Consider the following 68,065-nt stretch of genomic DNA (forward strand, 5'->3'; position numbering starts at 1 on the left):
CAGAAGCAGGTCTCCAGCCCGGGGAGGGGACGCGAGGACAAGCCGATCCTGACCCCACCAAGGCCACACGCTGGACAGGAGCTTGGGGACCCGCACGGGGACCAGGCTCGGGCTCCGGGCGGGCTCCCAGGCCACCCTAAGGGGCACTGAGTCGAGGTCCTTTCAGAGGACGGGGCGCCCTGGCCCCCTGCCCTGCTGTGGCCCGTCCCCACCTGTCAGCCAGCGGGCGCCTCCCCCCAGCGTCTCCCCCAGGTCCTCGCCCCTACGATGCCCTGCGCTGAGCCCCCGACTCCCCCCAACCCTGCTTCTTCTCTTCACTGGAAGCCGGTGCCCACCCAGAGAGAGCCACGCACCAAGGCTCCTAGACCGCCCCTGGTCCCCCGCGCCCACCCCTGGCCATCAGCACGTCCTGTCCCCAGCTCTTTCTCAGGACAAAGCGCCCTCGGCTCCCGCGGCCGAGTCCAGACACGCTGTCTCTCACGGGCCCTGTCAGCAGCCCAGCCGGCAGCCGCTGGGGGTCCTGCTCCGACCCCTCACTCCCTTCCCCACAGAGACCCGAGCTCCCCCAGCGCACCTCACGCCCTGTCGGCCCTCCAACCCTGCTGGCTTTCCCAAGACAAGATTAAAGGCCTTCCGAGGCGGCAAGGCCCCCGGGCCCTGGCCCCCACCGTCGGCCCTCCGCTCCCCAGCCCTCTGCCGGAGCCCGCCACCCTGCGCCGCCCCCCCGCCCCCGCGCGGGCCCCCCCGCCCCCTCCCCGACCAGGCCTCGTGGGCGCTGTCCGAGGGCCTCGGGTCCCAGCATCCGATTCAGGTCTCTCCGCGCTCCCCGCAATCAGTATTTGCCTAGTTCTCTCACTTGTTTGCTTTATTTCCGTACCTGCCTCAGGCTGCAACGGCAGCCCTCCCTCCCCATGCTGCCCACGTCTGAACCCCGGCCCACGGACGTCACCTTCTACGGAAAGGGGGTCTTCGTGAATGCGACCGAGTTCAGGGTCTGGACGTCGGAAGACCATCCTGGGCAGCCGGAGGCCCTCGATGCCATTCGACCCACAGACGGGGCGGCATGAGCCTGGGGCGGGGTCTGAGGAGCGAGCCTGAAGGCCGGGGGGAAGCGGGCGCAGGCCCAGGGACCCCGGCAGTCCCTGGAGGCCGAGGCAGGCAGGCAGCCCATGCCGGGAGCCTCGGGGGGGGGGGGCCCGCCTCTGGCCCCCAGAATGGGGGGGCCCCTGTCTGTGGCAGTGAGCCCCGCGCTGGTCTGTGGCCCTTTGCTGCGGCAGCCACGGGACACACCAAATTCAGCCCCTTTGGGTGGGGGGGCGTTGTTTGCTTTGCCTTCAGGGGCTTTGAAAAGTGAGAGAGAAAAACTAAAGCCATGCACGCCTGTTCCACCCGTTGGTAATAAAGAGGGAGGAAGAAAAGACAGCAGTGGGCTCCAGAGAGGGGGCCTGGGGTCCCCGGTTGGCGGCGGAGGGGAGGCTGCCGCCGACGACAGTGGGGGGGTCTCAGAGCCGCCGGCTTCTGGAAGGACGCCTGCAGGGGAAGCCCGGGAGGCCTGAGCGTCGTGTGCGGGGCGCAGGAGCCCCTGGCCCAAGCTGGCACAGGCAGGGCTGGGCGTGGTCTTGCCAGCGGGCACCCAGCTGTCCCCGCCGCAGTGACCGCCCCGAGCCCGGGAGCAAAGCGGGAGGCTGTGCGGGAAGGGCCGTCCCCTCTGGCCCCAAGGACCTCCGAGGGTTAGACGCCGACCCACGAGCCCACGGGCCCCGGTCGCGCAGGAAGGCAGCCTTGCGTCCGGGGGCCAGCCCATCCCCATCGCCCGGAGGCTGCCCGCAGCCACGAGGGGTAGGCTCTCTGTCTGGTCCGCTTGGCACACAGCAAGTTCTCAGCTCGCGAGCCCCAGTTTCACACAGACCATGGGGCCAAGGGGAGGCTGAGGGCGGGCAGGCCCGCGGGGACTCCGTGGGGCGCCCGGCTCAGCGCCGAAGGTGGGAGGGGCGAGGCTGGCAGCCGGCCGCCCGCAGCACAGGCCGGACCCCTCTCCAGGTTCGGCCCAGTTGGCTAGGAAATTTGCAGAGAGGAGAGAGGAGAGTTGGTGCCGTTGCCTTGGCAACCGCTCTGTCACAGTGTAACGAGGCCTGCGGGGAAGGAGGCTTGTCTTAAAGGAGCACGAAGCCTACCGAAGCCTATCGACCGCCCGCTCCCTGAGTCGCAGCAGGAAGTGGGCTCTTTCCGGGGCTCTGGCCCGAGTTCCGCCTGGGGGACAGCAAGAGGGGGCCCAGGGGGACCTGCTGTGGGGCCGGGGAGCACCGCGCCGTCCGTGGCTCTACACCCACCGGGCCACCTCGTAGCACCAGGCAGCGGCCGGGCCGGGGCTGGCACGAAGGGGCGGAGCTGCTGCAACCCCAGCAGGGGCCCTGCCCTGAGACGCTCCACGGCTCCCCCGCCAGGAGAGCCGGCCGCTGAGAAGGACGACGAGAGCCCACCCTGGTCCGCAGAAGCGGTGGCAGTGCCTGGGGCTGGGGCCACCTTGTACCTGGGCTTCAGATGACCGAAGGGGTGAACGGAAGCAAAGACCCCGGGCCAACTAGGGCCAATGACCAAGGAACGGTGGTCGCAGGAGCAAATACGAGCGCGCCCACCACCGAGGAGAAAGCGGCTCTGCGTGAGCCCCGCCCCCGCGCAGGGCTCTCCCCCCCCCCCCCCCCCCCGCCCCGTGCCGTCAGTCGGAGGCGGGGCCAGGGTTCCTCTCCTTCGCCAAAGATGGCGACACTGGGGCAGATAAAACTGGGGGGCAGAGAGGAGAGGAACCCCATAGCCCGTCTTTCACTTGTCCCAACTCTGTCCCACCTCAGCATCTCGGGGCCCACCCGCCTGAGGGCACCCTGCTAAGGACATTCCGGTCTCTTGGGGGGCGGTGCTGGCCCCTGGAGGTCCCAGTGGCAGCAGCCTGGTTGGAGCCGTGGCCTCGGGGCTCAGAGAACAGAGTCCCCAGGGCGGAGCCCTCGGGGAGGGGAGCGAGGCGGCCCCGCCCACCCCCTGCCTCCCCAAGGCACTGCGCTCAGCTCCTCCGCCCAGTGCCCACGGGGCCCCCTCCCGGGTGTGGCAGCGCGGTGACAGGGCAGGGCAGGGCCTCCTGTGCTCACTGGGCCTCCCCGGGTGGCCCCGTGCGGGTCCCCTCCCCACCCACGGCTCCCTCCCCGCCCTGTGACGGAAGACAGATGGACGCATCGCCCCCCGGCCTTGCCTCCACGGCTCTTGGGGCTGAGGCCTCCGGCCACCAGCTATTTTCTTTATCAGGTTTATTGTCCAAAGACTAAACACTAAGCAGAGATAAAAGAGATGTGTCTAACACCTCTCGCCGCCTTATCGTCTCAGAAAATAAACAGGTGCACGTCTCCCTCACGATGAAGAATTTCAACGGAAACGTGGTCCCCAGGAGCGGCTCCTGTGGCCCACGACGTGGACCTTCTGGCCGGCTGGGAGTACCTTGGAAAGGACGCATAGGGAGCCTGAGAGGGAGGGAGCTGGGGGCGACCGACCGCCAGGCCTGGGGCTGAGAGGCGGCCCGGCTCAGGGGATCTGGGAGCCCACGACCAGCTGGCACCCTCCTGCCCGAGGTCCCCACGGCAGGCGAGGCCGGCCCGGGAGGCGCCGCCCCGTCCTCTGCTTCATTCAGAGGCACGGGCGCGCCACCCAAAGCAGACCCACGGGGACCCTTCTGCGCCAGTGCATCCCCACCCCCACACAAACCAGAGCCCAGGACAGACCCCCGCCCACCCACGCACTCCCTGAGTGGACAGAAGTCCCCCGTCCCCCCGCCGGTTCACAAGGCTGGTCTCCAGCCCGGGGGCAGCAGATAGGCCGTCTGGGCTCGCAGCTCTGCGCCCGTGCAGCGGGCACCCCAGTCCCAGCGCATCCTCTGTGGCCAGAGGCTCGGTTCCCCCAGTGAAGGGTGACCTCTGGCAGCCCCATCGGCCTCTCTATCCCCACCTCCTGGAGATACCACCCCTTCACCCTGGGCCAGCACCCCGGTGGCCCCTCCACCCCCCACCCCGGCACCCCACCGTCTGCTCCCTGCCTCTGACAGCCGACCCGGCGCTGGCTGCCCTCCCCTCCTGACCCCAAATTCCAGGGCACGGAGCCTCGCCCCCCCCCCCCCCCTCCCCGGCCCCGCAGCGGAGGCCCATCAGGATGGACTTTCTTTCCGCGTTAAATTCCCCCGCCTTTTTGATGTCACATCCTGTCCCAGCCTGCCTCCCCGCGGCGGCCACCGCCCTCCCCGCTCCCGCGCGCGAGCGAGGCGCGCGGGCCCCTCTGCGCCACCCGCCCCCGCCCCTACCCAGCAAACTTTTGGCACCGCCGCTGGGCCGCGCCTCCGAGCCGGGCGCCAGGAGCAGCTGGAGGAGGGGCCGGAGCCGCCACTGCCCCGCCCGCCGGCCCGCCCCGCCCGGGACCGTGGAGCGGGGACCGATCAATATGCAGAGCGGACGCTCCGCGCAGCAGAACCCGCGCGCCGCCGGCTCCGGGTGCTGAGGGCGCGGGGACAAGGCCAGGCGCCGCCGCGGAGCCAGCCGAGCCGGGAGCGCGTCCGCGTCCACGCAGCCGCCGCCGGCGAGCACCAGCCTCCTGCATGCCAGGACGTTGGAGGTGGCAGCGAGACATGCAACCAGCCCGGAAGCTCCTGAGCCTCCTCTTCCTCATCCTGATGGGCACCGAACTCACTCAAGTACGTGCATCCAACGCCATTTTCCTCCCTGCGCGCGCGCAGCGCCTGCCCGGCCCCCGGGGAACCCGGCAAAGTCGGGGAGCAGCTCCGCGCCGCGGGCACCCCTTTCCCCGGAGGCCGAGCCCGGCAGGTGGGGAGGACGCCCAAGTGCCGGCCGCACTCGGGGTGGAGGGAGGGGTGCAGAGTGGCCGAGATGGGTGCCGCGAGCCTCCCAGGGCCCCCATGCCGGCCCAGCCAGGCTGCACAGTGGGGGCCCCCACTCCCGCTGAGAAGTTCGAAGGGCAGCGCGAGGGGGTCATTTGGCTGCTGCTGTTTCTGGGGGGAGGCAGGGCAGGCTGTCCAAGCCCCTGACATTTTCAGAGGAGGCTCCGACCTAACTGCTGCCCCGCGCCCCGCACCCCACTCCTCTGGAGTATCCCCGCCTCTCATTGTAAGGCCACCCTTGGGGCTGCTGAGCTGAGGCACGTTGGTGCTGGTCCCTCCAAGACCAGACCCGGGAAGGGCAGGCGGGACGCCGGGCCGGGGTGCCTGGCGGGCTCTGCTCGGACAGCTGGGGGGTTGCGGCCACATGTTCGGGCGACGTGTGAGTGGCGAGCCGCCGTGAGCGCGTGTGTGGCCGCTGGGCATTTCGTGTGGGCTTGCCACCCCCCGGACACTGTACCGTCAGAGAGCCTGTATCTGGCTGGTGTCTCCATTTTAAAAATGCATCTCGGGGCTGGCAGGTCTCGGCTGTCTGGAGCGCCAGCCGACGACGGTGCTGCTCTGGCACCAGGGCGCTGGGAAGAGCCTGCTAGCTTCGGGCACCAGGCTGCTCGCCGGTGACATTAAAATGCCCTTTGGATGGTGCCACTGTGCCACGCTCTGAGCCGTGACGCCGGCCCTTTGGAGCGGGAGGTGGCGGGTAGCTGGCCCCTTCGCCCCCAGCCTCATCCGCCTCCTCCCTCCCTCCCCCTCTGCCTCCCTTCCTCTCCGAACAAAAGAGGAAACAAAGGAGAGAGGAGCAGGTTAGAGGTGGATCCCAGGAGAAGGCTCTGGAAGGAGCTCCCCTGGTTTTCCTGAAGCCTTTACCTGCTGCCTGGCTCTGCCCAGGAGGTGCGACCTCAGCCCCAGCCCCGGACGGCTGAGTGGCTGCCCTGCTTCCCCTCAGAGGCCCTGGGCAACCGGCCGGACCCCCAGAGACGTTCAGCCTGCTGTTGGGGACAAGCCTCCTGGTGGCAGGGAGGCCTGGCCATGGGGCGGGCTGTGCACTGTGGACGGACAGGCGCACGTGCATCCAGACCCACGGACAGGGGCACACCCGGGCAGGCGCCTTATTTAGACACCTCGGGGACCAGAGGGCTGGCTCTGATGGCCCTGAGGATGCTCCAAGCCATCGCGGCCTCATGACTTCCAGGCACCCTAAGCCTTCACCCCCAAACCCCGGAGCGTTTTCCTCTGTAAGGCCCCCTCCTTGCGTCTTTTCAAAGATCCCCCGTTCTTGGGGAAAACTTTTTGTTCAACTTCAGTGGGAAGCTTTGTCTCAGTGGCGAGAGTGTTTGCCTGTCCACACAAAGGGTGAAGGGTGCCAGCCAGCCGACCGAATCGGGGCCAACACTCCCCTAACCCACGCGCCCGCCTGCACCCTCGCGCTGCCTCCCTAGCGTTTCAGGACCCTGGGCAGCTCCCAGGGCCGGGAAGGGAAACACTGTTTTCTTCTCAGAGGTTCCTCTTGCTGAAGCTGAGCCCTGGGGCCTCTCCGGGGACCGTGTCCCTCCGCGCAGCCAGCCAGGAGGCACCTCCCACCCGCCCGCGAGGATGGCTCCAGCTCCCTGGGCCACCTCTGAGGTTCTGCTTTGGGGGGGAATCTCCACGAGAGGCCCGTTATCCCTGACTGGGGTGCGATGTTGGAGCAAAGGCTCAACTGCCCGAAATCGCTGCAGGCTTTTCAAGTCCAAGAAGGGGGTCCGGGGGCAGCTGCCTCGGCCACCAGCCCCAGACAGCCCGCCTGGGGAGGCCGAGCTGGGGCTGGGCCAAGCTCCTGTCACCTTTAGCAGCGACCTGCAGGGCCCGGCAGCGAGTTCGGGCGCAGGGCTGGCGTGCTGTGAATCGGAGAGCTGTGTGGGGACACGCACGCCCAGGGATCTTGCTTTCTGGGTCCCGATGTGGCGCGGCCCTATGACGCCGGGGGCAGGGCGTCTCCAGCCAGGCTTGCTACCCCTGTACAAGGACACGGGGCCCCAGGGGTCGGGACGGGGAGGCCAGGGCACCGGGGACGGCGGCTGAGCGGCGTGCTGTCTCCCGCCCACCCTTCCCCGTCCTCGCTTTAGGGGAACAGCTCCCACAGCCGCACCGCTTTCAGGGCCCCTCCCAGGGACACACGGTCCCAGGGCCGCTCTGACCGCCGATTAGCCCGCGTCGAAGCGGGAGCAGGGCCGAAACGTGTGGCTTTTACCTGCACGGCAGAAACGCCGCTGGAAGGATTCGGGCAGACGGGCGGGGGGAGCGGAGCACATGGCCGGCCATCTGTTCTCCCAACAGCGCGCTGACAACGAGCCGCTCCGTCAGATGCCAGCGATTGATCGATGGCCTACTACGCGCCAGGCTTGTGGGCCCAGGTGAACTTTGACTTCAGGCACAAAGAGGGTCCACGTGGTCTTAGTCTGTGATTTTCAATAACAGGGCTGGCGTTTCCTGTTCCTGGAGAAGTGCCGTGCAGAGCTTCCTGGGCGGATGGGAGGGGTTGGTCTCTGTCCCAGCGGGGGGGGGGGGGGGGGGGGCGGGGGCGGCTGGGGCAGCACTGGGGCTCCCTGAGCTCCTGGCCCCTCAGCTCCTTTCAGACAGAAGCCGGTCCCCTCTAGCGATGGCCTCAAAGGGGTGGGAAACCCTGGAACAATGACCTTGAACCCAGCTGCCCTCGCTCTCCCCCCCAGGCCCTGTCCCGTGACCTTGAAAATGCTCTTGACCTGTCAGCCTGAACTTCCACCTTTGGAACAGGCTGGTGGCACTAGGTGATTCCAGGGGGAGCCCCCCTCCTGCAAACGCAGGCCCCCCATTCCTCCAGCTGCTACTGCGCCCCTCCTTCCAAGCACCGCTCTCCGGCGCCAGCTGGTCGGGTGTAACGCGGCCACACTGGGGCTCGCGGTGCTGCGGGAGCCGGAGCCCAGGGCGCCATCTGGCACCCGGGCCGACGCGCTCTGTGGGGAGACCCGAGGCCCTGCCAGGATTGTTTGTTTAAGAGGCTCGGGAGAGCCAGAACCGAGCGAGCGGGGCCTGGGAGGGGGGAGGGGAGGGAGCTCTCCTTCAGAGCTGGAGGAGGCCCAGGGGAGGCCACGTGGGCGCCAGCGTGAGCCAGGGCGGGGCGGCGGGGCGAGGGCAGGGGGTCGCGGGGGGCTGCTCATGGCACAGGGGCTTCGCTGAGGAAATCGATGCCAGAGGGAGGCGGGGCCCTTCTCAGGAGCAGGGTGACCCCAGCCGACCGCGCGCTCCCCTAACGACGGGAGACCCAGGGCCCCCCGTGGGGGGGCGGGATCCCAGCTGTGAATGAGCACAGAGCCTCCGTGAGCTCTCGCTGTGCTTGTCGCGTGACTTCAGGCTTTATGGGGTGACCGCTGTGTGCTCAGACCCGAGTGCGGTCCGCCGCGCCGGCCCAGGTGCCGGAATGCAGAGGTGACCGGCCGCCCACCTCCCCGCGGGGTGGACAGATGGGGCGGGGCCTGGAGGAGCGGCTGCGAATCCTGCCGCGCCGGACACCCTCGCACTCAGCTCCTTCCGCCGTGGAAGACCCCAGCCCACGCCCCTGGACAAACGGGACGAGAACAAAACACCCCATTCTGTCCCCTGCCGCAAGAGCCACCCAGATGAGGTGACTCCCCGCGCCCCTGCCCCCCGCTGCTGGGCCACCCCTGCCTTGGGCACGGGTGCTGGTGGGTGTGGGCGGCTGGGAAGCAGAGGGTCTTCTCCCGAACCAGTGAGTTCGGAGAGCGTGGAATTTATCCTGCGTCGGCCTTGCCGCGGGGGCTGGCCCCGGACGCGCGGCCGGGCCGCGGGAGCCAGGAGCCCTCAGCCCGGCAGCTGCCTGTCTCCACCAACGCTCCGTTCCTCGTTGCACGGACGTCAGCCTCGCCTAATAGAGAGAAAGGTGATTTTCTGCCTTGGGTAGTATTTATTACCAAAGTTATCGGGCCCTGTAATCAGTCTTAACAGCACCGTGTAAAGTAATACAAAACTAATTACCAGCTAAACTGGATTAGACACATGGCCGCCGCGAGCCGGGCTGACGGGAAGGAGCCAGCTGTGGGCTCTGAAAGATGCTCCGTGGATTCTGTTCACACTCTGAACCCGGCGGCGCCGCGGTCACCCGCGGGGGACCGGCCGGGGCAGGGGACGTAGGGAGGGAGAGACGCGCCGCTTCGTTTCAAACCATTACATGCACAGGACACCCGCCGAGGTACCAGCTTCGTGTCAAAATCCAGCCCGGAGCTCCATCGGGGTCAGGTCGTGACAGTCCCCACAACCCGGCGTCACTGTCCTCCCCGTAGAAATGAGGAAAGCGAGACTTGGGGCGGTCGAGCACCCTGGGTAGTGGCCTGGAAGCAGGCGACAGACAAGTTCAGTCCCAGCTCCGTCTGGCAGCCATGACACCAAGTTCATGTTCTTGTGAAGAGAGAGAGCGAGCTGAGGAAGAGAGAAAGCGGCTCGGCGTCACCGAGAACCAGGGAAAAGCAGGCGCCAGGCCCGCCGGCCCCGGCGCAGGTGCGCCAGGGGTGGGGGCCCTGTCGCCCTAGCCGGGCGGCCAAGCGCTCGTCCGCTGCCGACCTTGAAGCTTGGCTTTAGCAGGGGAACAGCCGGGTTTGGGGAGGAGGTCTCGGTGGGGCCCGAAGGTGGCAGGTCCTTCCCGCCACAGACAGGGGGTGACCTTGGATGAGTCCCTTCCCCACTGAGGGACCGAGAGCCGAGAAGACCGGGGCACAGTTGTGCTTGGCTCGTGGCCCCAAGTCCAGGGACAGTCCTCTCGTGAGCACCGTCTCCTCTTCCTCTGCACCCGGGCTCGGTCTCATGACAGCTGCCTCGGGGACAGAGGGGACAGCGGGGCCAGCGCCTTTGCTCTCCAGCAGCGTTGAATAGACACGGGCTCCGCGTGCTCTGATCCGAGTGCCAGGAACGTGGACCGCAGACGGCTGCGTACGGTTCAGTGACATCTCACCTGGCGGGGGGTCTCTAAGAGCGTGGGGTCCGGGCTGCAGGGTCCGGGCAAGAGGCCAGCCTCCGCCCGCCTCCCGCGGGGCAGGCGACAGCGTCACCTCAAACGCGCTCACCGCACACAGCCCCTTCCACCCGGCGGGTTTAAAGAATGCGCCAGGTCCCCCCGCCACCCCCCCAGCTCAAGCCTCACGCCGACATTCCTCTAGCCTGCGGGGGGGTCTCCCGAGGGGTTCTGGGAAGAAAATGACTCCCACTTGTTCCAGCGACGCGCTGGTGTCTGAGGGGGGAGGGGGAGCGACGGTGTATTTATGAACGTGATCAATAACTTGCTGAACTCCCCAGGGTGTGGGTTGTGCACCCGGCCTCGAAGACACAGAGGCGGCCAATTGTCAACAGCTGTGCGCTCGGACAGGCGAGCCCCTCGCCCCGGCCCCGCCAGCGCGCCCCCACGCTCCCACCCCCGGCGGCCGGCCCAAACCGTGTCTTGTTGACACAGTGGCAGCTGGGGTGAGGGCGTCTGTGAGTGTCATCGATTCAGTCACTCTGTGAGCAACTCCTGAGATTGCAAACCTAGGCGGTTTCCCCTGAGGCGGCAGCAGCCTTGGGCGGACCCTGCACCCCAGCTGGACCCCAGGGTTCCCCCCGAGACTCCTGCATGATGACGCCCCTTTGCAATCGGGTCAGGACCCGTGACTTGCTCGTGGAAAGCAGACTGCGTCTCCGGCCGTGGAGGCCAGCTCCCTAACCGGGAAGGTGGAAACCGCCATGGCGGTGGGTCCCCAGATCCAGGGGGCAGCCCCGGGGGCCACGTGCCTGCTGCGTTATCTTGCCCAAGCCGTTCCAAGTGCCTCCCAGAAGGGGACCCACTTCTTCCAGGAGACCAAGAGAACAGGGTCGTGTGCCCTCCCTGTCTGGCCGGGGGCCGGCCCGAGACAGCGGCCGTGAAAGCAGCGTGGAACTTTCCTGAGCAGCGGGAGAGGAAGGGAGGGCCCGCCCAGCCCTGGCCCGCGTGGCTGCGAGGCTTCCGCCCAGACGTGGCAGCGGTCCCCTCGGCTTCCCCTGGCCAAAATGTCAGGCTGCACAGCCAAGCCCAGCGTCGGTGGGGAGCCCCGGTGAGGCGCCGGGCCATCGGCCAGAAGGAGAATCCTCCTACAGGAAGGGCAAGGGGAGCAATCGGTCCTGCGCAGAGCCCGCCCCCTGCAGGCCTGTCGGCCACGGGGCGCGTGAAATAAAGGGCTTGTGGGATGGGACTGCCGATGGGAGTCCCCCGTGGCTGCTGGGAGAAGGGGCCCCCTCCCCCTGCTCCAGGAATGTCTTTCCCAGCACAGACAGGGCGCGCACGGGGCAGAAAGGCGCAGAGCGGCCGCACGTGCCCCTTCCTCTCTCTCTCCCTGCCACCCCGTTTTTTGCCCCCTCCACCCCTCCCCCTCCAGTCGCTCTCCTCCCTCCCTGTCGTCCTTCCTTCCTTCTCCCCTCGTCCCTCTCCCTGCCACCCCCACCGAGTGCATGGGGCCTGAGGAAAACATGCATATTTGTAAACAGCAAGAGAGCACCACACTTTGTCCTTTAGGGATGTCACTTTGCCAAGCAGCGGGGGGACTGGCGGGACCTGTTTCCTGTCTGTGGACTGGAGACACTCAGGAGTGTCACACAGCTGTCGAGGGGCGTCGGCCGCGCTCCGGTGGTCGGGCGCCTCCACCGATACGTAATGTCAGCGCCTGATTCGGGAACCGCGGAACTGGGGTGGCGAGGCTGGCGCTCTCGCTGGCGCGTGTGCTGGTGGACGTGTGCAGAGCCCACCGCGGCCGGGGCCGCAAGGGGCTGCCAGAGGGCGGAACCGGGCCAGTCCGGGGGGTCCCATCAGGGGGCCCGGCGCTGCAGCACGCCCGGCCTTCCCACGAGGGCCTAGGAATGTTCCGGCAGAAATGCGTCTGGTGGGCGTCATGTGCGCAGTCATGCGCGTGACGGGGCGTCCGCGGCCGGGCAGGTCACACTCCGCCCGCTGTTCCCGGTGGCCGTGTGCTGCGGTGTGAAGACTTGTGTGCCCCGCACATTCACGTGCCAAAACCCTAACCCCCAAAGGCGGTCGCATCAGAGGTGGGGCCTTGGGGAGCGTCTGCCCTCCTGAACGGGATCGGAGCCTCGTAACAGGGCTCCGGGAACCCCCGTCCCTTCCACCGAGTGAGGACGGTGAACCGGGGAGAGGCCTCCCACAACGTGCCCGTGCGGCCCCTTGATCTCGGCCCCTGAGCCTGCAGAACTGTAGCAATACATGTCTGTTGTTTCTAAGCCCCTCCCCCATGCCGGTGGCATTTTCTCATCGCGGCTGAGGGGACTGCGACACCGTGCGTCTGGGGGCAGCGGGATGCCGTGGGTGACAGCTCGGCCCGGGGAGTAGCTGGCTCACCCTGTGGCCTTGGACAGGTCCCCTCATCCTTCGGAGCCTCTGAGCAATGGCGCGGCCAGGGGCAGCTGTGAGGGTCCGGGGGCGCGCGCAGGTCCCCGAGGGCGTGTGGGCACGGCAGCCACCCGTCAAGGCGGCGGCAGCCACTCGCAGGCGCAGACAGGAGCCCTGGCTTCCAGGGAAGCCGTGGGCACATTGGGGTTTGAATTCCTCCCGGAGCCCGCGTGGTGCCGGCCTTGGCCTCAGCCCCTGTGGCCCCGAAACCTCCACTCCCCAGCCGTCCGCGGCGCGCGCTTGGAAATGGTGTGGAGCCTTCTAGATCCAATTAGACTCGCCCGAGGCTTCCCGGGGACCCTTTCCAGTGCATTAAAAGCGGCGTCTTGCCCACGGAATCACAGATTGCAGCCCCTGGAGAGGACTCCGCCGAGTGCTCGATGGGCGGGCAGCGCCTGCCCCGCCCCACCCCGCCCCCCAGCTGGCGAGAGCGCCCCTCGTGTGAGCGGCAGGGTGTGGCGGGCACAGCCCTGTCCTGCTCCCGGGCTCCGTCTGGGGTGGGGGAGGGAACCGTGTATCCGTTCAATTCCCTATGAACAGACACGAGTAGTGAAGAGAGAACACCAGGACATAAAGGCGTCAGGGCGGGTGGGGGTCGGCTCTGCCTCCCCTCATCACCCCCCAAGTCTCTGGTCTCCCCGGCAGCGTAGCCCCCAGGGCGGCGGGCGAGTCCCCAGGCTCAGGCTGCATCTGACAAGGCCAGGGGGTGCCCCACAGGCGGCTTCTCCGCCGGCCTCAGCGGGTGCCTGAGCCCCTCCTGGCCCCCCCGCCGTGGCTGCGCTCACTCAGGGGAGACAGGCTGAGGGGTCTCCGTCCTCCCGGCGGCTCCACCTGCCTGTCTCCTGACGGTGGGAGGAGTCTTGGGCGGGGGGACCGAGGGCAGCCTGCTGGCCCTCCTGCTCTCAGCTTCACGGCCGCCTCCCGCCCGGTGTCCTCGGCTGAGGAGGCGGAAGCCAGCCAAGGCGTGCTCCTCGCCCCCCGAGAGCCCACCGCCAAGTCCCCTCGGGGCGTGACTGGCGGCCATCATGCAGAAGCTCCTCAGGAGCGGGAGGCTGTTCCCTTTGTACCTGCCCATCAGAGGTGTCGCCTCCCCAGCGTGCGCCTGGTGGCATCTCCGCGTCCCACAGGAACCTGCCCCCCGCATATGCGCACGTGCGCATGCACACACACACAGACACACACACACAGACACACACACACACAGGGACATGTACATCCACACAACCTCCTGCCGGTGGTCATTGGCCACAAGCAGCTCTGCAGAGAGGCGGGGAGAATCCTGGGGGCATCAAATGCCCCCTCTGCCGCTCCCTTGAGCACCAGCCCCTTGACCGAAGGTCCTCCCTGGGCACGTTTGGCCTTGCGCCCAGTGGGGATGGCAAGGACTCGCCGGGTGCCACGCTGGCGCCTGCCCTAACACAGCCCTCACAGCACCTGGAGAGGGAGGTCACTGTTATTAGACCCGTATTAGATATGGGGAAACGGAGGCACAGGAGGGCTAATTTCCTAAGCCAGGGCCCCACAGCCGGTGAGGGGCTGAGGCAGGGCCCACCCCAGGCTGCCCGGAGCCGGCGCGCGGGCACCACAGAGCTGGCCTAAGATGACTCTCTCCCGCATGTCCTCGGGTGGTTGTGAGAAAGTGGCTGCTCACGCGCCGCGTCGGGCTGTGGAAGGCGCCGGAGCCTGCCGCTGTGGCGTGGGCTCCGCCTCTGCCCTGGGCGTGTGGCGCGCTGTGTCCCCCTCTTGGATCTGGTCTGGGGTCCATGCGCCCTGCGTCTTGCACTTAGTAGTAAATATCTGCAGCTTCTGAAGGGACGCCTGAGGGTTTTGTCAGTGGGACTGGGCTGGGTTGGATCCAGAAACTGCGTGGCCGCCGCCTCTTCTGCAGGGAGAGAAGTGTGAGCGGCCGGTGGCCCTGGCTGCGCCGGAAACGTTGCCGGAGGGCAGGCCAGGGGCCGCCTCCGTCCTCCTGACCCGCCGGCTCTCCCCGGGCTCGCAGTACCGGCTGGCGCTGGGAGATGGCGCCCTTCCCCAACAGTTTAATCCACGGCTCCCAGCCCAGAAGCTGCCACAGATGCTGGGTCAGAGTCAGGGAAACACCAGTCACAGAAACTCCTGCCGCTGGCGGGTCAACACCCAGCACTCAGGCTGGGCCATCCCCAGTAAAACTGAGTCCCCTCGGCAGGTAGGGGTGGAGCCGCAAGGGGGTGCCCCTGGCAGGGGGCATCGGGTGGGCCAGCTGCCCCTGCCCCCAACACCCGCCAAGGAAGAGAGGTGCACCTTCACTGATGGAAAGGTGTGGCGGGCGTGATGGGGATGCAGGGTGCAGGCCTTCCGGACAGCTGGCAGCGGGCCCGGGGGCCCCCAGGAGAAGCCTCTGGTCACCTTAGAAGAACTCAGCCCCCCGAAGGTGTTTGGCCCAGTCAGCTGAGCCCCCAAGAAGGGCTGGGGGCCGGTGTCGGCCCACCTTGCTCCCTGCCTGGGCACCTGGGCTGGCTCCATCCCCAGCCCCTAACCTCAGACCCAGGGCCCCCACACCACACTGCCCCTGGGCAGGGTCCCTTTAGCGTCCCTGCTGGGGTGCCTGAGCCCCAAACCCACACCCAACCCCTGCTCCGGGAGCACGCACATGCCCCTCCACCTGCACCCAGGAGCCCACCCTGGCGGACGTCCGCGCGGGCGGAAGACCCCGCGAAGGGCTGCTCTGGAGCCAGCTAAGGGCTCGCCTCCTGCGGCTGGGAGCCCGGGGCTCCCTGAGAACTAGGTCCCCAGCAGCGGGGGTGGAGCGGCCCCGGAGGGAGCGTGGCCTCTGAAAGACCCCGGCCCGCGGGCGGCGACGGGGCGGCGGCCTCGGCCCATCAGTGCCGCTAAGCCGCGGGAGGACCTTTATTATTCCGGGGGCCGTGGTCTGTCTTTTTGCCCCGGTCACCCCATCCCAACTCCTGGCGACCGACGTGTGCAGACCTCACAGCCAGCAGCCAGGGGGCGGCGGGGAGCCGGAGTCGGGAGGAAAAATCCACCCATTTCCTGGGCAGATTGCGTCGCCGGCCGTGTCCCCGCCTCCCGGCCCCGGCCCCCGCGCGCGGTGTGCCTGGCGCTCAGAGCCGAGCCGGCGGCCCTTCCCGGCGGAGGCAGAGCGCGGAGTGGCGCCGAGGGCGCGGCGGCACCGGCGCCCGGACCGCGGCGCGGCGCGCAGAGGCCGCCGGCGGCCCCTCTCCCTGCGCCCGGAGGCGGCGCACCATGGCCGGGGCGCGCGGGGCGGCGGCGGCGGCGGCGGGCGTACGGCGGCGGGCCGAGGGGGCGCGGGGACACGGCCGGGCGCCCCTGCCCGCCGCGGTGCCCGCCGCCTGAGGCTGCCCGGGGGCGCGGAGCCGGCGCGGCGCGGCGCGGGCGCAGGAGGCGACTCGAGGCGCGATGTCGGTGCCGCTGCTCAAGATCGGGGTCGTGCTGAGCACCATGGCCATGATCACCAACTGGATGTCCCAGACGCTGCCCTCGCTCGTGGGCCTCAACACCACCCGGCTCTCGGCGGCCCGCGGCGGGACGCTCGACCGCAGCACCGGCGTAAGTGCGCCCGCCGCCCGCCCTCGCGCGCCCCCTCCCTCGCTCCCTCCCGACTCCAGCCCCGGGCTGGGCGGACGCCGCCGCGGGGAGCCGGGCGCTGGGGCAGGGGGCGGGCAGGGGCCAGGGGGCGGCTCCTCTGCGTTGCGGTGGCGACGCTGCTCCCCACGCGCCCAACCCGGCCACTCCCGCCGCGGTCCCCCCACCCCCGACCACGCTTCCCTGCTTTACTTGGTCCCCTCTCAAGGCGGGGGGGTGCCGGCTCACGGACTCACTCAGGCTTGGAGTCCTCACCCAACTAATGACAAGTCCCTCCTTGATGAGGTTAGGGCTGAGGCAGGGACTTGGGGACTTGTCCAAGGTCACTGGGCAAGTAAGCGTTGGAGACGCCGCTGCTCCACCCCAGTAGAGCTGGGTCCGCCCAGGGCACCGAGGGAAGCCCGCCCTACTTTGTAAGAGCCGGACTCGACCGGCCTGGCCCTGGGCTGGGGAGCTGGTGCCCTCCACTGCCTGTGCGCCCCCGAAGTCCCTAGGTGCCTTTCCCGCCCCACCCCCACTGGAAGGTCCATCCAGAAAGGGGGTAGAGGGGCCGGGGCCAGGCCCTGGGAGGGGGGCCCTCGCTGCGCTGGCCCCCTCGCTTTCCCTTCGGCGCCCGCGCCCGCACCGCCCCGCCTCCCTTCTCCGGGCCTGGGGGAGGGGGCCAGCGCCCGGCTGCTTCTCAGCAGGGCTGACCTAGCCGGTGGCTGAGCCGAACCACCAGGAGCCCGGGGCTGAGCGCCCAGCGAAGGGGTGCGCCCTGGCCCGCGCGGCCAGCTGAAAGGAGAGGTGAAGGACACAAGGCTCCTTGCTCTTTTGTCGCTGTGGAGGGCGCAGGCCTCTGGAGGAGGCCTCCCAGGGACCCCCTCCTGAGACGCTAATCGCCTCACCTGACGTGTCAGGAACTGCACCCACTGTCTCCTTCATAAGGACTTGGCGCCGCCTCTGGATCCTGAGCGGCTGAGCTGGAAATGAATGAAATGAAATGTATCCCCACTGTAGTTTCTCCCCACCCAACTTCTCCCATCCCGGTGCTAAAAATAGCCGAGGTGACCTGAGGCCACCAGGCAGGCTGCAGGGGCCTCAGGAGGGGACCAGGGAATGTGCTGGACGTCCGGCCCGTGTGCCCCGCGGTCAGGACCCCCTGAGCTGGGCTGCAAGGTGACACCGGCCATTCACGGCTCTGGTTTCTTGGTCGCCCTTGGGCACACCTCGGGACTGAGGTGGGGTGTGACGCCCTGCCCAGCATGTCACCAGAAACTTGGTGTTGGTGACATCCGCCAAATGGCGCGTGGGTGGCCGCTCGCCCAGAGGTGGCCACCTGGCGTTCTCTGGGGTGGTCTGTGCCAGAGGCCAGTGGGGAGGCCCCGGAGCTCAGGGCTCCTGGCCGCTTGGGACTAAGAGGCTGTTGGATCTCGGCTGTTAACGGCAGGACAGCGGACGTGTCGCCTCTGAGCGAGAGCACCAGGGAGCAGCTGCGTGAGGCTGCGCCAGCCCGCCCCCCCGCCTTAAGGGGAAGAGATCTTATTTCTCAATTCTGTGCCCACTCTGAGCAAGCAGCCTGCCCTCCCCACCTCCCTCCCCTTCAGCTTCGGCCTGTGCTCGCCCCTCCCCCTCTACCTAACGGGCCCATTTGGTCAGATGCCAAAACTCCAATACCCCTCGCATTTAAAAAAAATATAAAGCGTTGTGCCTGCTTGGCTCCCTCCCAGCCCTGGGGACATTGACGGGAGGCTGTCTCTTTGTTCTCAGGGCCCCCTCCCCTCCCCGGGTGGGAACGTGTCTTGAAATCACTTCTTTCTGCTTCCCCCCCGCCCCGGGGTTGGTTGGGGACCCTCCTCCCTGGCGTCTTCCCTCATGTCTCGCTTTCTCTGCCTCCCCTCCCCCCACCCCTGCACCTGCCCCGCCCCCGCCGCCCACCGTCTGCAGGTGTTGCCCACCAACCCTGAGGAGAGCTGGCAGGTGTACAGCTCCGCCCAGGACAGCGAGGGCAGGTGTATCTGCACGGTGGTCGCCCCCCAGCAGACCATGTGTTCGCGGGACGCCCGCACCAAACAGCTGAGGCAGCTCCTGGAGAAGGTGAGTGCGCGCAGGGTGTGCGTGCGTGCGCGCGCGCGGGTGCGCGCGTGAATGTGTTCGCGCCCCGACACCCAGGTGGGGCACCTGCAGCGGCCAACTGTCCCAGCTGCAGGGCCGCACCCTTCCCCGTGGGGATGTTTGGGAATGAGGCGGTGACACCAGGGAGGCGCCCCAGAGGTGGCCCAGCAGGAGACGGGCAGACCTGCCCCGGTCACCGCCGGTGCCACTGAGGAGCCGCGTGGGCTGGCTTCCCCCACGCCGCCTCTCCCGGGGGGCCCGTCCCCAGCAGCTTCCTGGGACCCAGGGCGCGCGGCCACGTGGGTTTTGCCTGAGGGGGCTTATTTCCCTGCCTTTGAGCAGTGGGACCCGGCCGATGGCCAGGCGCGGTGCGTCCCCCCGGCCCCGCACCATGGATGCGCCCTTGATGCAAGTGCAGATTAAGTTGTCACCTTCATAACCCACCTGGGGACGGCACGGAGCAGGTCGCGTCAACATTTTCACTCCATCATTTCACTCAGTCTTCTCGGAGCCGTGTGAAGTGGGCGCGGCTTTTCACCCCATTTCAGGGAGTGGGCACTTGGGTCCGGAGAAGGGGGCTGACCCTTCCCACGCAAACAGCCGCTTCGCAGGGAGTGCTCACGCCCGGGTCCCCGCTGCCCCCGGCCCGGTGGCCCCTGCCCCACAGAGGCGGCCGCCCCGCGTGGCCGGGCCCACGCGGCTCCTGGCAGGTCCTGCCCCACGGGCCCCGGGCGCTCCCATCCCGAGTGTCGGGGCCTCCTGGGAGCCCCCGGGGGCGGGAGGAGAAATGGGGGGGCTCTTCTGATCCACTCTCCCCCTCCCCCAAGGAGAAGGGACCGCTCAGGCCCTGAGAGAGTGGGTCACACCACACACGGACAGACACGCCGTACAGCCACACCACACAGATACACACACAGAGATGCATCACAACCACATGCAGCTACTCACACACACATGCACCTTACATGCAAATACACACGCCTCACATAGGCACAGCTCCACACACATCACACCGCACACACAAACACCACGCATGCTCACATCGCACACCACACACAAATACATGGTTCATACACATCACACACCACACACAAATACACGGTTCATACACATCACACACCACACACAAATACACACCCCTCACAGAGACACAAATATAGCACACATCACACGAATACACACCACACACATGCTCATGTGCATCACACGCCACAAATACACATCACATAGACACAAATACACAGCACACAAAAATACATACAAATCCTCGCATATACACCACACATAAGTACATACACACAACACATGCTTACATGCATCACACAAGTACACACCACACATACACATGAATATACACACGCCACACACACATATCTGCACGCTACACACAGATACATCACAGACAGACCCAGGCAGCCGCGCGCACACGCATGCGCCACACAGCCACACACGCCTGCCGTGCACACATGTGCACACGCGCCCGCACAGCAGCTAAGCCGTGGCTCTCCCCTCCGCTGGGGACAGCAGAGCAGCCTTCCGTGGGGCGCCGGCCAGGGCTGCAGGAGGCGCAGGCCCTCAGGCCGGGAAGGTGTGGCGGCCGGGGGGCAGGCGGGAGGCCCGGTTGGTCTGCAGGCGGCCTGAGGGTGCAGAAGGACCTCGTCTCCACGGGCAGGAGGCAGGCGCGGCGCGGGCCATGGTGCCGCGGGTCCCTGAAGCCTGCTCCCCTTTAAGGGGCAGAGCGTTCCTGTTCTCTAGCCACGGAGTAGGTCGTTCAAAAAGAATGAAAGTAAAATGCTTTTACCAGATTCCACAAACATTCATTAACAGCAAACGAGACCCAAAGCTAATTGAGCCTTTAATTATTCAGAACTGCGGAGGAGAGGGGTGGGGCCTGCGGGGGCCTCCGGGGCTGCAGGGGGCAGGGGGTCCGCTGAGACCAGGACCTCCAGCTCCCAGGAGGTGACAGAAAGCCAGCGCGGGCTCCCGGAAAGCCCTAGGGGCCCTGGGACTGCAGGCCTGGGAGCTCTCCTTTCTGGCCGCTTGTTGGCCGGTGTCACCGCTGAACCATCTACAGCGCTGCTCACATCCCGGCGGGCGGGCGGGCGCTGCGCGCACAGGGCAGCCACCGGTGGCCGTGAGAACACGCCGCGGGCCTTTCTCTCTGGGAGGGGCAGGGCTGCCATCTGCGCCCCTCCCCCACTCCTCCCTCCCCCGCTCCTCCCTCCTCCGCTCCTCGCCTCCTCCCTCGGCTCCCTGCCTGCCCTCCTCTCCCCTTGGGTGGGGGTGGGGGCCGGAGGCCGAGCAGGGCACAGCCCGGGGCTGCCGCAGGGACGCGGCCCCGTCCCTGGCGTGGGGGAGCCCTCCCTTCGGCCCCGTTCCTGCACAGTGGCTCCGTGTGGCAGCCGCCTGCGAGCGCCCCGCCGTGGGCCTGGGTCCCGCACCCAGAAGCCCTGCTTGGCATTGGCCTGGAGTCCTTGGGAGGCGCGGGGGGCGGGGGCGGGGGAAGGACCCCCAGAGACCTCAGGGCTCAGGAGGCAGGTGGGGTCTGAAGACACACACACAGGGCCCTGAGTTTGATGGCGTGGGCCTGGGGGTTAGGCCAGGCCGGGGCTGTGGCGATCGACCGGTGGAAAATGTTCCATAAACATTAGCAATTAGTTGTCCCCCGAGGCCGGCTGAGCCTGCACCCCACCCCCCACAGGCTGAGGAGAGAGCGGACGCTCAGAGATGGAGCTGCCGTCCTCCGCCTTCTCCCAGGCGAGAGGATCCCGCGGGGGTGACCCGGGCCGTCACCTCCAGCTCGGCCAGGGACGGGGGCTCCCTCTGGGAAGTGGCAGAGTAGCGTGGCAGTCCTCAAAGTTTGGTTTCCAAATACAAAATTGAGTATTTTAAAATTTTATTGTGAAATGCATTGCTTCTCTGGCAAATGAGAAGCCCGTTGGCAGTGTGCAGACCCCGGAGAGAAGGCGGGACCCGAGCCACCAGTCCACAGCCCTTAGGCAGGAGACTTGTCCCCTGGGGTGGGGGCGGGGTCTGGGCCAGGCCACCGTTTGTGTCCCTGCCTCCCAGCCAGGTGGCTGCGGGGTTGCTCCTGTGCTAGAGGGGGCTGAATCCCCTGCTCGGGTTACAGGCGTGAAGGAGACCAGGCCCTCTCCCTCAGTGGCTCTCCAGTCCCACGAAGTGGTTGAGACAGGTGTGTAGGTCACTGCCGAGCAGGCATTGTGCCAGCGAGGTGATGTTTCTGAGTTGTATGCAGCCCCGGCGGGCTCAGCTCATCAGGGAGGCCTACCTGGAGGCGGTGCCGTTTGGGCTGGGCCTTGAAGGGCAGGGGAGAGCAACCAGGAAAACTTTTCTCAAAAGAAGTGCTGCAGTTATTCAAAGTGACAGAATAAGACAGGTGGACTTAACGTAATAGAGCCCATATATTTTAGTTCCCGTAAAACATCTAAAAAGAATCAGAGAATAGGGCACTCCCATGCTGGATCGTAACCGGAATTTTTCAGCTGCATTTGTGTATGTTACTTTCAAATAACAACTCATAATATTCCCGGCCTTTTTAAGGGCGTGGTGAGTGCCAGTTTTCTCTTGCTGAGAAGCCCTTTACTTGGCTCTTATTTTATTTTACTTTATTTGGGGCGGGGGGGACGTGCAGTAAGAAGTGGAAACCACGCCACCAGCTCTTCTTTTCACCGACCAGGCAAAGGGAGCCTCGTCCCCAGATGACTTTGTTCCTAAAAGGGAGAGTCTTTCCAAAACCAGCAGAAACCCAGAAATGAAGGTTTGCCTTTGGGGAGGGGGGTCCCTCCCTCCCTCGCGATCCAAATGGACTCTGAGCGCACGCTCCGCTCCGCTCCCCGCCCGCCCCTGCAACGCTGCCGCGCCGCACCCTGCCGCCGTGCGCACCTGCCCGGAATCACAAGCTGGTTTCCTAAAAATAAAAAGCAGGTGGTGGCGCCGAAACGGTTTTTCTTTTAAGCTCCCTGGAACCCTGTTGAATATTAAAGTTCCGTCTTGAGGCGAGACTCAATCCAGACCTGCCTGTGAGGATGTAAAACAGCGATTCTTCATTTGCTGGGTGATTGATTTCTGACTCCAGGCCCCGACTGTACATGTTTGCAGAGCGGGCGTCTCCCTCTGTTGTTGGGTGTGATGGATGGCGTACAAGGTGGGGGGAGGAGGGCCTGGCGCCAAGTCACACGGAGCCTTCCCTGGTTCCTTCCCTCCCCACACGCCCGACCCACACGCTCCGCGAGGCACCCCGGGAGGTTTTGGGGGCCAGAGCAGCCGTGCCTGGGCGGCCAGGGGGGCGGGCCAGGATGCTGTTCTTCCTCACGGGTGCTTCTGTCTGCCTAACTGATTTCATCCTGCAGAATAGAGAGAGTGGGAACCACTCACAAAAAAGAAGGGGAAAATGAGCCCAAAGCCGTCAGCCAGGAGCTGTGACCCGCGCGGAGCTGGGGCTCCCGCCCCGGTTTGCATCCTGGTCGAAAGGGCGCGCGCCGGGAGAGGGCAGAGGGGAAGGTTGCCAAACCGTTTCTCCGCGTTTGTGGAGCGCTGCGCCCCCACAACCCTGACGCAGGCGACTGACGGGTAGTAAGGCGTTGGCCGCTCCGGGCTCCCAGCACGGCGGCCATGTGGCGAGGTCATGGTCGCGCATTAGGAGGCGAGCAAGAGGCGCTCGCCGCGGCCCCTGCCTTGAACCTGCTGCCTTTCGACAGGTGCAAAACATGTCCCAATCCATAGAGGTCCTGGACCGGCGGACTCAGCGGGACTTGCAGTATGTGGAGAAGATGGAGAACCAGATGAAAGGGCTGGAGTCCAAGTTCAAACAGGTGGAGGAGAGCCATAAGCAACACCTGGCCAGGCAGTTCAAGGTATGCGTGCTCCTCTCCCTCCCAGACCGGATTGCTTTCCCCGCAGGCTTCCCCTTTCCCTTTAGAGATAGCGATTGTGGGGTGGGGGGAGGGGGTGCCCAGCAAGGCTTGCCCTTTGCCGTCCTTGGAAATGGACTCCACCTGCCCTCGCCCCGAGGGGAGGGCCCGGGCCCTGGTCGCCAGCACCTAGCAGCTGCTGTGGCGGCCTCGGTCCCGGGCCCTGCGCCTCTGGAGCCCCGCCCCAGGGTAGCAGGGGCGGGGCCTCGCCCGTCCGTCCCTGCCCTTCCCCAGCTGCCGCAGGTGCACCCCGTCAGCTGAGGATTAGCTTAGCTGATTAGAGCCGTCTCGGAGCCACGATCACTCAGGCCGCTTTTCACGCCTGACCTCACTGGCTCCAGCGTGTCGTTTGGCTCTGACACGGCTCACTGTAGAGGCACAGGGAGGAGAGAGAGACACCAGCGTCTTTCTCACACTGGTAAGTACCCCTTTTCTCCAGACACCTCGGCACCTGAGAGTCGGAGTTTGACCTAAAATCCTATGTACATACGTATGAGTACGTCTGTGTACGCCCAGAGTTGACGCAGCCTCAGAGCTGCTAGACTGAGATGATATGCACCTTCGTTAAGGTATACATGCATGTTAATGGGAACTCGGTCACCCAGCCCCTCCCGACCAGAAATCGCTGACGCGGCCGCCTGTGGGCCCTTTTGCTGCTCAGGCCTCCCTTTGATGTGCCCCAGCAGGAAGCAGGAACGGATTGGCTTTTAAAGCCATACCTTCTGTAGACGAAATGGCAAGCTAATGAAGTTATAAATCTCTGTTATGAATAAAACAACAGCAAGCCCGACCCCGTGCAGGAGAAAGGAACGGTCGCTCTGGTTGGGGGCAGGCGGACGTCTTGTCCTTGCTCCGACCTGTCAGAAATTACCCCGGAAAGAGATTCTGACCAGCCCGACCACAGAGATCTTGTGTCTCTCCCTGAAAGGCCAGCCGCCCCTCCTCTGGGGTGGAGTCAGCGTCCTCCAAAGACGAGGGGGGTCTTCCGGCGCCGGGGCCAGCTCCACGGCGCCGGCCGCTCAGCCACTTCTCCCTGTCCTCACATTCAGGGCACGGTGGCTCTGGGGGAAGAAACGCGAGCCTTGTCTCGTACCACGCCCTCGTGGCCTTAAACACATCCCCAGAAAACGCTGTGAGGGAGTCTCTGCCACCGTCCGCGCAGTGTGTTTGGACTAGCGCTGGCCCCAAAGTGCGACTTCCTTTTTTTAAGTGACCGTGCGCTTATCTGTCTGTGAGTGGCTGTCTGTGCGAGGCCAGGCTAGTGAGGTAGCTCTTCAACGGTATTTCGTTTTCTTGCTTGCAGGGCTAACCTAAAAGCGTTTTTTCAATGCCGCAGTGACTGAAGAAGCGAGTGCCCATGCCCCCATGAAAGAGGGTCAGACAGCTTTGTGCACCTTGCATTTTTACTGTTACTTTCCAATCCTTAGCGCCATTTCACTAAGGAACCTTGACTCCAACCACGATCCTCTTTTGCATGCGGCCGTAGATGCATCCCACGAATACTTTGAACCCTTGTCGATGCATTTTTTGAAAACGAAAAGAAAAAAAAAAAGAAACTTTGTGTATGTGACTGAAAGCATGTAACCTTAAGATGTGGCATTCTACCTGACAATAAAGACCTTTCCCAAATATGATGGTGTTCTGAAGACTGTTTCATACGCTCTTCTAACTCGGTTGGACCAGGCCGTAAATAAACGCGTAACTGAGGCGGGAGCGTGCTCGGCCCCTCGCCCCGGGAGAAGCCAGGCCAAGGCAGGGTGTGACGAGTTTTTGCACGCACTGCACTGAACCCAGCTTATTTTGACCTTGCAGGCGATAAAAGCGAAAATGGATGAACTTAGGCCTTTGATACCTGTGTTGGAGGAGTACAAGGCCGATGCCAAATTGGTTTTGCAGTTTAAAGAGGAGGTCCAGAATCTGACGTCAGTGCTAAACGAGCTGCAAGAGGAAATTGGCGCCTATGACTACGATGAGCTGCAGAGCAGAGTGTCCAATCTTGAAGAGCGGCTCCGTGCGTGCATGCAAAAGCTAGGTAGGCCCAGCACCCGGCGGGGCGGGGCAGGCGCGGCGCGGCCCCGCCCACCGCGCCCTCCGCCTCGGGCGTGGTGCTGAAGCGGACAGCGCCCGCCTGGCTCCCGGAGCCCGCGGCCAGCCAGGGCTCCCGGGCAGAGCCGCCTGGGCAGAGCCGCCTGGGCAGAGCAGAGGCGCGCACGGTGCACCCGTGGAGCGCGGGGGCCCGCTCCCAGACCCCCTGAGTTGCACCAATAGGATGATGTTAGATGTTACAAACCATCTGAGGAGTGTGCGCGCGCGCGCGCGCGCCTGTGCATTGGGGTGAGTTCTTTAGGCCCAAGGTGGTTAGGGCTGAGTCCCATCTCAGACTCCCTCCAGGCCCAGGATGAGGGCTGAGGAAGCTCCGATGCTGCGCCAAGCCTAGAAAAGGGCAGATGGAGTCGCACTGCAGTGAGAGCGTGCCCATGCGCAGCGTGGGGCGGAGCCTGGGAGGATGGAGCTCGGGAGCCCCAGCTCCGAATTTCCGAAAAGGCCCCGCACCGCAGGGCGACCCCTTTGCATGCTCCTTTGTGCTTGAACACCCACCTGCCTCGCGAACCTTCCAGTCAACTGCCCTAACAAGCGTTCACGTCTTAGTGCCTGAGTCCACGTTTAAACAGCGCCCTCCAAACCCACGTCTAGGCTTTCCCCGTTCCCAGTTCCATTTCCAGGCGTCTTCAGAGGTTCTTGCCGCCGATTTTAAGGCAAAGGTTGCTCATTTTCAGAGTGTCTTTTTTTAGAGCGACTCAGGGCACCTCCGCTTTATGAAGAAGGTTCCCTTTGGTTTTTATTTGATGTTCTCAGTTCCCTTTTTCTCCACCCCGCCCCCCACCCCCATATACACATGCGCGCTCCAAGCACCTTCTTCTGAACTGAACGCGTCCCAGAAGAAGAAAGGCCGTTGCTGTTGTCAGTGGGCCCAGGAGTCGAGCCAGCCAGCCCTTCACCTGAGCAGGTTCCCGCGTCTAGATGACCTTCAGCACCGCCCCAGGCGGCCAGCGCAGGCACACACTTTAAGGCCCCCAGCCCCCGGGCAGCCTGAGGCGTGTTGGCGTGAAGAACGAATCTGTGTTAATGTGCCCCACGAGCGCGTGTCTCCTGCGTGTTTTCATGGCGCGCTTCATGGTGCCCCAGTGCCGGTGTGTCAGAGGCTGGATGGCTGCGGACCATCCCAGGAGGGGTCTGGGAGGAGTGGCCTCTCCCAGCTCATCTCCTGTTGACATTTTCTGAGAGTGCGTGCGACGTTTGAGAGGCCAACGGTGGCGGGGCCGTGCCGATGATCGTGGGGCTACGCGGTTGTTTCCGTTGGGCACGTTCTTTGGCTTTCTGCCTGCGATGACCCTGAGCTCCCTGTCACCGCCATCTCTCCCAGACCCTCCAAACCCTCCCACTGCAGGGTCTCTCTTGGCCTCTGAAGCATCCGGAATGGGGGAGGGTGATTGTGATATTTTGCCCCCAAAGCAACCCCCTCCCTGGTATACAGGCTGTGCATCCCAGGGAGAGACCAAGGTAAAACCTCCGTATCTTTCAATGAACGGGCGAAGGAGCAAAAGGGAAACCAGAGCAAACCGGTATAAACGGGGAGGAGCTCAGGGCCTTCCGGGGCGGTGCCGCCCCTCCCAGGACGCGCAGCCTTGCCCCCTGGACCTGGCCTATTTCTAGAAGCTGGTGAGTTCGCCTTCGGCTCAGGGTCCTGGGGCTGTCACATGGTTGCCCTCTATGGCTCTCTAGGGGGTCAAGAGAGGGCAGCGAGGCCCCAGAGGCCAGCTCTCCTCAGCGCAGCGCCGCCCCGGGACGCGCCTCCGCTTTACGTCTCTCTTCAAAAGCCCTGGGCATGCAGGGAGACCCATGAGTCAGGGTCTGCAAGTGCGGCCCTGGGGTCCGCACGGAGCCGGCACCCGGCGGATTCGGGTGAATGGAACTGGGACTCCCCGTCTGGGGGAGGCAGGAAGCGCCCCAGGGAGCTGCGGTGACCAGCTCGGGTTTCAGCCTCTCTCCGGCTGGGAGACGAAGGTGGCGGAGTCCCTGTGCCCGGGGCCTATGGTGCATCCATGGGCGTCATTCACATCGCGCGCTCCGCACTGCGACCCGTCCAGGGGAGGGGCAGGATCGGTGGGGAGGGGCAGGGAGATAGATACGTACATACATAGACAGACAGACAACAGATGATTCAGAGACAGATGGGCAGACAGATGACAGACAGACCGATAGATGATAGGCAGACAGACCAACAGGTCCGGCAGCTGCTGCCGCCTCCTCGTCCTGGGCTTCCGTTCAAGCTCAGCAACTTAATTGCCCCCTGGACATCCGGTGGCTGCGCTGTGTAGCCTTTATTTGAGGCTCGCAAGGGGCCGCCTCCCTTGCCCAGGGGTTGCTGACGTGCCCAGGACCGGGGGCGGTGGCCCTCTGCCGTGGAGCCGGCGCTGACAGCTGTCCCCTGCAGGTGGACAGAGCTGTGGCGGCTGCAGACCAGGGCAGCCACACCGCCGTCCCCGCCCCCTGCCCCTGGGCCCCTGGGGGGAGTCCGATCGGGCTCCCGGGTCTAGGGCACAGGGGTGCGGCCTGGGGCTCAGCCTCCTGTGAGGTGCACCTGCTCAGATGCTTCCCTCCTCCTCTTCCCTCCCCTCCCCTCCCCCACTCGCTCCTGAGCACCCTGATGACCGAGGGCCACCGCCGTGAACTGAATGTGCCCACACGGGACCGCAGGGCACTGCTGTGGGTTTGTTTGTTTAGATCCTGGCAGCTCCCGAGGTCCTGGCAGAGCCAGTCTGGATGGAGAACCAAAAATAACTCCATGACTCAGGCAGGGCAGCCTACAGCCCGGGCCCTGGCTCTGGCCCTGCTGCCGGCCGTGGGAAGAGCAGGGCTCCGGGGTGGCTGGCCCACCCCGCCCGCTCTCATCTGCGCCCTCAGGGCCGCCTGGGGGCCAGCAGAGGGTGCCTTTCAGCCCGAGCCCGAGCCCAGAGCACCCAGGTGAGGGGGAAGGGTGCCAAGCCCGGCAGAGCCTCCTGCACCTGCAACCTGTCCCCAAAGCGGCCGCCTCCCCTTCCGCGCGGCCACAGGCCCCGAGATCCTCCGCGGGCCGGATGCAGGTCGACCGTCCACGGTGCTCTCAGGCTGGGCCCACAGTAACGACAGGAGCGTGGCCCCCACCAAACGCTCCCCTGCCCTGTGTCAGACGGGCCACTAGACGCTCTGCATTGCTTAGCAGCTGGAACCCTCACCCCAGCCCTCCCAGGGGGCCGCCCTTGTAGACCAGGGACCAGCACAACCATCTCGGTGCCACACTGCCTCCCGCTCCCTCTACTAGGGCAGACAGTGAAGCGAGAGACTTCGAGGATTTTCTGAGAGATGAACGATGTCACCTCCAAGTGCCTGGCAGATGAATCACCCGCTCGTTCTCACCTTCGCTCATCCATCCATCCATCCATCCATCCGTCCATTCGCTCCGGCCCACTCCCAGCCTGAGTCCTGGGGAAGCAGAGGAGTACAGCAAGCTTCTTGCCTGCGGCAGTGAGACCCAGGCGCTCCCATGGGTGGCCCCAGGACACCTGTGGCCACGAGCACGGGTCCCTGAGGACGGGAGGTGGAGTCCAGATGGGAGAGGCCCTGGGAGAGGCCTGCTCTTCCTGTCTTCCCGAAGAGGCCACCCGTCTGGGCCCAGGCCCAAAAGGCAGACGGGACGGGGGTGGCCTCTCAGGGGGAGGAACAGCGGAGTGAGGGTAGGGGTGGGGCGGGGCCCGTGGCCAGGCCTCTGAGCAGAGCTGGGCGCCGCCCCGCCCTCTCGCCTTCGGAGCGTGGTACAGAGGACGCGTAGGGCCCGCCGGTCTCCGTCGGCCGGGCCTGGAGGAAGGGAGGGTGGTACAGAGAGTGCCTGTCCCCAGGACGCTCCCCACGGGCTCGGGAGCACACCTCCCCGAGGCTGGCGAGAGGCCGGGCTCGGCCGCACTTAGTGGCTGTGCGCCCGGGTTGGCGTCAGGCGGGGCAGCAGGGGCTTCGCGTGGCGCGGAGGCTGCCAGGGCTGCCCGGTGCCTCCCGGGAGGCAGGCCCAGGGCCGTGGGCAGGGCTGGGGCTGAGGCGGGAAAGCTGGCTCCCATCCTCAGCAGTGCCTGGGTGACGGGGCGGCCCTGAGAAGGTGCCACCCGGCCTCCGGCCTCCGTCGGTGAGCAGGAAGGGCCCGGAGGCCACATCCAAGGCCCCGTCCACCCCCGATCTGCCAGCCTGTCTGTGCCCTTGCGCCCCGGCTCTCTGGCCCCTGGGCTCCTCCTCCACAAAGGAGAAGAGACAGTTTTCACCCTCCAGGAAAAGCTCGCAGGCCGTGGGGGGCGGGTGGGGGGCGGGAGGAAGACGGTCCCACCTGACGGAAGGTAGCAGCGCAGAGGCTGCAGGCAGGCACCCCGTCCTCGCTGTAGGAACCCAATGGCGGCTCACTGCGTCCTGCGTGGAGCCTCACCAACTGACCGCAGGGAGGGAGGGAGGGATGGAGAGAGCCCGGGAGGGGGTGGGGCAGCCACGCCCCCCTCCCCTGCAGCCCAGGCCTCGGGCGCTTCTCTGGCTCCCCCCACCCCCGCCCTGGGGTGTCGCGGGAAGAGCCAGAGCGAGAGCCGCCCTCTTGTGGTGACCCCAGACCAGGGGCACGGAGGGGGCCCCACATCCCCCACGGCAGGCAGGCAGTCGGCCGAGGGACTCACTCGCGTCCTGCGCTCTGACTCTCTTCCAGCGTGTGGCAAGCTGACAGGCATAAGTGACCCCGTGACCATCAAGACCTCCGGCTCGAGGTTTGGGTCCTGGATGACGGACCCCCTGGCCCCAGAAGGCGACAATAGGGTAAGTGCCCCCCACCGGGCCTGGGCCCAGGGGGCCTGGGACAGGGTGCCCTCGTCGGACATGGTGGCCTCTGTCCGTGAGCTCCTGGCTCTCACGCCGGTGCCAGGGTGCCCCCTGCGCCCGCCCCAGCAGCGCACTCCAGGGACCGAGCGGGGCTCGGTGCCCCAGGGGCTTGTCACAGAGGAGGGGCTGGGTGTGAGGGTGCAGCGGACCCCGGAGGGCCCGCCCCAGGCCCGCGCCCCAGACGCTCAGAGCCTGAGGCCACTCAGCCGGCTGTCTGTCGGAGCCTCTGCTCTCCACCCGGGGAGAGCCCGTCGGGCCTCTCTCGTTAACTGACACCTCCTTTGTGTTTCAGTCACCATTCCCTTCACACTGACAGAGCCCCTCTCCTTTTGATTTAGGAAAGAGGCCAGGTTTTGGGAGGGGGCGGTTTTCCCTGGCCTTTTCCCACTGGCGTGAAAACTCAAAAAAGAGAAACCAGCGCCACGCTGGTCTTGATCAGGGGCCTGGGCCCCGTTGTTGCGGCCCCTCTGGGACCTGGGGTGTGGGGGCCTGGGGCGTGGGGACGTGGGGCGTGGGGACGGTCCGGCAGGCTGAGAGCTGGGGCACCACAGGGCGGCCTCCGCACGGGGCTTCCTCTGCAGGGAGGCTCCGCCCACGTCCTCCGCAGAGGGGAGAAGTTGTGCATGTTTTGCTGTCCTTTCGTGGCCACCAGCCTGACCATTGTCACCCCCACCCAGCAGTCAGGAGCCCCCTTTCCTTCAGCGGCTTGCGGGTCATTTAGAAAACAAACACTTGAGGGGAAAAAAAGAAACCTCAACTCTCCCTCTGGGCGGACTGAGGCTTTCTCAAGGGGCCGGGCAACGCGAGACCCCCTGAGCCGCATCTGGAGGGTCGGGCCCCTCTCTGCTGAGAGTTCCCGCCCCAACATCGGGCGGGCGGCACCGGGCACGGCCTCGTGGGTGTGAAACGTGAAGTGGCCCCTGCTCTTCCGGCCTCCGCCCTCCTCCTGGGGAGACCAATGTGGGGACAGGACTGCGGGCTTCGGGAGCCCCCGGCGGGAGGGGAGCCCGGTGTCACCCTCGCAGGGGGCCGCGTCCTCCGGGACGCTCGCCCAGTGTCTGCTGGGGGAGGGGCCTGGAGGGGCCTGGAGGGGCCGGCTGCACCCGGAACACTCCGGACAGGGTGCGGGTCGGGCCCTGCGGGGGAAGGTGGCCTTCCTTTTCCTTTCTGCGTTGTTTGGGGCGGCCGGCTGGCGCTTCCACGCTTTCTAACAATGTAATTGACTAACGGTCACGCCAGCTGCCCCTGGGTCCACAACACACCTGGAAAACCCCACCTCTGTCTGAGAGCAGTGAGGAAGGTGCTCTTGCCAGAGACGTTGGCCATGAGAACGATATGAAAAACGGCGACGGCTGGCCTGAGGCTCGGGCCGGCGCGCCGGGCACCGCGGAGGCGCTCCGTGTGTGCCGTGACTCCTCGGCGCCAGGGAAAGGCGCCCCCAGCGCACCGCACGTGCCAGCCCTGCGCTGCGCGCGCTGGGGGCCTGTCCCCGCTGGCCCTCCAGCGCCCCTCCAATGTGGACGTCACTGTTGCCTCCGCCGAGCGGATGAGAAAGCCCAGCGGGGTCGCGTGACTTGCCCAGGGCCTGGGGAAGGCTGGCCGGTGGTTTTGTTAACCGTCTACCGGGGCTGAGTCTCTTGCTGCCACCCACTGCGGCTGCCCTCCGCCCGACCGGCCTGCGGTCGGCGCACAGCCCACCCGCCCAGGTGGCCCTGGGGGTGTCCGGGAGCCGGAACCAATGTCCTGAGCGCTGCAAACAGGCCTCTGGGCCCAGCCTGCTAGCCGCTCGCCTGGTCTGAGCAGGCACTCCCTCATCAGCGCTCAGATTCCGAGGGCCGGGTGGGGGGCGCCCGCAGACCGCCTCCCCCGCACAAGGGCGTCGATCCGCAAAGCTGTCGGGCGGTGATGGATGCTCCTGATAATTAGACATCTGTTTTCTGCCTGATGGCGTGCCCGCCCTCCAGAAAGGCAGGCCCTGGTGATGGACAGAGGAGGGGGGCGGGGGCCAGGGGGGAGCGAGGGGCTGGCAGCGGCGCCGGGGCCGTCGGCGGCGAGCCCGGCGCCGACTCCCAGCCCGCCAAGTGGCGCGTCCCCGGGTCCTGCCAGTGATCTGGAGGAGACTGTTCTGTTTGGTTTGATCTTTTCCATTCTCCCGTCCAGTTTTGATTACACACACAGGCAGGAGACCAATAACTGGCTCCAAAAAAAAAAGAAAGGGAGATCAATGTCTGCTTCAGCGCAGGCTGGCGCAGGGGGCGGCGCGGTGAGGGGCGCGGCCGAGGCTGAGAGCTGGGAGGGACCCTGGTCGGCCTCTCTAAGCCACGCGGCTGCCTTTGTGCTGAGCCCGCAGAACAGGGTTCACGGGGGATGCCTGGGCTCCCTTGGCTCATTTATTAAGCTCCAACTGTGTGCCCCGCGTTGTGAGGGCTCTGGTGTTCCTCCACCAGGTCCAGAAAACGCCATCCCTCAGCCGTGACCTGCCCCCGCGCTTCTGGCCCTGATGCCAGGCTCCCGTCCCCAGCCCCCTGCCCGGCTGGGCTCCTCCCCCTCCCCGGGACACACACGTGCTCCAGGCACCCGGCTCCCCAGAGCCAAGACACGCAGCTCTGGCTGCGGACCCTTCCGGAGTCCGGCGCCCGCCTCCCTCGTGTCCGGCTGCCCCTGCCTGCCGTAGGAGCCCAGCCTCGCTCACCCTACGTTAGCACGGGACCAGCCTCCCTCGGCGCCCCCCGCCCTCAGCCTGGGGGCGAGAACTCCTGAGCTGACAGGGAAGCTCGCAGCCAGTCTGCGCTGGGCTGGGCCCTGGTGGCGGCGCAGGGGCAGCGTCTGGCCTGCGTGCTCCGTGCGCAGCTACAGCAGAGGTCTCCAGCTTGGCTTCTGCGTTATACTGTTAGCAGATTTTTTAAAGTTTCGGTGCCGAGGCCGCAACTCAAACCAGTTAAGTGGGTGTGGTGGGGCTGGGCCTCGGACCCCGGGCTTTTTAGGCCCCTCGGGTGACAAACAGAGGCAGAGGACCGAGGGGGGTCTAGTCCAGGGCGAGCAGCCGAGGCCCCGTCAGAGCGTCCGGCCCTGCACCTGGAAGCTTTAACCAAACACCAGAGCCCGGCCCACCCCAGGGACCGGATTGTTCCGGCGTGGAAGCTCCAGGGGGCCAGATGCAGCAGGTTGAGGAACAGGGGTCCCAGGCTGCTGGGATCTTTGAGGGTGTGGTCCTGGGTGAGGCCAGGCAGCGGGGGGCGCCCCTGGAGGTGACAGGGTCCCACCTGAGCTCAGGACTTGCCCGGGAGGGGAAGGAGGAGGCGATGGGTGAGCGTGTGTTCTGGGGGCCGGGGCCGCGATCAGTAGGCGCTTTGGGCTTCCGGCCGTGGGCTTCCCTGTTGTCCTCATTGGCTTCTCACTGGCGACTTGGAGCCCCCGGGCCGAGAGCTGGTTGTTCAGCATTCGGCACCCTCGCTTTCCCTGCTCCCCCAGAACTGCGGTCTCCAGACGTGGTGTTTACAGGAAGAAAAGGCGGTTTAAAAATCCTTCATCACTTGATGCCGATTTTACCCAGTTCCATCCACAGAAAGGAGGTGCTGGGCCCTGGGGCGCAGGGACACGTCAGGCCCTCAGACCCGTCCCGCTCTCAGAGGCCCAGTCGTGGGTGGGCAGGGGGTGGGGGCGACATTTGCACACAGTCACGAGGCCCTCGCCTTGCCGAGGTGGGGAGAGGTTTCTGGGAGGGGTCAGGAGAGGGTCGGGGGTCATCTTTGGACTGTTTGGAAAGAAGCAGTGAGCTCCCCGTCTCAGGAGACAGCCAAGCAGAGGCAGGAGGGCCAGTTGTGGGCGAGGTGGTCGTGGGCACACGCCCTGCGTCCCTCCGGCCCCTCGCCGCCCAGTGCAGCCCTCGTCCTTACCCGTGACCCCGTCACTGCGGGTAAAAATCCAGAAGTCTCAAAGGGGACCCAGTTTTGTTTTGTTTTGTTTTTAAATCCCATTAAAAACAAAAAGCACGTCTGAATGAATGTCTCAGGAACAAGGTTCTGATTTTGAAAACTGCTGACCTCCTGCGTTACGCCATGTCTGAAAGCTGTCGCGCGAGCTTCCCGGCGCCGGGGGGCCGGGGCGGAGGCCGCAGGTGTGGCCACAGCAGCCGCCAGCCCCGGTTCCGCCGACCCCCCGCACAGCTTCCTCGCTCGCGCCCGCGCTGGAGGTGACTGAAGCGTTCTATACATAATTTAGACGGTTTCGCGTCCGTTGGCATTTAAGCAACAATCGGAAGTGTCTTCCTCCGCGACCCCCACGGGGCCACTTCTGGGACTGGGACAGGCCGGGCCTCGGGAAGCCTGTATTCCTGTCGGAGAGGCCGTTTCCCACACCCCGAATGACGAAGAGCGATGACCCTCACGGCGGCCGTGTCCCAAATGCCGGCTGCTGCCGCAGAGAGCTGGCCGCGCACGTGGAGCGTGCGGGCGGGCGGGCGCCCCTGCCGGCAACCTTGATCCCGGGTCCGCACTGAGGCGGCCGTGCCCTCTCCAGCGCTGCCTTGCTGGCCTGGGCTTCATACCTGACGGCGTCCCGCCCTCCCCAAGTGTGAGCGCCCGCTGTGCGCCCGGGGCTGGGGGGGGAGAGCCGTGAACACGCAGGCGTGCCTGCGGACCCACGGCCCGGGGCGCCCGGCGGAGGACGGGCTCTGGCCCTCCTTGCCGCCCACAGGGGCTTCAGAGGCCCCCTCCCCTGGCCAGTCCCCAAACCAGACGCGCCTCCGCCCGGAGTCTGGGAGGAGGGCTCGGCATCGCCTTGCCCTGCCCGCGCTCCCCGGGGCTCTCGGCCCCGCGGGCGCCCGCCCCGGCGGCCCGTCTCGGGCGGAGCCCCTAACGGTCCGTTCTCCCCGCAGGTCTGGTACATGGACGGTTACCACAACAACCGCTTCGTGCGCGAGTACAGGTCCATGACCGACTTCATGACGACGGACAACTTCACGTCTCACCGCCTCCCGCATCCCTGGTCCGGCACCGGGCAGGTCGTCTACAACGGGTCCATCTACTTCAACAAGTTCCAGAGCCACATTGTCATCAGGTTCGACCTGAGGACGGAGACCATCCTCAAGATGCGCAGTCTGGACTACGCCGGCTACAACAACATGTACCACTACGCCTGGGGCGGCCACTCGGACATCGACCTCATGGTGGACGAGAACGGGCTGTGGGCCGTCTACGCCACCAACCAGAACGCCGGCAACATCGTCATCAGCAAGCTGGACCCTGTGTCCCTGCAGGTGCTTCAGACCTGGAACACCAGCTACCCTAAGCGCAGCGCCGGCGAGGCCTTCATCATCTGCGGGACCCTCTACGTCACCAACGGCTACTCGGGGGGCACCAAGGTGCACTACGCCTACCAGACCAACGCCTCCACCTACGAGTACATCGACATCCCCTTCCAGAACAAGTACTCGCACATCTCCATGCTGGACTACAACCCCAAGGACCGGGCCCTGTACGCCTGGAACAACGGCCACCAGATCCTCTACAACGTCACCCTCTTCCACGTCATCCGGTCCGACGAGTTGTAGGGGCCTCTGCCTGGAAGCCAAGAGTCCCAAGCCCTCGCCCACGTGGACGTCCCCGCGAAACAGCTGCCAAAACGATACTAACGATACTAATCACACTAACCCTGGACACTCATCAGCAACGTGGAGCCCGGCGTCGTGCGACGGCGCGACCTCCCGTGTGTCTCCAGCTCAGGCCCGAGGGCGACGGGATTGGGGAAGAAACCTCCCCCGCAACTTTGCAGCTGGAACTGCAGCCCGGGGCTCCCCTCGCCGCCCCCGCCCCGTTTTTGGTCAAACCACGTCCCGACGAAGTAAGGCCATGTCCGTCAGCCAGTTCTCGCCCGAGGACACCCCACTGTTGGGATCGCATGGACCTCTCCTTAGACCGTGGTCAGCGCTGAGAGCCGGGCGCGCGCGGCGCCCGGCGGGGTCGACGTAGGCTACCCCCGCTCGTACCCTGTCGCAGCCGCTGCCCCTCGACCGTGTGTTGTGTCTTAGATTAACGTGCTGAAACTCCAGTAGCCTGTGCCCCCTGTGTCTAGTCCCTGCCGCGCGGCGGCGGCGGCGGCGTGCGTGGCGCAGCCTGCCGCGGGGCCGCGTGCGCGCGCCCACCCGTAGTGTATCGTGCAGCGTGTGCCCTTGTCCCTTGAGGTGGTGGCCCTGTGCGTCCGGTGTGTGCAGTGGATGTTGTCATGCAATGCCGTAGTTTGGATCAGTCAGTGGGTGGTTCTGTCGCTAAAAAGAAAAATAGTAACCCTGTTCGCCCTCAGAGAGAGATACCCAAGTTCACAGTGAGGACTGTCGAAGGGATTGTTCTCTTCTTGTCCAACGATCTCAACCTCGTCGCCGCGGACGAGAAGCGCGCCTCTGGGGAGGCCTCCGAGTCCGGCGGGAAGGGGGGCTCCCCGACAGCGTTGGTGTGCGGAAAGCCCGTTTTTTAAGTAAAAAAGAGGGGAACTTTGTACTCTCCAGTTATCTAAGGAACAATAAACATATTAGGAGATGTTTGCGCTTCCCTTGTCATTTCTGAGGGTTTGTAAATGATGGATTTTTCCAGAGCCTCACGGACATGGCCCAGAACGTGTCTCCCAGGAAGGGGAAGGAAGGACCCTCCTTTCAAGGGTTGACAGTGGACACATTCCCTTTGGGTCTCTGACCGCCCATCCCCCACAGTTGGAGCCTGGAGGTCGTCTTGGCTTCCCCTCCCCCATTAGGGGGACAGGAATCAGGGCTTCACCCCGGGGGCCCCACCCCCACCCCACCTCTGCCCACTCTGCCTGCCAGGCTCCCCCAAGGTCGCATCTGGAGGGAGTCTGGGACCAGCCCCCACTTTAGATATGGGGGGGCACCAGCAGAAGCCTTGCTGAAGAGTGGGGAGGGGAGCCCCAGGCCCTCTGGCCAATTCGCTTCCCAGCGGCCACTGTGGGTCCTAGAGGTGACAGCCGGACTCTCGTCTGGGATCTGGACCCCCAGGCCTTGGAGACCAGGAGCTTAGGGCATCCAAGGAGCCCAGGTGCCACTGATGCCAGGTGAGGCCCTGGCTCCGAGCAGGTTGTGAGGCACCAGCAGGACAGACACCCCCCAGGGCCCTGAGCCCGTCCAGAGTGCCCCGGGGCTGCGTGCAGGCCAGGAAAGGGACACTGTGCCGCCTTTCACAGGACGCATTTAGGACCCGGCCTCCGAGGTCCGAGGCGTGGCGTGGCCGGCCCTCCCCTCTGCCCGGGGCAGTGGCACCAGGATGCCAGGCCAGTGACGCGGGCCCTGGGAAGCACCAGTGGTCCCCGGGAGCCCGGCCCGCCGGCGCTGCCCTCCGGCCGGTGAGGGAGCAAACCCGCACGCACCCTGAGCTCCCGCCATCTGTCCTGGAGAGGTGGGCGGCTGGCGCCAACCCCACCCCCGCGGTGTCGGCGGCACGTAGATGGGGCGGAGCTGACGTTCGCAGCGCTCCGTGCACGTGGGGGCGTCCGTGGCGTCCAGGGGCGGCCGTGGGCCCGCTCGGAGGTGGAGCCAGTCTGCGAGGGAAGCCACCGGGCGAGCGCGTGCCCTGCAGGTGCCCTGGCGACCGGCCTGCCAATAGCTGGGAAAACACAGCATGAAAACTAGGGCGGACGCCCTCGGGCCTCCCCATGGCCCCCCACCCCGGGCAGGGCAGGGGTCCGGCTAAAGCAGGAAGTTTGTGGGTGCGCCGCACCCCCCGTTAGGGCGTGAGAGCCCTGTGCGCGTGTCCTTAGATGGTGGTCGTCTTCCCTGGGGGCGGGGACTCCGGAAACGTGCCAGCCGCTGTGGGACCGCGCTGACTCGGCGTCCTGGCCACGGGGGCCCCGCCCCCACCCACCGGCCGGCCGGGGCCCCACACCCGCGAGCCCCTGGCTCCTGATCTCCACGGCAGGGAGACAGGGCCGCCTCTCCAGGGGCACAGGCGGTCTCTCAGCCCCCTCGCACATGGGCCCTCCCCGCCCGCCCACGCCCTGCGTGCCCCCTCGGCCCCCCACGCAGGTCTCCACCCCATGCCTGCGCTTGCTCAGGAGCCCCTGGGGCCCTCGGCAGCGCCCTCCCCACCACCCTGCCTCCCCTTCTGCAGCTCAAATGGCAACGGCCCCACCTCCTGGAAGCTTCTCCCGCCCTTTCTCCAAGGAGAAGCCCCTTGAAGTCCTCCCTGTATGGGCTTCTCTGCCTGCCCTGCTCCCAGCCGTGGCTGACTCGTTCACACCCACTTAAGCTTTGGGATCCACCAAGCCCGAAACCAAGAACTCCGAAAACCCTTCCCTGCTCTCTATTGTCTCTGCTGCCGCTGCCGCTGCCGCTGCCGGGGACAATAAAGCACCAGCAGCAAAAGGGAGAGGGATGCCTAGTCCTCGGTCAGAGCCTTATTGGCTGGAAGTCCCCGCTCGAACCACGGCAGGACCCGCCTGCAGTTGCAACTTTTAGAGGCAGGGTGGGGTGCCTTTTGATACTTTCATGTTCACAAAATACCTCGGGCTGAGATGGCACGCGACGCCCTCCCCGGGAGAGACGGACGGCAGCTGCGAGCCTCAGAGAAGCCCAGGGTTCAGTGACGCAGTCCCCGCGGCCACCAGCTGCTCCCGACAGGACGCGGCCCTGTCCCGGCGCAATCGGCGGGACCGTCTTGTACTTAGAGCTGCAATTACGGGCCGATTTCTCCGCAATTTCCCCTAATGACAGCGGAAGAAACAAATGTACAATACCTGTTCTGAGTCACCGGAAGACAAAAGGGTGGCCTGGTGGGCCCAGAATGGATTTAGTGTCTGAGCCTGTGTGTTTGCAAGGGAAAATACTCCTCCAGGATATTAAACACACAAGAAAAATGGTCCCGCCAGCCAGCAAATAAAACAGCCGGCCTGCTACTAAATCTCCCAGATTCCAATAACAGAATATATTGGCTGACGGCAGAACAGCTGCGGATGAATTTTCTTTATTAAAAGTTGGGCCTGGGATCAGGATTTAGCCATTGTTTTGGGTGTTCGGGAGCCAGGGCGTGAGACTCACCCTGGTGCCGCGGGGCCTGGTGTTTCCCGAATTTCCACAGAGTCCCTGCCCCCGAAGGGAGCCCGTGACGGGTGAGCCCACGCAGGCTCCCGGGGAGCTCCCCCCACACACCCCGCTCCTGGAGAGGCAGGACGCCCCTACGGAAGGCGTGCGGGCAGGTGGCACGGTGGCCGTGCCCGTCCCAGCTCCGCCCCGTGAGCGGGGAGGAGGCAGCCGTGTGGGCGGGACAGGTGGCCTCTGGCATTCTCGGGCAGTCCGGGGCCACCGTGCAGGAAGAAGGGGACTGAGGGCCGGGGGTCATTTCAGGCAGTTGAACATTCTGGGATGGGAATAGCCTGTGTCGTCTGTTGTAACATGTAGTCTGAATCCACTTGAAGGTTCCCAGTGGGAGCTTGTGTGTGATGACCCTCAGAAGACACCACGTTAGCGCCGCCCCCCGCCCCCCGCCAGCATGTGTCACCTTGGCCTGAGCAGCCCTGCAGGACAGACGCCGGGCTCCATGGCCTCAGGTGAAAACTCTCCCGGGGAAGCTGAGCTCCCAGCCCGTGCGGGAGGGGCCCCGTCCACAGGGGCCACGGACGGACAGGGAGACGCATCGGGCGGGCATGTTACGGGTCCTCGCGGGTCAGCGAAGGCCGGGGCTGCCTGGGCAGGGGCTGAGCCCAGTTTTGGACGAAGGCTTTTCCTCAGCGCTCCTGAGGCAAGGAACCCCCCAGAAGCAGCCCCTAGAGGCCGGAGCGGGGATCTGGGGGCAGGGGTTTGGGGTCAGACCCCTGTCCCGCTGCCGGTGCAGGTGAAAAGGGCATAATCAGGAAGAGCCAGCTATGGGGACTGCAGGGTCGCAGGGACCGAGGCTGAGTGCCCCCCCCCACCCTGGGACGCACAGCGGCAGGGCCGCCCCCGGCTCAGGGCCACCAGGCCCAGGCAGAGACCATCAGATAAGCTGTCCCATCCCTGGTGGCCCAGACCCACAGTGCTGACGAAGACAGCCCCTCCCAGTGTCCTCTGGGAGAGCTGTTTCCGAAAGGGCCTCCCGTTTTAGCAAATCCGCGGGGAGAGACTATCTTCACGGGCCACGGGGCCGAGACATGGAGCCCCTCCGCGCCAGCAGCAGGGACAGGCCCCCGCCGCGCTCACACCCCTCCCTCACGCAGGAGGCGCCCCGCCCGCAGGGTGCTCTGCGCTGTGCTGTTTGCACGCGACGGTTTTCTCTGAAGGTGACGTAAGGGACACGGAACTCTCCTTGCTCCTTTCCGTGGCCGTGTGGCCTTTCTGCCGCGTGGACACGACGCCGTGCGTGTCAGCAGCGCGGCCCTGGTGGTCCCAGGTCGTCTCCAACACTCTGCTCGTAAGAGCAGCCTCTGTGCCAAGTCACATCCCGTGTGGGCTCGCGACAGGCGTCTTTGGGCAGAGTGTCCGCTGTTTTGCCCGAGGCTGTTGCAGCCCCTGCGACAGGTCTCCCTCCTCCTCCCCCGATGGCTGGCCTCCCCGCCGCGTCCGGAAGCCCTTCGGGTGTCTTCCAGTCTGGCAGGTGAGGCCTGGGTCAGCCAGCAGCTCTGGGCTCGGCCCCGGTCCGGACACCGGGAGGCGTCTCCTCTGCGCGAGCCGCACACCCTTCCGGCCGCGACACCAGCGCCTCTGCAGCTCCGCCCTGTGCCGGGTGGGCCCGGCGTTACCTTCTCCCCAGGGGCCGCCCGGCTGCCCCAGCGCCATGCGGAATGGCCAGGCTTTGTCCCGCAGTGAAGCCGAGCGTCCTCTCAGCCTGCGAACCATCTCCAGGCTCTGGGTCTGCGATGCTGTCCCTGGAAGGGGCCACGCACATAAACGGGGTGGATGTGGCCCGGGGGTGGCGACTCATGTCCTGTCTGACGGGCACTGTCTCTGCCGGGTTTCCAAGGGCTGCTTAAACGGCAGGTGCACAGCGACACCCGCCCCGTGACCACGATGTCCCGCCCGACTGTCGCTGACTGAGTGGGATCTTTGCCTTCGGCCACTCTGCCGGGTCTGCGAAGATGAACGCGGTTTGGGGAGAAGGTGTGCCTGAGGGCTCTCTGTTCTCAACAAAGTGTGGGGCCCCCGAGACGGCCGGGACCCGCCCAGGTGAGGGCCTGTCCCTGAGGCGCCTTCGGGGGCTGAGTTCCCCCCGTTTCACGGACGTCCGCCCGGGGAGAGCGAGCAGCAGCCGGGCTGCCGCTCAGCGGCAGGTCAGCCTGCAGCCCGTGCGGCCCATCATGGCCCGCTCGGCCTGCCCTCCGGCCGGTGAGTCACCGGACGCTTATTCATCACACGGCAGGCGGCAGAAGGTGCCGGTGCGGTGAGCCCGGCAAGGATCCGGGCTCGTCCTCCAGCCCCAGGTGCCGGTGAGTCACGGATGCCAGGCGGCGCTGAGCCAGGCAGCGGAGGGAGGCCGAGCGCCAGGGCGGCCAGCCAGTGGGCGGCGACCTTCCCTCCAGGAGCCCTCCATCCCGCCGCCCCGCCCCGTGCACACAAGACAGGTACAATGCAGCAACACACGCGGGCACGCGCTGGCACACGCACGCACCCCGGCTAATCCCAGCCCCCAGCCAGGCGCCGGGCAGCGGCAGGTTGGCACACGGCCCCGGAGGCCGCACTTTTGGGGTCGAAATGAGAGCCGTGCCCCACCCGGCCTGCTTTGGGGTGACTTCTTCCTTCAAGGCCTCGTCCCTCCTGACCGTCCAGGATGCCTGCCAGCCTGAGCCCCGGGTCATCACAGGAGGGAGGACACTGTCGAGTGTGCGGTCACCGGCCGCGGCTCCCTCCTGTCTCCACAGCACACGCCCCTCCTGGGGACTCAGCGCCCTCCCCTGTCCCCGGGCCTGAGGGACGGGGGCTGGGGGCAGTCCGGTGACGCTGGTGGGCGCTCCCCGTTCTCTGGGAGGTGGTCCCAGCCCCATGGCCCCTCTGCCCAGGCTGGCGGGGGTCGCCAGCCTTCACACAGGGTGGGAGGACTTCAGGGGAGGAGCCTGGGGCCCTCCCCAGCCCCCACTCTTCCTTGGTGTCCCGAGTCCTCGCCAGGCGATGCTCGGCCCTCCTCTCCACCTCCAAGCCACGGCTGTCCCCGCTCCACAGGCAAGGACAGGGAGGCCCCAAGAGCCTGGCTGACACCTAACAAGCTGGAGCAGCTGGCTAGTGGCAGGCCTGGGGTGGGCCCCACGTCCCACTCCCCGCCTGGGGCCCCGGGCCACCTGTTTAGAGACAGAGGGGCCCCGGCCCACAGCTGCCTTCTCATTGGCCACCTGCCAGGATTGCCACGGTGGGGCGGCCGCCCCCCCACCCCGCATCTCCTTGGCCACAGCCCGGCCCCGCAGGGAGGGGGAGGCCCAGCCGCTGACGCTGTGAAAAGAAACAGTAATTTCCTTATTGATCTTCTCCTTCCCGCCAAGGGCTTTGGAAATAAGGTCGCCAAGAATGATGCGGCCCGCGTTCTTCATTGTTTCATTGTGCTTATTGAATTCCTGGTTTTTCCCAGCGGACTCCCCTGCTCTCCCCCCTCAGCTTCCTGCTCCCAGGACAGACCTCCGGGAAGCTCGTTCTGGGCCAGCGACGCCAGCACAGACCCCGCCGGCTGTCCCCAAGGCAGCTCGTTGGCCCCCCGCCCCACTACTCCTGGCCTCCTTCCATCAGCCCGACCGGCCCTCCGACCTCCCGCTCCCGGTCACATCCGCCTCGTGAACGCCGGCACCCGTTGTCCCCACTAAATTGGCTGTGGCAGGCCCTTATCGGGAACCGGCCGCATCAGGCCGGTCGAAGGCGCTGACGTCCACTCGGGCAGGGCTGGGAAGGAGACAGCCAATGACAGGTCTCCTGCAGCTTGGTGCCCACAGGCCCGGCCGGTGACTCTGAGCGCTTCAGAAATGACCACGGGTGATCGGGACAAGAGCGTCCCGAGTCGTTCCTCCCAGGAGCCTGTCTGCCGGCACGGGCCCCGGGAAGACCCAGGGGGAAGCTGCCCTGGGCTGTGACCCCGCAATTCCGTTCTGCTGACATTCGCCGTGCGCCCAGCTCTGTGCCGAAGGCCCAGACGTGGCACCCACCCTCGGCGCGATGGGCGTGACGTCTAGCAGAGACAGGGACAGACAACTCCAGCAGGAGCCAGCACGTCTCTGGTCTCAGTATAAGCGGGGGCTGATTTCAGCCACACACGTGTAGTGAAATAACAGAAAAACGAGACAACCTCTGGAACCCGTAACAAAACACAGGCATAAAGTGCCTGAAAGGCGACTTCCTGTCAGAAACACTCCACCCCAGCCCTCCCCTGCTCTCCTCCCAACTTGGGTTTGCGGGGACCTGCTTTTCGGCAAGAAAGCCAAAAGGGCCACACGCAGATTAGGCACCGGAGGGTTTCTGTGGACAGCAAAGAGGGTGGTAGATGCTGAGGGTACCGTGACCCAGTCAAACGCCTGCTCCTGCCCCGGCCGGCGGCGTGACAGTGGCACCCCACTGACCCTCGGGAGGCGTGGAGTCAAAGCCGTAGAACGAGGGTCAAACGGGACCCACCGCTGGATCCCCGAGCCAGCCTAGGAGGGCCCGCGTGGGGCGCAGGGCGGGGCGCCTGCCTTGCCTGCAGCCCCCGGCGTTCCTGCCCAGGGGGGCACCGTGCTGGTCCCTGCCGCGGGGCTGAGTCCCCTGAGGTCCCCCGCTGTTCTGCCTTCATGGTTGAGAGGCTTGGGCTCGGAGTGGCCGGGGGCCTCCAGCGGCCTTGGGGACAGGGTGGCTGTGCCGACCGCCTTGCTGTGCTCACGGACCAGCCTCAACGTCCCGCGGAGCGGTGACCAGCGTGACGGCCCCGCTGCAGAGCCACAAGGCCACACTGACGACACCGCACACGCCGGGTCCCCTGGCACCGCCTCCAGGGTCGCGCGGGCTGCCCAGGGGCTGCCCAGCTGCCCCAGTGCCTGGCCCTCCCCCTCCAGCACGTTTGCCCCGGCGCGCACGTGGCCGGCCTCTTCTCCGCGTGCTGGTCATCTCACCTGCAGGAGGGGACACCTGTGAGCATCTGTCTGCCCTGCCCGTGCAGAAGACAGCCCGGGGGAGCCGCGGCACTCGGCGCGTCCTAGGCCCAGCTCTGTGCCCGCACAGCGCCGCCGGTGCTCAGCACGCATCAGCGGAACGAAGGAGCGACCTGCGTGGCTGGTCCCGGGAAGGCCAAAGGAGGACGGTGTGGGAGCCGGCCTTCAGGATGCGCGTCGACGCCCCATTCCAACGGAACACATCCCTGTAGGCCCCTCGGAGGGGCCCGCTGTGAGCTGAGCCCAGGGAACGAGAAGAGGGTCGTCCCCTCCCCGCCGATGTACCTGCGCCTCTCTGGGGAGACCAGTTGGGGCCCTGGGTCCTTGAGGCGCCCAGCTGCGGCCCTGCCATGCAGGGGGGCCTCCGCTTGGTTCCCTTCAGCTTCTCAAAGCTAAGAGCGGGGCCACACCACAGGAAGGAGGAGCGGACCCCAGGAAACCCTGAGTCCTTGGGGGCGCGGGGACCTGGCACACACCCTCTTTGCCTCAGGAAGCAGGCGCTCCTTCCCTGGCCCCCCACAGCCCCCAGAGCACAGTGCCTCCTCCCCCACTGCCAGCGGACGCGAGAACAAGCCCGCATGTGAATTATTCAGAGCAGCCGAAATGTGAGATGAAGGGTATGAAGGATGGAGGCAGCGGGAGTCGAGACAGGGACTCAGACAACAGATCCCACGCGAGAGCGCTGTCAGGTGGATCTCGGAAACAAATTAGCAGTGAGTTATGGAAACATTGTTTCATTAGATGCAACCAGTTGTTTCAAGAACAATACTCATAAATTGTTTTTCTGCAAACAGGGTTGGCCTGGCTGCCGGGCAGGCTTTGCGGGAATGCTGGCTGACGTCTGCCTCCCCGCCCCGCGCGGGCCACCCCGGCCGGGCACCATGGCGGCGGGGGGGCAGTCAGGGAGGGGACAGAGGCTCTGTGGCTCGCTCACCACCGGGGCTCAGGGCTCACACCGCGCAGGGGCGTTGCAGGTGCCCAGTAGATCGCCCTGGATCAAGTCATACTTCCAAGTGTGTCACACACGAGTCCCTCATGAACATCCCACCCTGGCCCCAGACTATATGTCCCGACCCTGGAAAAGCCGTGACCGCCGCCCGCCTGCTCGGGCCCCAGCCAAGACCTCAGCAGGGGGCTCGGAGACTCGTAGCTCAAGTGAGTGGGACGGATGCCTCGGTGGAATCATGCAGCTGCTCCCTCTAAAGCCGCCCGAGTGGGGTGCTGCCGGTGTGGGGCCCGCGGCATGCTCGGAGCTGTCCCCAAAGACACTGCTCAGTTAAGCCTTGTTACGCAGGCTCATTGTGTCCCGAGACAGCGGCACCCCATTTGGGAAAACTGGGAGGTTGGGGGGGTATGCCGGTGTTGAAACCATTAGGTGACAAACAATCCCAGCAAAGACCTCAAGGTTCTAGAATTTTCCCAGCTTGTCCGTCAGGGCAGCCGGGTTGCTGGGCTGGGCCCTGGGGAAGGGGCCAGTGGCCCTACCTCTCAAGTTGGCACGGCCATCGTGCCTGGAAAGCCTCTCTGCGACTCCAAGCGTGAGAAGGAGCTGGGGCGAGGGTTGGGGTCTCCCCCAGGGGTGGGCTCGCTATGCCCTGGCGAGGTCATGCCTCTCACCCCCCTGCCCCTCTGAGCAGCCGACCGCTGTGCTCAGCGACCTAAGGAAGGCCCTTCTAGCCTGCCACCCTGGGGTCGGTGCACCGGGTGCCCGCTGTGAGGAGGGACGTGCCCAGAGCCACGGGGGGCACAAAAGCCCCCACCCCAGGCGTCTGAACACAGGCTGGCGCATTCCCCGGCCCTGCTGTGCCCGTTGATTGGGGCCCCACCTTCCCACGGCAAGTCGTGGGTTCAGGAGCTTCTTAGCAGGAGCGGGGAGGGGCAGGGCTGAGCTCACGGGAGTCCCGTGGGTCAGACAAGGGGAACCAAGGCGCAGGGCTGGGACCAAGGAGAGCCGAGTGGGGCTCCATCTTGGCTGGCTCCCGGGCAAGGCCGGAGGAGCGTGCTGGGGCCTCAAGGCGTGGAGCCGCAGGGAGGCAGGTGCAGGGGTGGGGGTCTTGGCTGAGGTGGGAAGGGCCTTCCCAGGGTGCTGAGCTTCCCAGCACTGGCGGTATGCAAGCAGCGGAGGGGAAAGGAGCGGTGGGGTGTGAGCAGATCTGCCCGGCAGGAAGGGAGGGGCTGGGTGGATCAGTGCCCCCTACCCCGCCCCCACCGCAGTGTGTAAATCTGAGTCCCAGCAGCGCCTGCCCCAGTTTCCTCAGGGGTCAGCATGAGTGGGCGGGGCTTCCCGTCCCACCGCCCCACAGCGAGGGGCCGGCCCTGCCCGCCCGCTGCACCTCTGCTCAGCTAGGTCGGTTTTCAATCCATCAGCAGCAGGGCCGGGAAGTCGGGAAGTCTCTCTGGCTGGGACAGCCCCGCCCGCTCCCCGCAGACAGAGCCACCCTCTGCGATGACACACCAGCCTCCCGTCTCAAAGTCGGCAGCAGATGATTTTATCGATTGGATTGGAGAGGCTGGGCTTTGTCGGGCTTCAGCTGGGTTAAAGTACACACTAGCCTGTCGCTTCTTAAACAGGTTGTAAAATGGATTGCGCGCACAAAAGGGCGACATAAAACACCGGCCGGCGAGCTTCGTGAGACCGCCGCCGACTTTATAAATCAGGGCCAGGAGCTGACAAGGACTCTTGGTCTCCTTTCTGGAGAGAAAATGGCTGGCCTCTAAACTGAAGACGCTGTCGGCCCAGGTGTCCCCAGGACGGCCGGGGGCGCAGGAGGGAACAGCAGGATTCTAAGAGGTGCGTGTCAGGGTGGAGGAGGACAGCCCCGTGGCATCACAGCTCGGGGTCTGGAGCATGTCACTTCTCCTGGGGAAGCCGCGGGGCCTGGGCCTGGCCTTCCCAAACTCAGGCACAGCTACCGCCTCCCGGCTGCCGGCCGCGTGAGTCACAGATGCAAAGCGAGACCCCCTCCTGTGCAGCAGCAGTGCCCCTGCCCCGTCTGACAGGTGGACGGCGCCTCTCCTGATTGTCCACCGTGAGGGCAGCACCCGGCGCCCAGCCTCCCGCCTTTCCCGTCCGCCCCACGGAGCGCGCGGGGACCCAGGCATCTCCCTCCGTGAGCACCAGGGCCTTCGACGGAGCGGAAGGCGCCATGCAGGCTCGTGGCCGCTTCCGAGCTTCCCTGGGCGTCGGTCCCCTGACTCCGACCTCCGTGCAAGGGCGGCCGGGGGATGGGGCAGCCTGGATTCCGGGGAAGTGGGACACGGGGGTGGCCGGGGGCCAGTCCTGGCCATGGTTGTTGAAATAAAAGCCATGCCTTGGGCCACACCCCGGGGACACAGGCTGTGGCGTCAGAGCCTGGAGTGCAGTGCCCGGTGAGCATCTTCAGCACCGCAGCCGGGCGGCGCACCTGGGAGCAGAGCTGGGGGGCCGGACACACTGCCCGGCCCCACGGGGCGCGAACCCCCCTGCCGGTGTGACTTGGTGCGTCTCGCCCTCATGCTGATGGCGCGCAGGCCCGGGCTGCGTCCCTGCACCCCGCAAGGGGGCTGCGGGGTGATGGGCTCTGGCTCAGCGCCCTCAGCTGGGGAAACGGGAGAACGCAGGGACCCAAGCCAGCCGCTGCGGCCAGGCCTGCGATGGGCGCCCTGCAGTGGGCAGGCCCCGGGGGAGGGCGTCCTCGCAGGCAGGACGTCCCTGGCCTCCGCGCACACCGAGGGGGTGCTGGCGCTCATCCCAGGGTGTCCGGCTTCAAAGAGGCTGGACCCCACCAGAGAGCGGCGGGCCCCCCGAGGGCTCTGAGCAGCACGGGCCGCACTGGCGTTTTTGAGAAGACGGGTCCATCGGCGAGGCAGGCAGCCCGAGATCACCCCCGACCCCCACACAGGCCATGGGAACTAGCTGGCCCCTGAGGGTCGATCAAGGGACGGTCAAGCCAGAGCCAGAACTAGAGTCACCTCTCCGGGCTGCCAGGAACCCAGGCTGGGGAGGGGCTCCCACGGGGCATCCGCGAAAGCCTGTGGGCAGACTCCACCTCCGTCTCTCAGGATGCGCCCTCTCAGGGGACGGGATGGGGGGAGGGAGCGGGATGGGGGCGCTGAGGTCTGGCCTGGCCTTGACACCACCTCCTGCCCCTGCTGAGGCCTGTGAGAGGAGCCGGAGGACCGAGCCAGAGACCCCAAAGCAAAGGCACCGGCAGCCCCTGCCACGATCAGCGCTGAGGCTGCGTCCCTCACGGCGGCTGGGGCGGTGCTGATGCTGACGGCGGAGCCTCTGGTCATGTGCTCTATTTGCTTAATGATGGCGGGAGAAGCAGGGAGTAATCACCCATGTGAACAAGTAATTTATTCTCCATCTGTCATTACGCCCCGCAGCCACTGATGGGAGCCGGCGCGGCCCCGGAGCCCAGGGGCGGGCGGCCCTCGGGGCCCTGAGGCGCCCTTCCCAGGCCGCGCGGGAGCCGGGGTGGCGGGGGCAGGCTGGGTCCCACACAGGCAGGGGAGGCTTTGGTGGGCAGAACAATAGCCCCCAAAGACGCCCACGTCCTGGGCCCCGGGCCCTGTGACGATGGGGGGACCTTACATGGGAAAAGGGACACCGTGGACAGGATTGAGTTCAGGGGTTTGAGGTGGGAGCCCAGTGTCATCACACGGTCCTCAGAGAGGGAGGCGGGAGGTCAGGGCCGGGGGACACGTGAGGACGGAGCGGAGGTCGGAGGGGAGAAGAGGCGGCTGCTGTGAAGCTGGGGGGGGGTGGCCAAGCCCGAGCGGGAGGCCCGTGGTCCTGGGGGAGGCGGGGGAGCGATGCCCCCCAGAAGGGGACCGTCCCCAGTGGGCACCAGCCCGGCCAACCCACTGACTTCGGGACTTATTTCTGACCTCCAGGCTGTGACGGCATAAATCTCTGTCATTTGAAGCCTCCATGTTTGTGCCATTTGCCCCAGCAGCCACGGAAGGCTCCTAGGGCAGCCTGAGCGTGGCCCCACGGCCCCCCCACTGTCCCCTGGGGCCTGGGGCAAGCGACGGAGAGCCGAAGACTGGGCGGGGCAGGGGGGACACAGAAGGCGGCAGGGCTGCGGCAGAGACACCAGCGCCCCCGCTCAGACACCTGCCGCTGGCTGCTACCCAAGGGAGAGAGGCCAGGGCGCCCCCTCCGGCCAGAGCCACGCCCACTTCCTGCAGCGGGGAGGTGCCGGTCCCCCGACTGTGCCCAGAAAGGGCTGTGTGCCGGGGAGCAGGTACAGGGAGGCCGGGCCTGGCTGCGGGGGTCCCCCCCATCACCCTGACAAACCTGGCACTTGCACGTCACCCACGGGAGGGCCCTGGTGGACTTGCTGGCCACTTCGCTACCAGCCCCTCCCCCACGGCCCCTCCCCTTCACCTATGGGTGAGGGCGTCCTCGGGAGGCTGGTCCCTGCCCCAGCTCAAGGGGGGGGGAGGAAAAGGCTGGAGAAGGGGAGAGACTGAAGGAGAGATGGGGGTGAGGGCAGGGGGTGCTCCTGGCCTCCCCCAACCCCGACGCCTGGCGCTGTTTGGGGAAGGCCCGGCGAGGACAGAGGGGTGGCTGCCCTTGACACCCCAAAGAGCCCCAGCAAAGCTCCGCAGGGCAGCTCCGGCTGGCAGCCACCTCCGCCTCCACTTCTCGCCGCCCTTGCGGCTGGAACCCCTGCCCAGGGGAGGAAGGGCACCCTGGATGGAAGCTGGCCAGGGGAGGGGACCGCCTGACAGCGACCGGCCCCGTCCTGCCTGGAAGCCAGAAGCTTCTGGAAATCCCATCTAACCCGTTCTAACCCCATGTGATCTCATTTCCCCAAGGACTGGGCTCAAAGACCCCTGGGATGTGGTGATACATTTAGACCCAGCGAAAATGCCGAGTCACGTCTGCCTGTTTGGAAAACAAGGCTAATTAAGTTACCGTGGAAGGGAGAGGCCAGCGGCGGCGGCTGGGGGGCGAGCAGAGGAAAGCCTGCGAACTGGGCCTGAGGCTGAGCCACTCCCCACCCCGCAGAGCGGACACCGCCCACAGGGCCACCGTTCTCCTGGCCTGGCGAGGGCTCCCAGGCACTGGCACCCCAGGGCAGCCCTGCCTGTCTCAGAGGAGGGATGGGGGCAGGAGAGGAGGGCGGGGGTGGGGGGAGCCCAGGACTCCCCTCTTCCCCGCCAGGAAGAGCAGAACCCGGAAAATCAGGTGCCTGCTGGCGACTCCAGCCCGCTTCCCCAGTGCGCGCCCTGCGGACAGAGGGCGGACGCAGGGCTGACCGTGGACAGCGGGCTCTCCCGCGGGATCACGAGAAAGGCACTTCGCGGGCCCGCGCCCGGGAGACGGTGGTGTGGCAGGGTTTATTCGGGAAGGCTGCCCTGGGCGCCCGGGGTCCCGTCTCCCTCCGTCTCGCCGAGAAAAAGGCCAGCCGTGTCCTCAGCAAGGCCGACACGGAAGCCAGCGGCCACAGCCTCTGCTTCACACAACGCTCAGCCCTTCGGAGCCCCCGCAGTCTGCCGTGGCCCCGGGAGCTGCCAGGCCCGAAAATAAATTTTTGTCGACGTAGGAAGGAACAAGTGAGCTGATGAAGGAACACTCCTCTGGGGAATATAACCCAGGCTCGCTCCTTGGGCCTCCGCGGAGGAGAGAAACCTTCCCCGGCCGCTGTCTACCGCGGCAGCCCCTTGGCTCTGTCTTCGCTCCTTGGTGGGTCTTCACACGGCACGCCGTGCCACCAGACGCAGCGGCTGCTCTCTCGGTTCTTGTCTCCGCCTACCCGGTGCCAAGCTCTGAGGAAGAGACTTCATCTTGTTCTCTGATGGCTCCCCCGTGTCTGTGGGGGGTCTGTAACACTCGCCCATCGGGGGCGGGGTCCCGGCGGGCTTGGGAGAGACGACCCGGGGTTAGCCCAGCAGCCAGAGCCTTGGGAGCGGCGCAGAGCACCACAGACCGGGGGTTTACACAAGACCTTCCTGTCTCATAGTTCTGGACGCGGAAAGCCTAAGACCCACGTGTCAGCAGCGGGGGCTCCTGGTCGTTCTCCCAGGCCCTCTCCCGGTCCCCAGCAGCCTGCCGGCCATAGACCACCGGCCCCATCTCTGTCCGCACCACGGCTTTCTCCTTGCATGTGAAGAATCTGTGTGAAAAAGTCCCCTTTTATAAGCACGCAGTCACATTGGGTCAGGGCCCACCCTCCCCCAGCCTGACCTCTCCGAACAGGTGGGTCCGCAAAGACCCTGTTTCCAGCTAAGGTCGCGCTCTGAGGTCCTGGGGTAGGACTTCGGCACCGGACGGGGTGCGGGGAGGGGAGACACACAGCTCAGCCCGACGAGCCGAGCCCACCCTCTGTCTTCCCTGCTTGGGCCCCGGGCCCCAGTCCCCCTCCGACTTCCACGCGGGCCCCCCGGCCTCCCACGTAGCTCACGGGGCCCCAGCCCCGCTCAGAGCCTGACGCAGACCTGGGCCCCCAGAATGCATCAGATGAGCCTCGTGAGTTGACTAGAACGTGCTGTGGGCGTTTTCGCTGCGCCAAATCCACGCCCGCGCCCCCCACACAAGCTGTTCTGTGCAGTGAGGGGGGTGTCGTCGTCTGGGTGACAAGAGGGGCACCAGAGGACACACAGGCACAGGGAGGAGGAGTGGGGAGCGCGTCACCCACACTGCCGGGTGGGGACAGTGTCCCCCAGAACCCCGCCCGCCCCTCCCTGGGCCGGGAGCCCCGAGGGACGTGTGTGGTGTGTTTGACTGGAAACGGCACTGGCTCGGGTTCCGCAGAGGGCTCCGAGCCACAGGTCACCCCCACCCTCTGGGCTCCCCGGGCCCCCGCAGGAACTCCGACCACCCTAGCCCCTAAGGTTAGGGCACAGCGCGGGAGGGCGGTTAGCACCGAAACCATCCCAGCAGCAGGCGGCTTTGTTGCTCAGGGTGGGGCGGGGAGCCGCGGGGGCAAACCCAGATGGTGTGATTCCCTGCCCCGGGGGGAGGGAGAGAGCCGAGGCCTCTTCCACGGTGGGTCCCCAGGCTCCTGTCAGGGTCCAGAGGGCAGCCTGCAGACGCTGAGTGGGGGCTGCAGGCGAGGGAGGCTGCCAGCTCTCCTCCCGAGACTCCGCCCGGAGGCCTGTCCCAGGGTCCCGTCCCTGAGGCCTGGGTCCTCTCTGCAGCCTGCCCGGGGAGGCCCTGCCCGTCCCGGCTCCAGCCCTTCCCCGCCTCCTTGGCAGGGGTGGGGGATGGGGGAAGCTTCTGGAAGCAGCCTGGCCCGCATGCACTGAGCACCCACTCTGGGCCGGACCCTCCCAGGCACGAGGCTGCGCGCTCTCCAAACGCGCTGGGGCTCGGAGGCCCGCCCGGCCTCCCCGCCGCCCCCCAGACTTGCACCTGACGTCTGCACACGGACGTCCAGCGGGAGGGTCCCCTCGGCGAGCCCCGAGAGGCAGCCACAAACGTGTGTCTGGCTACGTCAGTGTCCCGGGGCCACCAGAGCCAGCGACCACACGGTGGGCGGTTGTAAACAACGGCGTCTGTTCTCGCCTGGCCCCGAGGGCCAGACGGACGTCCGCAATCACAAGGCCGGCAACGCCGCTGCCTCCGGCACCTCCAGCGGCCTCCCCCAGCTTCCAGCCCCGGCGGAGCCGGGCTTGTGGTCGCACCCCCCTCCGGCCCCTGCTCCGCCGTCCTGCGGCCTGTCCTCCTCTCTCTTCTCCCCTTTCCTTCTCTCATAAGGACGCTTGTCCCTGGATTTTGGTGCCGCCTCATCTCAAGATCCTCCACTCGGTTGCATCTGCAAGGCTCTTTCCGAGCGACGTCACAGCCACAGACTCTGGGTGGGCACCTTTTGGGAGAGCCACCCTTCACCCCACGGCTGTGTGCTTTCTCTCCTTCCCATTCTCAAGCACCTGTGCACCTGCCAGGCCCCACGCCCGACAAGGCAGAGCCCGTTGGCCGCTCTCTGCGTCCACTCTCCATGCCCAGCGCAGGTGGACACCTGTAGACGTAGCTTCGGCTGCGTGTCATCCCGGGCACGGGGCAAGTGACAAGCAGGGTCCTGGCCGGGCCCCCAGCCCTGGGCCAACACAGACCCAGCGAGAGCACATCTGCAGACCGACTGAGTCCCCTGCCGCAGCCTCCACCTGCTCCCTCGTCCGCCTGCCACAGCGTGACCCCGAGAGACAACCTGGGCACACGGAGATCAGACTCGCTGAAGGACTTCCACGTCAGCGTGAGGCCGATGTCCGGGCCTCCGCTGCAGAGACAGCAGGTGGGCCTGGGGACAGAGAGGGCCTGGCACCAGAGGTGACTTGCAGGCAGGCAGCATCTGGCAGCTCATTCCAGCAGTGCAGGGGCAGCTGGGGGGCGAGGTCACAGCCGGGGTGGGGGCACCTACTTGGATCCCATTCACTGGGTATTACAGACGCTCGCGAGGGAGGAGGCCGTGGACATGTGACCCGCTTCTGCGGGCAGGTGGCACCGTGCTGGCGGAAGCGCCATGGCAACGAGACGCGCCATGGCTCGGTCCCGTCAGCCCAGGGCGGTTCCTCACAGGCCCGCGGGGAGGAGACACCGCAGCTCCCACCACCGGGGGAGGCAGAGAGGCCGCCCCATTCACGGGAGGAGCCCCGGCCTCACGGCCCTCCCCAGCCAGGTGCGCCCGCATCCCTGCCAGGAGCCCGGCCAGAGGGCTGTGAGTCAGAGCCGTGCCCGCGCCCCCGCCCTGGGGCCCCAGGGTGCCGAGCCAGCTGGCCCTCTGGCTGTGTGACGGCCGCCTGGGTTGGCCGGATGGCCTTGTGTCTTCTGTTGTCCGCTCGCCCAGCTGGCCTTGGAGCAGGCTCTGAGCAGGTCGGTGGGGGGCAGGCGGGGCGGGGCGCTGGGGGCGGCCCCGGGAGTGACCCGCCCTCGGGGTCCCCTGCTATCGGAACACGCCCAGAGGGGATGCCACTGTCCCTTTTCCCCAGAGGGGCCGGTGAAGGCGTGGCGCAACCTGTCCCGCCTGGTCCCCCCGACTTGCTCAGAGCCTGCTCGGGAGGGAGGCCGCCCTGGGTCCAAATCCCAGCCCCTCCTTTGCACGGGGACGGGGCATCCTCCCTGCCTCGGGAACGTGGGGCGGGCAGACCCCGCTGCTCCCTGGGGCTCTGGTGTGGCTGCCACAGGACGCGGGCTGTGAGCTTTCCTGCTCAAGGCCGAGCGCCTCAAAGAGACACAGGGATTGTCCCTGGGAAAGGCTCTGCTAAGTGTTGGATCGAACACGATTGGCCCGGGTTTCACCGCCAGCGTCTGCCCCCTGCAGAGGCCCGGGGGTGGCCAGTGTGCAGCCCCCCACAGGCACACCACGCACATGTACACTCACGCACGCACACTCACGCAAGCACGCACATGGAAGGCACACGTGCGTGCGCAGGCAACATGCTCCCACTCGCACACATGCTCACACACGCACGCGCACACACTCACGAGCAGGCTCACAGAAGGGCGCAGAGGAGGCGCCTGAGTGGGGTGGGGGCGGGCATGGCGGGCGGTGGCGTGGCCGGCCGCTGACCGGCAGGAAGACGGATGGGCTGCCCGCTGCCAGGAAGTGCAGGGACAGCGTTTCTCCTTCCAGCCGGTTGGTGCCGGCTTCCCTCCAGGCCGAGCTGAGGGTCCTCCGTGGGGAAGGTGGGCCACGGTGCAGCCCCTCCCCTGGACGGTCGGAGGCCTCCAGGGATGGGAGGCACGGGCCTGGCCGGCTGCCCGCGCAGGAGGGGCCTGGCAGCTGGGCCTGGGCCGGGTGGGCGGCCGGGACATGGCAGGGCCGGGCGGGGGTGGGGGGCTCCCTGGGGCAGAGGGCAGGGGCGGGGCGCGGTCAGATGCGCGCTGACCAGGAGAGCCTGGCTGGCCCAGGAACCGTGCAGCCGGCTCCCCAGCGCCCCGGGGGCCGACGCCGGGGGCTCCGGCTGAATGGATGCCGATTTCTCGGGAACTTGCAGGTCAAACCCGGAGCCCGCTGTCTCTAGGAAGGGCCTTGGGTTTCCTCGAAGGCCACGCAGCACCGTGTTCCACCCCCAGAGCCGCGTGGCTGTCTCACCTCCCGTCTGTGGGAAGAGCTGGCCTGGGGGGCGGGCACTGGCTGAGGCTCCCTCATCACAGGCCGAGAAAGGTCGCTTCACGTGCTCCTTCATTAAAGGCCCAGTGAGGCGGGGGGCCGCGTGGGGCAGCCTTCCGCTGGATGTCACAGAACCTGACCGTGGTGCATTAAACAGATTCAAATTTTTTTTATTTTTTGTTCAGTTAGGCTAATGGTAAGTCCGGAGGTCTGCCATCCATCAGGGCCACAGAGGCAACGCCACAGTGACATCGGGGTCCCACACGCAGCCTCTTGGTCACAAAGTGGCTGCAGCAGCCCCAGATGTGATTCACACGTGAGACTGGAGAGAGGAGTGAAGAGGGGAAGATAAAGAGCGGCGGCGTCTGCTTCCCATGACGATAGGACAGCTTGTTCAGGAGCCCCACGCCGGGCGTGTGCTCACGGCGCCGCCAGAGCACGTCCAGGGGCGTCCTGCACTCTAGGGGTGGCACCGCGAACACCCGCAGGCGAGCGCGGTGCTGCACCAAACAAAGCGTTCCGGGGCGGGGGACGTTGAGTAAGCAAGCTACCCTGCCGGCCACTCGAGGACACCCCCTCCCCACGAGAGAGGGTGGCACGAGGGACAGGGGCCTGCGCTGGGCTGAACAGGGGGCATTTTCTCCTTGTGACATGCTTCTGAGCACGCGCTCATTCAGGAAACCCGCTTCTCGGCCGCCGCTCCCCTCGGCAGCTGTGCAGAAAGCCACTGGGCGGGGCCTGCGTGCGTGTCCTGTCAGTGGTGGTGGGCGGCGGGGGCGGGGGGGTGGAGACTGTGAGGCCTGGCCAGGGCGCATGTGTGCGGGGCTCTCCGCTCATGGGGCCTCTGGGTGAACCGGCTGCGTCCCTGGGCTCCCATTGCAGCCGGGGCCCCTTTGTTCCCGGCAGAGCCCCCCCCGACGCAGGGCCCTCCAGGGACAGTGCGTCCCCCGCCGGCCTTCGGTGGGCCTCCGGCCTGTCCCGGGGAACAATGGTCTCTCCGTTCCTTGACAATCACATTTTGGGCTTTCACTGGCCGCCTCGCCAGAAGGAACGTGGTGGGGAGAACAGGGGGCTCTGCGGAGGCCCAGCCGCCTCTCCAGCTCCCCACGCTCCAGCAGAGCAGCCCCGCCTCCCCCGCGCCGCCTCCCCGACCGACCATCCCCAGCCCTGACGCCCAAGACTCCCCCAGTTCCGGGCACCGCCTCCTGAGGCAGCAGCCATGGCACCGCAGCCAGGGGCCAAGAAGCAAACCCAGGAACCGCCGAGGGGGCTGGTCTCAGCTCCCACTCTCATCAAGGACAGAGACTTCTAGAAATAACTCTGAGAAGATTAGAGCTCCAATCCCATTTAAAGCCCCTTCTAGGACTTGAGATGAGCCTAAATCAGGGATATTTTCGCTGTCTTCCCTTCCCTCCCCTCCCCCCTTCCTTCTTTCCTTCCCAGAAAATCACAGGCGTAGCGGCTGCCTCCCAGGCGTGGATCTGCCAGGGCCAGGTGCAACGCCTCCCACGCCGATCCCAGGCATCTTCAGGACGCCCCTGGCGGCCGCCACGGCCACCGCCCCCACCCCACAGCTCAGGAAGCCGCAGCCACGGCCGTAGAGCCGGGGCTCAGCCCGGAGCCTCTGGCTCACACCCCTCGCCTGTAACACGCCTTAAGGGTGTTGTTTCAGCTCCAAGGTGGTAATTGGAGAATGCACACACACATACAAAAGTCAAACCAAGTAGGTTCTTTCCAAAACCAAACAAAAAACAAAAACAAAAACCCACCACGTAATTAGAATGCAGTTTGTCCACCAGTGTTCTCACATGTCTGGGCCACAGCGAAAAGGGGGTCGGAGGCCAGGGAGGAGGGGACAGAGAGGTGGCCTGGGGCCAGAGCCCAGGTGGCTTTTCTGGCTGGTCCCAAGGTCACCTAGACGCACGTGGCCAGGCGCCTGGCCCAGCTGCTGGAAGGCCGGAGCGTGAAGGGCGGAGCTCATCCTCTGGGGTAAAGGTCGCGCCCCCCTCCCAGGGGAGAGTGCCCCTTTACAGGCTGCTTTGCCCGAGAAGGTCTGGGATGGGTCTGGGTGAAAAACAGGGAAGAAAACTGGAAACCGGAGGCTGATGCGCCCCTCCCCTCAGCGGCTGCAGGGCTCAGAGCCTGAGAGCACGGCAGGGGGCGGCCGGGCTTCCCGCACAGGCCTCCAGGGAGCGGGGTGCCCCCAGGGCCGTGGAGACCCCGGTGCCGCCTGTCCATTCACAGAGGGGACGGCAGGCTGGCCCTCTGCGGCCCGGGGCAGAGCCCCCACACGCGGGTCCTCCCAGAGCCCTGGCGCCCAGGTCTCCCGAGGAGAGGACGGGGCGGCGTCCCTCGGGGCCCTGAGCCCAGCGCGGCGGCCTCCGTGCCGCTGCCTGGTTACCCAGCAGAGCCGGCCCTGGCGTGGGCGCCCGGAGAGGAGTGCCTCACACCGAGGGGCAGCGCTGCAGGGCCTCCGGATGGCAACGCCCTGTCCTCAGGCCCGGAGCCCCTCACTCGCATCCATCTTGTGTGTTGCCAGGTGACTCGAACCCCCACGGAGGGACGCACAGGGCCCTCGGTCTGTCCCCCGCTGTGGAACAGGGAGCCCCTGCCTGGTTGCTCCCTGACCCCACGCAGCCAGCGCAGCCCAGCAGGGGTGACCCCAGAGGCCCCCCCGAGCCCGGAAGAGGCAGTGTGAGCCGGTGTGGGGAGACGGCCCTCAGGCCCCGGCTCCCGCGCCCAGCTCCCCGCACCGCATCTGCGCCCAGGACAGTGTCGGGGTTGGATGTCCGCCGGCCTGCGCGGCGGGCAGGTCGGACGGCCTCGCCCCCCTCACTGCTGCCTCGTGTTTTCATGGGCTGCCCCGGGCCTTCAGGAATGTCACGACACATCCGTTCCCCCTGGGACTCGCCTGCTCCGTTGCTCCTGGAGGCCCCCCACGGGCTGGGGGGCAGGGCGGTAGAGCAGCACCGTCCCCCGCAACCGGAGGCAAAGCGATGCCCCACACCGCCCAGCAGGGGAGTGGCTTGCAGCTCCGGGGCACCTAGAGCCCCAGCAACAGCAGGGTCTGAGTAAAGGCTCGCAGGCCGGTGCCTTAGAAACGGCACGAGGGGACTCAGGTGCCAGGGCCTGAGGCAGGGGGGCAGCTCTTAGCCAAACCCACCTCTCCAGAGACTCTCACGCTTTCTGGACCGCGTCTCTGGTCCGCGAGGGACTCCACGTGGAGGACAGCGGTGACGGGGTGTCAGCCTGCCCGGTGCCTCAGCCTCTCCCACACCGGAACCTAGTGAGCGGCTGCTGCCCAGCGCTCCCACGGGGGCAGGCGTGGGCCTGCAGGGACAGAGACGAGCTCGAGAAACAGGGAGGGCAGCACTGCAAACAGGGTACCCGGGCGTGACGGCTATTTGCGGGGGGCTGTCGTAGCCCGATGTGACTGGGGTCCCTCCAATGACATCATTTCCCAGGGGCCCACGTGGCGTGGGCCGTGGGCCGGGCCCCGCCCCTCTCCAGCCCCCACGGGACAGGTCCCAGTCAGGGGGTGACGGAGAGTCCACCGGTGTCCGGCGTGGCCGAGCCTCTCGGGCCGCTGCCCGTCACGCTGAGTGCGCCCCTGTCTCCCGACCCCGGCCAGACAGAAGTGTGGGGCCCGAGCCAGCCCAGAGATGGCGTGGAGGAGAAGGTGATGCTTAAAAAAACGGAGAAACAGTGGGATTGGCGTCGCCGGCGCGGCGCCGTTGGATTCACTCCGGCAGGCACCGAGCAGAACGGAAAGTCGCACAGCCGCCTGGGGCGCGGAGAGCGCCTGCCGCCGACCCACAGCCGGGCGGTCCACGCCCTGCGGGCAGTGCCCCGGGCAGGAGCCAGAGGGCGGCCCCGCCAGCGTCGCCCGGCCGCCGCGTGAGTCAGGCTCCACGCTGGTGCCGATGAGAACGGGAGGCAACGCGACGTTCACTCTCGGTACGTGATCACTGTTACGCGGCCACGGGAGGGCTAGTCGACATGAGTCTGCGGACAAGGAGAAGGCGAGAAGTGGCAGGACGTCCTGTCTATCGTGGACCACGAAGAAAGGGACAAGAATGTTGCCACAGGTTTGGGGGGAAATGGGTGGTTTTTTTTTTGGCAAGAAGGAGAAAACCACCTGTAGCCTATTATTCTAAGAGGCCCGCGGGCCTGGGGGAGGTTGGAGGCTCCCGATTTCCGGCTCAGGTCTGGGCCACGTGTGCACCTGTTCAGGGCAGGCTGGGGGTGGGGGACGGGTATGACCAGGATTATGCAGATGACTCATGAAGGGCTGAGTCGCCCACCTGTGCTGAGTCTTCAGGAGCCAGAGCAGGGGTGGTGCTGTCTCCATTCCTTCCCCACCCCCACGGGACTGCACATCGACCCCGCTCCAAGCACTGGGGGGACACAGGCTTCAGCAGGCGTCACCCCCCATGCTCCACGATGCAGAGCTGTCCCATCGAGGTGAACTTCAGAACTCGTGCTACTGTGTAGGAAATAATGTGCCCTTGCTCTTCCTAGATGGGAGGGTGGGGATGTGAGAACAAGGGGTGGCTCCTGGCAACCATACTGTGCCCATGAGGCAGCCGGCCCAAGGACGCAGCCAAGGCATGGAGAAGGCAGAGCCCAGAGGAGGGCAGAGCAGGACTCAGCCACCCTGCAGGGGACCCAGAGGCCTCTGGGCACCTCAGTTAGAAGATGGAATAAATCCTCATTGTTGAAACCAGTTAGAGCTGGATTTTAAGCCTTCTGCAACCAAAGCTCCTAACCAGCTCAGATCCCCGCCCCTGAGCCCAACATGCCTAATCCCATTTGTCCTCGCGATGGTCCTGTGACCGGGGAGCCATAGAATTTCCCGTTACAGACGAAGACACGGAGGCGAAGGAAGTTCAGCACACGCAAGGCCACATACCCGGGAGGCCCAGGAGCTGGAATCTGGCTGCGCGTCCGCTTGGTGCCAGTGTTCGGACCCGACCTCACACGCCGCTCTGTCTGGGGCGTGGGAGCCAGGGCCGCCCCTGGGGACAGGAGGCAGGAGAGACCCAACGGGCGTCCTGAGCCTTGGCGTCTCAGCAGGGAAGTGGGCCAGCCCGCACCCGAGCTCCGAGCCTGGCCAGCAGTTGTCCGGTGCCCCCTCGCCAAGTGCACGGCACTGAGCGTGTGAACTGGGACGCGCCGGCACCGCGCACCGACAGAGCAGCGGGGGAACCAGCCGAAAAACCACCTGCCTTCATTATCCCCACAGAAATGCCGGGACGGCCCCTCCTCTCGGGGAGGGAGCCAGCCTCCAGCAGGCAGTGTGGGTGCCGGTGGGCGGAGACCGGGCCGCGGCGGGAAGGAGGCCCTGGACGGAGCCGGCGGTTCTGCGGCCCAATCCGGGGAGTCCGAGCAAATGCTGTTCTGGGTTCTGTTCCGGGTTCGGTCCCCCCTGAGCTCCCCTGAAGTCTCAGCACAGGGCAAGCACTGCGTGACTCCCTGCGTCACGGACCCCGCTCGGAACCCCGTCTCGCCAATCCTCAGCCAGAGGGAGGGGCCGCCCGAGCTGGCAGGTGCCCCTCAAACACAGGGGGGACAACCGAGCTGCGACCGCCCCCGGGGAGCCTGTGGGGCCTGCTGCCGTCCCTGCAGCGGCGCGCTGCGCTGGCACCCGCAAGGCGTAGGGGGGCTGTGGGGGTGCAGCGTAGGCACTGGGCCTTCCCCAGGTCCCGAGTGTGAGCAGCCAGGCATCTGGCTGGGAGGGGCCCGGGGCCTCGCCTCATCCAAGACAGAGAAGGAGAGGCCCTGTCTTCTAAAGGGCCCGGCAGTGTGCGGGGGGACCCCACGTTTGGCAGATCACAGGCTGCTGCCGGGTGCTTCCTCCCTCGCTGTGTGCATGACGGTGGAGCTGGGATTATCGGCAGCGGGTGGGCCCTGAGGAGGTGTTGGGGGGCGGTTCTCTTGGCCTAGTTTTAGAGATAAATTTGTTAGATGCCTAGCAGTGAAATCGCACTCTAGCTGGGTGAGCAAAATCGGGAAGAAAGTGTGATAAACAGAGGTCCATCTGCAGGGAGCTGGGACACGTGCTTCCTCCCCGTGGATTTGTTCCCCCAAGCAGGCAGCGGCCCCGGAGGGGCTGCCCCCCAAACCACCAGGAGCACCTCGGGCCCCTTCAAAGGTCCAGACCTACTGCTCCCTGGTGCAGCTGGGGCTCCTCCGAGGCGCTTCCCTCGGGGGAGGCCTGGGGACCCGCGTTCAAACAGTGGTGGTCACAGGCAAAGCCACGGTGATATGCTTCCCGGGACGGGCAGCGGTGGCTTAGCGTGACTGTCTCCCCAGACGGCCGAATTGACGGCAGCGTCAGGGAGCTGTGTCCGGGGCGATCGCAGGGAGAGGCGGGGACCACGCGCTGCTGTGTTGGAGCGGGGCGCTGGCGCTGACGGGCTCTGGCCCGCGTGGCCCCAGCTTGGCATGCGCCCAGACCGCCGGTCCCCATGTGGGTGGCCCCGGGTGGCGAAGTCCACAGATCTGAGTCCGGGCGCACACCTCACGCCTGTAAACTGGGGTCAGCTTTGCGTGGACAGACCTGAGCCCCCGTTTCCAGTCTCACTCTGGGGACACCTGGGCCAGACACACAGTGGGGCTGCGGAGAGGGGTTCCCTCCTCACGCCTGCCAGGGGCTGTGGAGCCTCCCCCATGGGCTCCGCCCTCGGGTTGGTGCTGGGAGGCAGGTCCCCCCACGGCAGCCCCCGCCCAGCCCCCACGCTTGGCCCAGAGACCCGGGGCGGGTGAGAGAGATGCGTCCCCACTTTATAGCAGAATCTCGTCCCTGGCTCCTCTCCTTGTAAGTTTGCTTCTGTGGATGGAAATTCACCAGATTCCTGAAGCCACAGATGACTTTTAATATGATGGGGCTTCTCCACTTTTCACTAATTTAATTTCTAGGGCCATTAAAGGTAGCCCGAAGAAACACCATCTGTTGAGCGGATGATAGCCTGCAGAAGGAATTTCAGCGGCAAGGCGGTAAATTTCCACTTGATCAGGGAGCGTGGGATCGGCAATCAACCCGCGGAAGCGCCGAGATGCTCACCAGGAGCCTCCTGATCCGGGGCTCCTCCTCGGGCCGGTTTTCTGGCCCATCCATCAGCTCCTGACACTGGTGCCAAGGAGGCCCCGGCACACGCCTCCAAGCGCGTTTCAAATCAGGCACAAGGCCAGTCATTGGAAAACACAGTATTTAAGGGATTTTATTATTTTTATTAATATTCCAACAGCCCTGATGGCACTGGATTTCAGTAACAACTGGGCACACTCCCGTGGGAAGAGCCTCTCGTCTGCGGACTGGGAGAAGCGCCCCCCCAACACCCCGCCCCGGCTGAGTGAGCCGGTGGCCCCCAGGCCTCGGGTCCCACCGCACAGAAGGACCCGCTGGGCTGAGATGCAGAGGTGAGCTGTGAGGGTCCAACACGAGGCTGCCCCTCTTCCGAGGACTTCCCTATCGCTCGGCCCACAACCACTTAGTAGGCTCCAACTGTGTACCGGGCCCCGGGCGGCAGAGGGAGACAGAGCCTGTCCCCGCAGAACCAACACGAAAGTGCTGGGGGCTCCCGCACCAACACAGAACCCGGCCTGGCAAGCGGGTGGGGAGGAAGGTTCTGGTGGGGTCTCGGGGTCGGCGGGGGGCCCCGGAGCCAAGCTCAGGAGGAAGGAAGGGACCTTTCCCGTGGAGAGGGCAGCCAGCCAGGTCCGACACAGCCTGGGCCCCGCACCGTGACGGTGCTCACGACCTGGGACGTGAGGGGAAGGTCAAAGAACCCAGGCCATGTCGCTAGTGCCCGAGCAGATGTGCGGCTCACGTCCGGGTCCCACGGAAGCAGCCAAGGCGCCCCCGCCCCCCACGCCCGGGGCCCTGGGAGTTGGCGGCAGCAGGAGCGCCCCCCCCAGGGCACTTATGCCACTGTGACCCCGGCATAATGCCTCCCCTTCGCAAGCAGCTAATTAGGTCCACACCCGACTCTCCCCTCATTGGTCTGTCACACTCTGGACCACGATACACCCACCCTGGTGGCCCAGGGCCGGGCGCCTGCCGGCCAGCGGCCCCCAGGCCCCAGAGCCTGGGACATGATCAAACTGGCACCCGCTCCCCCCGCCCCCGGCCCGCCCGGCCCCAGCCTGCCTTGCCCTCTCCTTTCCGTTCACCCAGAGCCTGCCCATCCTCCCCAGTCTCGCTCGGCCTCCTCTTCCAGGAAGCCTCCCGCCCCCTCCCGTGTCCTCTCTCTGGCGGTGAGCCCCCGTCTTCAGCTGAGCCCACGTGTGGCACTGAGAACAGGCGGGTCTTCGTTGATTAGAGGGAGCTGGAAATGACCGCGGCCGGGTTGGGGCAGCGAGGGGCCAGTTGTCAGTGAGAGGCAGTGGCGAGGAGTGGGCTCCAGCTGTCGGCTCTGACTCAGCCCCACACACGGTCACACCCCCAGGCCTGGCCGCTGGGGACCGCGCTCCCCCCGCCCCGGAAGCAGGGTAGCGCCCGCCCCGCAGCTGTCTCCAGCCGCAGGCGCCGGCTGCTCGCTGAAATAGGCAGCAGGCAGCGGGCGGCCCCCAACCCGCCCCGTAAGCTGCGCGCACCTGCCCGCCCTCCCACACCCCGGGCCCTGACTGCCGACCCGGGGAGGTTCGCGCGGGGAGGTGGCTGATCCCTGTGGCTCTCGTTAGCCCCCCTGCCAGCTCCCGCTCTCGTCCTCCGTCGTCGCCTCATTACCGGCTGACACCTTCATTAATAGTTAACGCCTCCGCCAGGCGGCTTGTCAGCCGGGAGCACCGTGGGCACTGTGACGTGACCACCCGCGAGAGGCGGGGGCCCGCGGCGGAGGACGGTGCGGGGCCCAGCTGGGTCTCGAAGTCCCCAGGGCAGCCTGGGAGGCCCCCTTGGAAGTGGAACCGGGTGCGTCTGACAGGTCACCACCCTCAGGGAGCCCTCCCATGGCTGTGACATGGGGGAGGGGCTGTACCTGCTCTGTAAGGGGCCCGGTGGTAAACGTTTGGGGCCTGCAGGACTCAGGGACTCTCTCACCGCGCCCCTCGCTCGTGGCAGGAAGTGGGATCTGCAAAAAACGGGCGGGGCCGTGTGCTGCTAAAACTTTATTTACAAAGAACAGGTCGGGACCCAGGAACCACTAGCCTGGAGTGGTTGAGGCCACTCCCAAGTCTGCGGAAAGCCCACAGCTCAGACACCTGGGCGCCCCCGAGCTGGTGCCTCTTCTCTCGGAGAAGGGGCTCGGGGCGGCCGGGGGGGCCTGAGCGCCGTGCGGCCCAGAAGGGCCCCCGTCCCGAACCGAGGCTCCCGTGTGAGCCCATCGTCCTAACCTGGTCCCTGTGACGCGTGGCCACGCCCACTCCCCGTGCAGGAGAGGCACCGGCCTGGCCACGGGAGCTGCCTCAGCAGCCAGCGGGCCACGCGCGGCCCTGCCTGGACTGACTGGCCTCCCTTCCCGCCGGGCACCCCAGTTTGAAGCGTTGGGGGTCACTCCGGGAGGGAGACTCCAGGCACACGGTGCCGACGGGGCACCTTGGTGGCGGATGGCGATGCGCCTGCAGGACAAAGGGCTGGCCACGTGGTTCCGCCCCACCCTCAGGTCATTGCAGGGGAGAAAGGGCAGGAGCGTGCGTGTGCGGGAGGGGCCCCGTGGGGGCGGGGGACCTGGTGCCGCTCCCGCAGTTTCTCTGTGACTGTAAAACCCAGCTCTTTTAAAGGGTCCTGTCCATACAGCTGAGGCTGGGGAGTGGGCCGGTGCCTGCTTCTCCACTAGGGCGTGAGTGAGCGCGGGGAGAGCAGGGACCCAGCCCGGCGTGGCTTGTCTGTCACAGGCCCCGTGTGTGTTGGCGCGGCCTCCGTGGGGAGGTGGGGGCTGGGAGCCTGGGGGCCTGGTCCCAGCTCGGCTGCCCAGTGTCCGGGAGCCCCTGGGTCTCCGCCTGCGTCCCCGCTGTGCCCTGTCCCCTCCCTCTCTCTCTCTGTCTCTTTGTCTCTGTCTCTCTCTCACGGCCTCTCTTTCTGGAAGACAAGCCACCCCCTCCGGGCTGGACAGGTGAGGGACAGTTGTCATGGACCCCTTTGGGGAACCATCAGGCCTAAGCGAGCCGTCTGCAGGCTCCTGGCCCCGGAGCTCTGACTGGGGACAGCTCCAGCCCCCAGGGCGCCATCTGCTCTCAGGGCTGAGTCAGGATGTCACGGCTCCGGGGACGTGCACAGCTGCCCCCAGTGTGTCCCCGGTGCCGGGCACAGGTTCACTCATTGCCGCGTGCTGCTGACTCACCTACAGGCCAGATGCCTCCAGGTGAGCCGGAGCCCCCCTGGGGACAGAGACCCCCCCAACCCGTCCTCCTCCATCCCGGGGACCGAGTCAGGGCTCAGTGAACCACCTGGGCCACCAAGGCCCGAACAGCCAGGGCCCGAGAGGACAGAGTAACGGGTCCGGAGGAAGCAGGTCTGGGTATCGGCACACGGCCCACTCCTTGTGCCTGGCCACCGGGGGTCCCAGACCCACACCTCAGAGGCTTAGCCATCCCTGGACTGAGCATTTTTCACACACAACCCACCCTCTGCCTCAGCCTGACCAAGGCAGTGGCAGGAGAGGGGAGGGGGAGCGGGGTCTCCTGTCTTCAGGGGCCAGTGACTTCTCTCCTCACCTGCCTGGGGACAACTCGGGGGCAGGCCTGAGGAGCACAGGGAGGGCTCTGTGGAAGGCGGAGACGTGACGGGAGGGTCGGCAGCGGGCGGGCAGGGGGCCTGGGCCCTGCCCAGCCCCCCGGAGCCGCCCCAGCCCGAACCCGCCCCAGCTGCCACCCGAGGTTCGCACCGCCGGCGGGGCCGTGGCGCTGGCTGACCGGCTGTGCCAGTGGGCACATTCCCACCTCCCCGACCCCCTCTCCCACCCTGATGAGACACCCGCCGCGTGGGGGCGGGAATTAGAAGAGGCGAGTCAGCAGCCACAGCGGGGTCAAGCGCGGGCGGGGCAGGGACATCTGTGCTTTTCTCAGCAAAACGGTCTTGACACCATGACACCCGGGAGGGAGGGACGGCCCCTTTGCAGGTGAGCACCCGCACCCCGCCCTGTGGCTCTCGCCACCTGTCCCAGCCGCCGGTGAGGAGCCCGGAGGGGCGGCTGCAGGGGCCAGAGCGCAGCTCATGGGGGTGGAGTACAACGTTCTCACCCGCCCCTCCTGCCGCTGTCCTCATTCCCTGGAGGGGACTGCCCCGTCCTTGGAAGGCCTGTCCTGGCCATCTGGCCCTTGGCAGCTGCGGTGATGGGGAGGCACTGGGGAGGAGCCGCTGGCCCAAGGCTGAGGGCTGCTTTTCAGAGCGCAGTGCAGCGGGGGTCTCAGAGGCTGAGCTTCCCGGGGCTACACAGTGCTAATCATTTTGGAGCTGGTGGGAACCGGGGGAGCTGCCGGTGCGTGACCCCCAAACATGACGTGGGGGTGCTGGACTCGGGGAACGTCGTGCCCGAGTGCTGCCGGGAGAGAATGCTCCAGGAGAGAGGTTCCGGAATGAGGCCTGAGTCAGGTCCCGAGATCCCTGTCTGAAGAGGGTTCCTGAGGCCACATCCCCTCTCGCCAACTGGGCCAGGAGCCGTGGGCGCAGGCGAGTGGGGCAGGGGGCTCTGCGCGGGCAGCCCCTGGCTGGAGGCGCGTCTGCCCCTGGTCTGCATCGCCTGAGAGCCCGCCATCCCTGACCCCACCGGCCCTGCCCTGCCCTGCCCCCGCCCCCGGAAGCCCCCCACCCTCCACACCTGAGCACAGGGCTGTCGGCAGGCCTCTGGGAAGGGCCCAGGCCAGGGCCCCGGTCACCACACCGGTCCCTGCCTCAGGCAGAGAGCCAGGCACCGAGGGACCCTCTCTGCCCCCCTGGCTGTGGGGCTTGGGGAGGCCCGTCTCTCGATGGTGTCTGTGAGGCAGAGCCAGCAATAACCGCCCGGCGGCTGCTCCTCGGGGCTGCAGAGCAGACACGCCGCTTGGCCTGTGACAAGCAGGCTCCTCGGGCTGTGAGAGCTAGTGCAGCGAGCAGGGCACGGCCCTTCGCCGCGCAGCCAGGTGGCGCTCAGCCACCCCAGGGCGCGTTACGTACCTGTCGGCGTCCGGGGACCCCGGACACCACGTCGGGCAGGCAGGACCTCTGTGGGCTGGAGGGGCGGAGGTCTCAGTGTGGTCGGAGGACGTCCTCCGAGATCCCTCGGGGGTGACGGGTGCACGGGGCGGGGGGCCGGCGTGGGCTGCCGACCGCGGGAACAGGGAGGCGGGGACCGAGTGGCTTGGGGGGGTATATCAGCGGGTGGGTGCACGGGGGCGGGGACGGGGAACCGGCACGGTGAGACCCCAGGGGCTGGCATAGGGCAGCCGGGGAGGGGCAGGGTTGCTCCTGCTACTGCGTTTGCGCCCCGAGCCGTGGCAACCAGCCGCCGCCCCCCCCCGCGCCCCAGAGCCGCCCTTTCTGGTGTTGGGGCTCCGCCTGCTCCCCATCCCGCTCCGGCTGCCCTCCCCAGAGTGGCCCCCAGAGTCAGGCGGGCTCGGGGCCCACGCAGGGGGAAGGCCAGTCTCACCCCTCGACCTCGCCCGCGCACCCCGTCTGTCAGCACGGGCTCATGAACGCCTCCTGTGCGCTGGGCCGAAGGCGGCAGGGGCAAGGCATACGCTCCCACCTGCACAGCCCGGCCACCGGGCAGGGTGCTCCTGGGACGCGGCCCCGACGCGGCAGGTTGGATGGGGGCTGGACGCAGAGGGCCAGCAGTGGGTCTCCCTTCGTTCCGTTAGACCCCAGGCCAGGCCCGAGACGGAGGGCGGTGAGCCAGGCCAAGCCCCGCGGGGGCTCGTGCGGGAGGCCGGGTGGGTGTAGCCAAGCCCAGGCCCGGGGCGGGGGGTGGGCGCCCCCGCCCCCCAGCGCCCGTGAGCCCTGCAGCAGGCCGGTCCTCCCGGGGGAAGGACTGTATCACAGGGAACACCTGACGAGGGGGAGCCCAGCCACTCTGGAGCTGCGGCCTGAGGCGGCCCGTCCTGGCCT

At 66.4% G+C, this 68,065-nt stretch overlaps 1 protein-coding gene across 2 annotated transcripts; it reads left to right on the top strand.

Moving 5' to 3' along the window:
• The first annotated feature begins 4,577 nt into the window (after positions 1 to 4,577).
• OLFM1 (olfactomedin 1) lies at positions 4,578 to 36,455 on the top strand. 2 transcript variants are annotated; one of them, XM_054584149.1, is made up of 6 exons: positions 4,578 to 4,723; positions 17,889 to 18,038; positions 22,775 to 22,930; positions 24,800 to 25,019; positions 29,760 to 29,866; positions 34,806 to 36,455. In XM_054584149.1, the coding sequence occupies exons 1-6, from the start codon at positions 4,628 to 4,630 to the stop codon at positions 35,478 to 35,480; spliced, it is 1,404 nt and encodes a 467-aa protein (XP_054440124.1). In that variant the 5' UTR covers positions 4,578 to 4,627; the 3' UTR covers positions 35,481 to 36,455. The 2 variants fall into 2 exon arrangements, with proteins under 2 accessions (XP_054440124.1, XP_054440123.1); XM_054584148.1 differs by lacking the exon at positions 4,578 to 4,723 and adding an exon at positions 15,651 to 15,926.
• Positions 36,456 to 68,065: the final 31,610 nt, after the last annotated feature.

The sequence above is a fragment of the Pteronotus mesoamericanus genome, unplaced genomic scaffold (genome assembly GCF_021234165.1).
Source record: "Pteronotus mesoamericanus isolate MK-2021 breed Mesoamerican mustached bat unplaced genomic scaffold, CSHL_Meso_final contig_78, whole genome shotgun sequence".
NCBI lineage: Eukaryota > Metazoa > Chordata > Mammalia > Chiroptera > Mormoopidae > Pteronotus > Pteronotus mesoamericanus.

What these genes read in the sequence shown, in the direction of transcription:
- OLFM1 (XM_054584148.1), top strand. Translation starts at nt 15,777, where the DNA reads ATGTCGGTGCCGCTGCTCAAGATCGGGGTCGTGCTGAGCACCATGGCC. An exon ending in ACCTGGCCAGGCAGTTCAAG is followed by an intron (nt 22,931 to 24,799) that starts GTATGCGTGCTC and finishes TTGACCTTGCAG; the next exon opens with GCGATAAAAGCGAAAATGGA. An exon ending in TGCGTGCATGCAAAAGCTAG is followed by an intron (nt 25,020 to 29,759) that starts GTAGGCCCAGCA and finishes ACTCTCTTCCAG; the next exon opens with CGTGTGGCAAGCTGACAGGC.